The sequence below is a fragment of the Centropristis striata genome, chromosome 17 (assembly GCF_030273125.1).
Source record: "Centropristis striata isolate RG_2023a ecotype Rhode Island chromosome 17, C.striata_1.0, whole genome shotgun sequence".
Classification (NCBI taxonomy): Eukaryota; Metazoa; Chordata; class Actinopteri; order Perciformes; family Serranidae; genus Centropristis; species Centropristis striata.
The window spans coordinates 35,225,677-35,296,304 of record NC_081533.1 but is presented as its reverse complement, the minus strand read 5'-3'; the positions used below and the strand labels follow the sequence as shown (position 1 = coordinate 35,296,304).

Genomic DNA, 70,628 nt, shown 5'->3' with positions numbered 1-70,628 from the left:
GTATAAGGTGTCAGATTACTCGGCATAGAGTCCTTGTTTAACTGGTGATTGATAACCCCGCCCCTTTGATTAGCCACGCCCCCTTTTACTAACCAGTGAACTGTTTGTCCTAGAGACTTGTATGAGGTGTGAGTGTACTCAGCAGAAAGTCCCTGTTTAATCCCTGCACCTTTTGATAAGCCATGAGAGTCACGGTCCAGAGGCAAGCACACAATCAAAATTTCTTTAGAAATGTTCTAGTTTTTAATCATGTTTTAATGATAAATGATGTAATCTAAACATGTTTTGCTTTGTCACCATTAAAAACCAAAACACCACAGAGTTTTATCAGCTCCAGGTATAGATACAATAGTCTAAGATCAATTCTCAGACTCAGACGTGTGGACTTCACGCTGACTCAAACCTGCGTAACGAGCTGAGAGCAGACTGAGATCTGATCGTACCCTCCGCTCACATCCACATTGAATAATGCCGAGCCTTCCGTAGAAATGATCGTGCGCCCACTTTACGCTCACTTTCTGTCGTACGCTCGTTTGATAAATGAGGGCCATGGTGTCTCAACATGGTTCTGTTTGGTTTCTCAGTTGGTTAATGTAACCTTGAACCCCAAATTACTGATGCTGGTTTTATCAGTTGTGTGAATGAATTCCTGATGGTGGCGGATGGCATCATGTAGGGCAGCCTTAGCCACCAGTTATGAATATGTGTGTGAATCAGAGAATTAATGTGTTAGAGCACTTTTTTGAGGGATCGCTTAGACAAAAATTAGCGATATAGAAGTGTGGTACATTTACCATTAGCTCCATCATCAGTTCAGGGAGCATCTGTGTTTATTGGCCTTATATGAACAATTTTTACAGGTAAAACTGATGATCTGGGGAACTGAACCAGCAAACCGAGGGTTTAAGAGATTGAATGTTCTACAGAGAGTCTTTATAGGAAAGAAGTTTAATGATTTGTGTGGTGATTCTACTGTTTTTAAATGTGTATTTTTGTTCAGCTTCAGGCACTGTCTCTTCAATGGTCATCACTTTAAAAGGGATTGACAGAAACAACGGGGGCGTGATTTTAAAGTGTGAGTCTGCTGGCTGGTATCCAGAGCCTGAGGTGTTGTGGCTGGACGGTGAGGGAAAGCTCCTCTCTGCTGGACCTACAGAGACAGTCAGAGGTCCTGATGACCTCTATACTGTCAGCAGCAGAGTGACTGTGGAGAAGAGACACAGCAACAGCTTCACCTGTAGAGTCCACCAGAAGGACACCAACCACACCACAGAGACACACATCACTGTTCCAGGTAGAATACATATATTTGTTGTGATGTGTTTACTGTTTTGTCTGGTTGAGTATTTTAGAAATGTCATGTTTTTCTTTGTTTTATCATTTCAGATGATTTCTTTAAGGTCCAGTCCAGTTCTTCTGCCACAACTGGTTTAATTGTTGGTCTGGCTGTTTCCTGCATCCTGGTTATCGTGTTGCTTGTGATTCTTGTGTTGAAACTGAGACAAAACAAAACCAGTAAGTGACAAATTAACTGCAGTGCTTTATAAATGTCATTTATTTATGATCTTTTGAGGAAATTAGTGATATTATCAGTAAAATGGTGTAAATTAAATTAAATTTGATTGAAATGTCAAATATTTAACAGGTCATGTTTTCAGACAATAATACAATTGTTTGTCTGCTTTGATTTCCAATAAGTGTGTTATTTTATTTTTATACCCAATTTAAACTCATCTCTCATAAGCTGTGATTTCCTTCCATGAATGTAAATGTAGTTAATCATTTATTTCTACTGCCTCTGTCTCATGGATAAAACTGTTGGAGGAGAAGAGAAGAAACGCTCTAAAACAAAGAAAAGTGAAGATCAGTTTGACACTGGAGAGGAAATGAAGGCTTTAAATGAAAAAGAGGAAGATAAGATCAAACAAGTAAGTAAAGAGTTTCAAGTCAAGTTTAATCTGAGCAAGAAGGAGAGAAAATATTTCAAGAAACAGAAAAATAATTGAGAAGAGAACAAAAGCAGCTTTAACAGAAGGTATAGCTTGTTCTAATATTAGAGGTTCAAGAGAAATGAGACAGAAGAAAAGTTTCAAGGAAGACTAATAATGATAAACTGTGTGAGCATGCTTCATTTTTGTATTTCACACGTATCGTTGTGTGATATCTTCACTAAGCTGCTCTGATAAACTGCATCTTAAATCTCTCCAGGAGGAGCAGAGGAGGAAGGAGGCTGAGGAGGAAGTTCAGACCCTTAAAGAGAAGCTGGAGACACAGAAGAAAGAGGTTCATCTGCACTTTAATAATGATTTCAGTTTCAAGTCACATTAAAGAATAAAGTCATACTAAGACCAGATCCAGGATTTGAGTCCAGACTGAGACCAGATAGATTATTGTCTTTTTGCACATCTAAACTAAACATAGAGACACATTTAAGAAAATGACCACAATATAAAAAAAATATCATATTTATTAGTTGAATGCATCTTTAACTGCTTCCTTTATTTATTCAGTAAATGCTTATTTATTTCCCTTTATCTCTCTGTTCCTAGTTTGAAAATAAATCAGCTGAAGTCCAGCAGCTCAAAGATGAAAAGCAGACACATGAGAACGAGCTGCAGACTCTGAGGACTGAAAATCAAAAGTTGAAAGATGACCTGGAGATTCTGAAGACCAAATGCAAGGAGGTCAGCCTCTTTATATATAATAGTGATTTTTTTTAATTTGAGAAGTCACTTTCCTCACGTGTCTTAACAAAAGAATATGTCTTTCTTTGCAACATTCTCCCTCAAACCAGGCAGAGGAAAAAGCTTCTCAGTCCAGTTCTTGGGTGAGTCCTCATGGTATAAGTGTAATAACAGTGTTATAACACACTCTGAGGTGTCCTGTACAAAGCAATAAACTCACTTTACGTTAATCAGCATTTTTTTGTACGTTAGGATGCAGAGATTACATATAATTGGTTAAAGCTAATAACGAATTGTTTTTGAAAGTACCAAAACACATTTGATACAAACTGATATCACATTTTCAACATTCAGCCTCAGTGTGTCTCTGACCTAAAGTCCTCACAGTGAAAAGATGAACAAAGTACTCCCTCCACAATGGTGACCTAAAAAACTACATGTCTCTGATTACGTTTATTTTCATATCTCTCTTCTGTCTCTCAGCTTCCCTGGGGGAAAACTGACAAGCAGACATCAGCAAATAAGGAGCAGAAGAAGGAGAAGGAAAAAGATCAGATTCAGACAAAGGAGAACAACAAGGAGAAGTTTGAGGTTCTTAGTTTTACCATCTTGAAATATTTTTCTTTCTGTACATCTACTTGTTTGTTTCCAGTTTCCCCACTTCAAGTACACTTTCACACATTAAGATGGAATAAAATGAATACAGATAATGGAGGATAGAGATTAACAGTTGATCAGGCTGTGTGTTACTGAAAGGAACACTGACTGAGGTCACTTTAGACCAGTACAATAAAATAAACTCTAGAAATGTGAAATGAATGAAGTTACAGTACAGTCAGCATTCTAAAACTAAAGGAATAACTTCATAACTTATGCAGTGGTGGTATTATCTACATGAGTACTTGCATGTCAGAATGTTGATTTTAACATTTTGTCTCCATTACTCTACTTGATATTAATAATAATAATAATAATAATAAAAATAATAATAATAATAATAATAATAATAATAACTTAAAGTTAAATCATACTTTAAATATGGAGGTTATTCAAAATAAATTGCTCCCCCCAGAAGAAATGAAGGCTTTAAATGAAAAAGAGGAATATAAGATCAAAGTGAGTACAGACATGGATGTGAAGTTTGATCTGAGCAAGAAGGAGAGAAAATCTTTACATCAAGAAACAGAAAAAGAATAAAGAAGAGATCAAAAGCAGCTTTAACAGAAGTTATAACATGTTTAATATTAGAGGTTCAAGACTAATAATGATAAACTGTGTGTGCTCCTGCTTCATTTTTGTATTTCATACATGTCATTGTGTGATATCTTCACTAAGCTGCTCTGATAAACTGCATCTTAAATCTCTCCAGGAGGAGCAGCAGAGGAGGAAGGAGGCTGAGGAGGAAGTTCAGACCCTGAAAGAGGAGCTGGAGAAACAGGAGAAAGAGGTTCATCTTCACTTTAATAATGATTTCAGTTTCAAGTCACATTGTTTTATTATTTATTAGCCAAAGATCAAACTTGCTGTAGTTTAAAACATAAAGTCATACTAAGACCAGATCCAGGATCTGAGTCCAGACTGAGACCAGATAGATTATTGTCCTTTCCCACATCAAAACTAAACTAAACAGACACATTTAAGAAAATGACCACAAGAGTATTAAAAAAATCATATTCATAAGTTGAATGCATCTTTAACTACTTCCTTTATTTATTCAGTAAATGCTTATTTATTTCCCTTCATCTCTCTGTTCCCAGTTTGAAAATAAATTAGCTGAAGTCCAGCAGCAGCTCAAAGATGAAAAGCAGAGACATGAGAACGAGCTGCAGACTCTGAGGACTGAAAATCAAGAGTTGAAAGATGACCTGGAGACCAAATGCAAGGAGGTCAGCCTCTTTATATATAATAGTGATTTATTTAATTTGAGAAGTCACTTTACTCGCATGTCTTAACAAAAGAATATGTCTTTCTTTGCAGCGTTCTCCTTCATACCAGGCAGAGGAAAAAGCTTCTAAGTCCAGTTCTTGGGTGAGTCCTCATGGTCTAAGTGTAATAACAGTGTTATAACACACTCTGAGGTGTCCTGTACAAAGCAATACACTCACTTTACTTTAATCAGCATTATTTTGTACATTAGGATGCAGAGATTACCACAATGTATATCTTGTTAAAACTATTAACTAGTTGTTCATCAAATTTCAAAGTAATAAAGCACATTTGATACAAACTGATATCACATTTTCAACAATCAGCCTCAGTGTGTCTCTGACCTAAAGTCCTCACAGTGAAAAGATGACCCAAGCACCCCTCCACAACAGTGACTTCATAAAAAAAATGTTCCTGATTACATTTCTTTTAACATTTCTCTTCTGTCTCTCAGATTAACTGGATGAAAACGATCAAGCAGATATCAGAGAAGCAGAAGATGGAGAAGAAAAAAGACCAGATTCAGACAAAGGACAAGGACAAGGAGAACATGGAGGTTCTTAGTTTTACCAAAAAAAAAAAATTCCGTACATCTACTTGTTTGTTTTCAGTTTCCCCACTTCAGTTCATTTATTTAAAATATTAATCACAAAAAAACACTTACTGAATTAACTGATTTTGTTCTCCAGCCGAGCTCTTCCTCTCCTGTATGAGCCATAGACTCTATTTATCCATGTTACCACGACCACAACAAGATCAACCAGGAGAAACAAAAGAGAGAAGCACATATAAAAGTTAATTATGACAGAAGAAGTGATTTAACAGATATTGTCTAATGCTTATGAGAAATACTGGATTATTATAACAGATGTATGTTATGTTTGTAACAGTTGATATGAGATCATTTGGTTTTTAGAGATAATTCCTCCTCAAAAAGAGGGGAGCAAGCTCCCTGCTGACAATACAGCCTAATACACTGTCACACATTTAGATGGAATAAAACTGATACAGATGATGGAGGTTAGTGATTATTAACAGTTGATCAGGCTGTGTGTTACTGAAAGGAACACTGACTGAGGTCACTTTAGACCAGGACAATAAAATAAACTCTAGAAATGTGAAATGAGTGAAGTTACAGTATCAGCATCCTAAAACTAAAGGAATAACTTTATAACTCATGCAGTGGTGGTATTATCTACATGAGTACTTGCATGTCAGAATGATGATTTTACCATGTTGTCTACATTACTCGAGGTAATAATTTTAATAATAATAACTTAAAGTTAAATCATACTTTACATACGGAGGTTATTCAAAATAAATCCCCCCACTCCCTAAAAGTAGGTCAAACAGGAAATTGATAGATAATTAAACTTTGTCAATAGTTATTTTGCTATTTCTAAATTTCTATGAATGACGAGTAATGTTATAATGTGTAATTTAATAGTTTATTGATGCACAGGTTAACATTTTAACAACAATCTTGTATATACTATATTAATTATATAGATTGTTCTAATATTAGAATATATATAAAAATATAATATCATTATATATATATTACATATAGATAATTGTTAAACAGGACAAGACAAGACATCGTGTCGGGAAGTTGCAAAAACAACGCTGCGAAGTTCAGCTATTTTTGGCATGACAATTTTCAAAGTGGTCATGTGACCTCTGATGTCACGCAATCTGAATGAAAATGGGCTCTATCGGTTCCCACAAGTCTCCTCTTTACATTCATGGCTGCTCCTTTGCCCTTAACGCAGGTCAGTGGTTTTGCAGCGAAACTGCAGCTTTTTTTTTTTTACAACCTTGAACTGTATGTGTATGAAAATATAAATAATGACATGAGTGCTATTTTTAGAACGTTCCTCTGTACCATGAGCCAACAAACACTCATATGAGTATTTGGGTGGTGCTGACAAACGATCTATTCTGTCTTTTAGGCTGCTGATCAGGATCACACACTGACCAGATCAACCAGTCAGGACTCTGCCCCGGGACACATCAGTGTGGATGAGGTCGACCTGGAGGGCGAATTTGTCCGTCTCAGCAATAACTCTGAACAGGTAATGTTGTTTATGTGTTAATGAACACTGCTTTATGACAATGTATAGTAAGCTATGAAATGACTGAGTAAATCCAGGGATAATCCAGTGACCCATTCAAAGATATATAGACAGTGATGCTTCCATGAAACCACAAAGACTTCTAACAAACTGAGTCACATACTGTATAAACTATTCTGTTACACTAAAATAACATAACATTTAAACTATTGTGAATACTGCAAATGTAATATTAGTGTCTCTTTGTCTCTCCCTCTATCTCCTGCTTGACTTCCCTCCTGCAGGACCAGAAAATGGGAGAATGGGAATTACACTTACAGGTCAACAACAGGAAACCAATCAAATACCTATTCAAGAAGTCATTCAAACTGAAGGCTGGAAGCTCCATCACTGTGAGTTTAGTGGATTGTGTTTGTTGAATGTTTGTCTTTGTTTCCAACAACTACATATGTCTAACTGTATGATACATTTATTTTTTTCAGATCAGGGCCTCAAATTGTGGTTCTGAGCATAAGACCTCCACTGACCTGGTGTGGTTAGACCAGAAGTCCTGGGGCACTGGAGAACAGCTGCTGGTCAACCTCTACAGCGACACTGGAGAGGTCTGACATCACATCATGTTTGTCTGTTAGCTGGACAGGAAGTTGAATATCTGTAAGTGTGTGGGTGTATCTGTCTGTCTGTCTGGTGTCTCCGTCTCAGCTAAAGGTTAGAGAAGCTCTGGAGCATGATTTCTCTCAGAAAAAGTACAAGAAGAACAACAGTTTCTTGACCAAGCTGGACTTTGCCAAAGGACACACCGTGTTGGATGAGGCCGACCTGGAGGGCAATTATGTTCGTCTCAGGAACAACTCTATAGAGGTAATGCTGCTGAGTGGATGAACACTGTGTGAGTTATATATGAGCATAAACTGGAGCACAATAATGTACATCTATTGTTTTATGAGAACATCAATACCCATTATGAACATGAAATGTATTATTGTCTCTTTGTCTTATCCTCATTCTCCCTCCTACAGAACCAACAACTGAAAGGCTGGGCATTATATATACAAGCCAACAACAGAAAACCCATCATGTACACATTTTGGGAGTCATTCGATCTGAGGCCTGCAAACACAGTCACTGTGAGTTTTCCTGATGATGATTTTGTGCTCACGAACACAACATAAAGGCAACCCTAAATTAAAATTCTTGCATGTTGTCAAAGCTTCAACCATAGTTTTCATTGAGTGAAATGAGAGAAGAAAACCACAATTTTTTTAATATTTGCTATGTGTTGTGTCTCTCCAATCCGCCAATACTAGTCCAACCTAAAACCAAAAGGCATTTAATTTTAATTAAAGTAAATTTTTGCCTTTTGTTCATTTTGCCTTGTGGAGTAGTGGAGGGTTTCATCTGCAAATATCCACTTGTATGGTGAAGCTGTGAAGTTTGTTTTTTCAGATCTGGTCTTCAGATCATTCTGACAAACACCATCCTCACACTGGCCTGGTGTGGCGGGAACAGAAATCCTGGGGCACTGGAGAACAACTGCTGATCACCCTCTACAGCAGCACTGGAGAGGTCTGACATCACCATGTAACACATGTTAACCAATACACTGTTGGGATAAAAGTATGTGGTCACACATGTCCATAAATGCAGCAGTCTGGGGAGGAACTTTCCTGTTTCAGCATGACTTTGCCTCATTCATAAAGCCAACTCCATAAAGAAAAGGTTTCCCCAGTTTGGTGCTGAACAATTAGACTGGTGTGTACCAACCCTGACCTCAACCCATCCAACACTTTGAGATGTAGTAGAACACTGACTATTAGTGTTGGACCTCACTGATGATCTTGTCACTGAATGAAGCAAGTTCAACATCTAGTGGATGAAGAATGGAGGCTGGTGTAGTAGAACATTTAGGAGCATGGTTTTAGACTTAATACTTTAAAATACATGGGTTTCATAAGACTAGACCGAATAATTAATGTATAATTATTAGTTTGTTCCCAAATGAAAACATGTCAAAACAGTCTACACTCAAACAAAAATAATTCTTCTCAATCATCACTTATGACTAAAAACTTGCAGCAGAGCGGCACAGTAGCCTAGGTGAATTTGTTGTTGTGAGTACCAGTGCCGTAGCCGTCAACGGTTGCCTACCAGTGCCATTGCTGATACCGTTGCTGTCGTCAGTACCAGTACTAGTGCCGGTATCATTGTGGGTAGGAGTGCTGACCAGCCTCCAGATCTCGTTGGAGCTCTGGAGGCTGGTCGGCCGCGTGGCACACCCAGCACAGGGCGTTTGTGTGTGGGTGAGAGGAGCAGGGAGACTGGGCTTGAGCTCCAGGACCACGGTGTTCATACCCACACAGGAAAGTTGTTCTTAGTAATCTGACACTAACCCTTAGTATGCGTGCCTCATAAGCATTACTTAACCATAGATAACTATTAGTGAATGCTTTTTGGACCCTTATTGTAAAGTGTAAACATGTATCCCATAGGTAACACTTTATAAATGCTTAACTGCCTCATAATCATTACTTAACCACAGCATTAATTAGCTGTTGCTTAATGCTTATTACCTCCAAATAAACACCATTAGTAAATGATTACTAGAGACATTAACGGCTTAATAATACATGAACTAATGTGTTACTTAATGCTGATTAATGCATACTTGCTGATAATTAATTACATTATTCAACCTTTATTAATGCTTAATAATTTATTGACTAACTTTGAGTAGTAAGCATTAACTAACCGCTTATTACTACATTAACTAATGTGTTACCTAATGCTAACTAATACATAATAATGATTGTTCATGTATCATTAAACAGTTCATTAATGCTTAATAATGCACTAACTAACGTTAATTAAGGGACCCTTATTGTAAAGTGTTACCAAATATTTTATTAATGTCCTTGAATTATTTCTGTGTGTGAATTTTGTACAATGCTGACAAACAGAGGAAATTATTTCATATTCATCTACACAGTCGCCCATTAAATTGGAATAATTTTGTTTTCAGATACAATCCTCTGTTAATTCTGGTTTCATTTTCACTGTGAAATTTTGGAAAAATATAGTAGGTGCTTATATATCATTACTGTCGTGGCAATTTTGACAACTGCACTAAGTTAGTGGGTGAGCTGGCCAAAAACAAAGCACACAATACTCTGTTCAGCAAGATTTATTAGCACATCCGTGTTCCTTACACCGCACAATTCCGAATGGCTATTGTACAATACAACAAAGTCCCGTACACCGCTCGACTTATATCTGTTGTAGTTCCCAGCATTGATTCTTTAGTAAGCCTCAATGCGGCCCTATCTTCCTGCCCTATGCATCACATCAGGACAGAGCCCACTGGTCAACACGTTCCCCTCTCTCATGGTGTTATCATTGTTAAGTTCACAGAGTCAGTTCCCACAATGCCTTGTGTCTTGAATATCAAGTAGGTCGCCGCCTACCTCATGTCCCACCATGCAGGAAACACCAAATTTCCTTCACACTTCCCCCCTTTTGACTAACATATGTGTAGTCAACTACAAACTAGAAATTTGGTTGCAGGCCAAGGGGGAACTGTATCACTGATCGTTAACCTAGTTACACCATGATTGAGTGGGAAGAGGACAACAATCCAACAGTAATTTTAATAGGTGCATGTGAGATAAACAAAATTCAGAAACAGTGAGAAAAGCATGGTGATGTTTCAAAATAAACAATGTAAACAATGAAAGTTGAAAATGGTGTACAGGTAAACATTCTAAAAAGCAAATAAAACATTCTAAAAGTAAATAAAAAGAATCAATAAAACATTCTTAAAAAAGTAAATGAAACATTCTAAAAATGACAATGTAAGCCTAAAACTCAAAACGGCGATATATACAGCATGGCCACCCAGTACAATGTTTTGCTTTGCTTGTTTTACTGAGTGGTATAAAGGTGTCTAGGGGTGTTACCATATCATCGTTTTTGGTATCTTATTGTGACCCCTGGACTCCCCCTCTCTGAGACTTGGGAGTGGGTCAGTAGGTGGCCATTAGTCCATTCCTTGGCCTGTGGGTCAGCCTGCCAATGTCCTTGTTGTTGTGCATTTGGCCAGTCTCTTGCTAAGTAGACAGGCCGTTGTGCTTAATGAATCCTTGTGACCTTGTGACATCTCCTGCTACCTCTGAACAGTCCACATATCAGGTGTAGTTTTCCCTGAACAGTCCTGAAGTCTCTGGTGTTAGACCTGTAGTGTCCAACCAGCTGCAGCAAGGCCTTTGAGAACTCCTTGGATAGTTCTGGTAGGTCAGGCATTGTTTGTCTCTCCTCTGGGCTCCATGGTGTGAAAGCAGACGCTGGCTGGCCTCCATGGTCCTGTCCCTGAATCAAATAATCCTTTTGATGTGTCGATTGGCCACACTGCAGTGTCGATGGAGTCTCAATCCTCGGCGTTGATGGCTGGTGGCAGGGGGAGTGGCCACATATGGGGGAAGTCACAGGCAGATCCCTCTTTGCATCACTGCAAGTATCCACTGCTGGCGCAGAAGGTGGAGATGTGTTGAGTCCATCTCCTTGTTTGAGGTGGGTAGCTGGTTCTGGCACACCCATCACCTTTGGGTTCTCGTCAAGCTGGCTGTGACGTGGTGGTGGTTCTAAGCCAGGAGTCATCACTGCTTGGCTGCTGGGGAGACAGTCCAGGGCTGGCTCCAGGCTTGTCTCTGTCTCTGGAACTGCTGCAACAGCTCGGACAACATTAGAAGCTCTTTGTCTGGCCCTCGCCTCTGCCTCTATCACCCACAGCTCAAGTGCTTCCCAGTCAACTTCAACCTTCCTTAATTTCTTGGATTTCTCATACTGCTCTAATCGAAATTTTAAGATTGCAAGTTGGTTAGTGCTGAAGCTACCCCCAGTTGGAAATCCCCATTTATCCCACAGATCAAGCTGTTCACATGTCCATTCACCATATTTTTCAGACATAAAACTAATTCCATTAGCTGGGCCAGCAAGAGTTGTCTTTTTCCCCAGTGAACAACCCATTTTCTTTTTACTTAATTTAATTAATGTTAGGGTTTTCACTTAAAATGCAAGACAAAAGGGAAGCATTCAAGGCTTCACCCAAGGTGAGAAAAAGCAATGGACAGTCAACACCTCCCTCCCCCTCTTTGTTAACGTAGTTAACATAACCAACACCTAATTTAAACTAAAAGAGGCATTAATCTAAAAACTAATAATAATCACATGGTGACTAGGAATGCATTTTGTAAATGTAACTAGTAGCTAAAATAATTACATTTAATTTAGTAGAACTGAGTATTGGCTCACCCATGTCCGGTAAAATCACGTATTGAGTAGTTCCAGATCATTCAGCAGGCGCTCAAACCTCTCACCCCCTCAGGCGTCCAACAGCCTGTTCCCAGGGGAAGGTACTGAGTTCCAGGATCCGATCCTCACCTGCAGAATAATCCTGGTCCAACTCAAGTGGTGATCCCGGACGAGCCCCCAAACTGTCGTGGCAATTTTGACAACTGCACTAAGTTAATGGATGAGCTGGCTAAAAACAAAGCACTCAATACTCTGTTCAGCAAGATTTATTAGCACATCCGTATTCCATACACTGCACAATTCCGAACGGCTCTTTTACAGTACAACAAAGTCCCGTACACCGCTCGACTTATGTCTGTTGTAGTTCCCAGCATTGATTCTTTAGTAAGCCTCAATGCGGCCCTATCTTCCTGCCCTAAACATCACATCAGGACAGAGCCCACTGGTCAACACGTTCCCCTCTCTCATGGTGTTATCATTGTTAAGTTCACAGAGTCAGTTCCCACAATGCCTTGTGTCTTGAATATCGCCGCTAGGTCGCCGCCTACCTCATGTCCCACCATGCAGGAAACACCAAATTTCCTTCACATTACCCTGACAATAAATCAGTGTCATTCTTTTGTAAGGAGACAAGGCTACTCTGTCCGGTTTTTAAAGGAAAAAATGTTAACTTAACGTTTAATGTTTAAATTGTTGCTGATTTAAAGATAAAGACTTAATACTTTAAAATACATGGGTTTCATAAGACTCGACCGATGTTGAAGCCTCCAGCTGTCTCTGTACCCTGGCTGACATTCTAATTTGTCTTGTTTAATTCGGAAACAGGGAAACTCTGCTAAATTTTGTGTGCATGCTGTGTCTCTCTCAGCAAGAGCATGGCGTAATGCTGGAGCCTGAGGGGTCTCAGAGTAAAACCCAGGAGCAGGACAGTCAAGACAAGACAACCATCATTGTAGATGATGTAAACCTGAGGGCCAAATCTGTCCGTCTCATCAACAAGTCAGACAAGGTAATTATGATAATAATTCATTATTTCCGTGTGGATGAACACTGTGGTGGTTACGGTGGTGTAGAGATTAGCAGTCTTGCCTTTCAAGAGATTGCCAGAAGGCCACAGGTTGGACTCCGGCCTGTGTTCTCCTCAGGTCCTCTGGGTTCTTACCACAGTCCAAAAACATGCAGCTTAGGTTTAATTGGTGACTCTACATTTCCTGTAGAAGTGAATGAGAGAGTGAATGGTTGTCTCTTTGTGTCAGTAATGTTTCAAATGAGACATCCAAACCAGCTAATGACCTGCTGAAAGCATGTTTAGTAAAGGTTGAGAATGATAAAGTCCGTCCCAGTTTCAGGAAACCACTACTGAAAAAACAAATGATGCCAAACACCAATATAACGACCTAGACCACTGCAGTGATTTGTTTTGTTTTTGTCTCATCTCTTTTCTCCTCAATGATTCCTCTCACACAGCCCCAACAACTGAGAGGCTGGAAATTACATTTGATGTTCAACAACAACAAAACAATCATACAAACATTGGAGGAGTGTTGTCTCAATCCTGGAAAGACTTCCACTGTGAGTTTGTCTTCATTTTTTCATCTTGTCACATGGTTCTGATTTATTTCTTTACCATTTGTAAAGTAAAGTTAGCTGTTTTCAGATCTGATCTTCAGATAATAATGTCAGACACAATCTCTTCACTGACCAGGTGGATTTGAGAAAACTATCTTGGGATGTTGGAGACCTGAATGATGGAGACAAGCTGGAGGTCATCCTCTACAGCGACACTGGAAAGGTCTGACATCACCTCACATCACACACCTGACAAACACTAAAAGGCCAAAAGTATATGGACAGACACATCTGTGCTTCACTGTACTTCTGTCTGGATTATTATTTTTCTGGTTAGGGTTTGTCAAAGCCCTTAGCTGCAGTAAAGGTAAATCTGAATACTGCAGATTACAGTGATCATCTGTGACCTCTGAATCTCTTTAAGGAGGTCAGATATGTGTTCATAAATCAGGTTATGCTTATGTTTAATGTTTATTTCTCAATAAGAGACATTTTTCTGAAATATTTTATTAATGTATTGAATTATTTATGTGTGTGAATTTTGTACAATGCTGACAAACAGAGGAAAGGATTTCATATTCATCTACACGATTGCTTATAAAGTTGGAATAATTTTGTTTTCAGACACAATCCTCTGTTAATTGTGATTTTATTTTCACTGTGATATTTTGGAAGAGATTGATGAATATCAATTTTTCGAAGATATATACAATCATTTCATCGAAAGAGGTAAAAAATATTTTATTCCAACTTGATGAGCGACTGTATATAGAGGTGCTTATATGTCATTACCCTGACAATGAATCAGTGTCATTCTTTAGTAAGGAGTTAAGCCTAGTCTGTCAGGTTGTTAAAGGAAAAATGTTAACTTAATGTTTAACCCTGTAAGACCCAGTGTTGCAGAATTACAACAATTTTGGTTATCCCCAAAAAACCTCTAATTTTTTTTTTTTTTTTTGGTTCAACCACATTAACATGATCATTGGGTCCTATTGTTTGTTCTCACAATGCGATTGGATCCAACATTTGTATATAAGGCCTGCCCTAGGGTCAAGAAGTCACACAACTTCCAATTTTTTGATCGAGCAACATCCCTTCGATTTACTGGACTGGATTAATCTGATTCAAGTAAGTAAAATGCTTTGAATATTTTTTTTTGTGTTTATTACAGTGTCTAGAACATGAACATATGTAGTGTTTGTGGAAAATGTGCCCTACATTTTATTTAGAGCTTGTTTTATAAGTGTTGCAATATTACAACGTTGGGTCAGAGTGGTAGTCAAAACAGCCCTGTTTTTGAGAGGAACTTCAATTAAAATTTTTACAATATAACTTTAAACTACAAATGATTTACACATTCTAGCCTGAGCCTAATATTGAATTACATATTTATTGTATTAGAAACTAAAGTGCAAAGATATATTGCTGTATCTAAACATTTTCATTTACTTATAATGATTTTTAACCACTTTCAACACTCTCAGTATTTTCTCCTTATCACAGAATGCAGGACTTTTTACCAAAGAAATTCTGTTTGTGCATGTCTGCCCTTTGTCTTAGTCTCTATTGATAAGAAAATGCTCCTATCAATTCATAGTCAAAGCAGTTGTGGGGGATGCTCCTGGTGCACTTGTTGCATTGTTCTGGAACAGGTGCTAATGTTCAGGAATGTAAGGTGTGGTTGTAAGGTGGAGGCTACATGCATTCCTATTAGGATGATAATCACAGTCTACGATAGGTCAATCATACAGTATTGTATGGCCTGTGAAATGTGTGAATTGGCTACTTCAGTGAAATGTGTAAACACTTCAAAATGAAATCAGTCTCCCCACCACCCCATCTTTCCTGCTCGTCATCCGGAATCTAGTAAGCATGTGTGCTATTTGTATATACAGTGTACATTTGTTTCAATTTTATTTTTTCCATTTCAGAATGCCACCAGCAAAGAGAGATCCTCGATACAGTGTGCAGGACGTAATTTCCATCGTCCAAAACGGAGAGAGTGATGTGGACCTGGATTTTGACGACACTGATGCAAGTGACGAAGAATCAGATAGCCACCAAAGATAGTCACCAAAACCTACATTGACGTCGGAAGGCCTTACATTGCCATCGACAGGCAACAGGAGCCCAGACGCAGCAGGGAGCCCTTCGGATGCTGTAAAGAGACCATCCTTGGGTGATGGGAGTCCAAACGGTCCCTCCTCCAAAAAAACATGTGCACACCCCCCTCTGGATGTGCGCAGAGACCTCACTGGACACTTTCCATACAAGACGACAAGAGGACGCTGCAGACATTGCAGTAAAGGGTATACAAATACCCAATGCAGCAAGTGTGATGTCCGCCTCTGCTTTTCAGAGGACAAGAACTGCTTCTGGGACTATCACTGCAACTGACTGCAACTTAAAATGAAAATAATGTAAATAAATGTCAAAGTGCTTGTTTGAATAAATCACACTTCATAACAACATGCCCAAGATTATTATTCATGCTATACACTGGTTTGGGAAAAGCAAAACCCTGCAAATGAATCCTTAGTTCTGTACTGTTGTTCAGACAATGAGTGGAAATACAGGAGATTCTGCTACCCATTAAGCCCAACGTTGCAATATTACAACGTTTCCGTAAAAACTTACTAAAACATAAAATTTTTGAAAACACTCCATTTTTACCCCCAAAGGCCTCCTACAACAACATCTTAATGGTTGAAAAAAATTTTTTTTGCGTTTTTCTATATCTGGGTTTTACAGGGTTAATGCTCAAATTGTTGCTATTTAAAGATGAATCTTTTTTGTGTGTATTTTATACACTGGTGATGATAGTCTGGAGAGCTGTCCAGCCCCCTGTGACCTGAGTTCAGATAAGTGGTTAAGGATAATGAATGCATGCTCCACATGATAAGATCTTAGACAGATTGCAGTAAAAAGAGACTCTACAGACCTGATTAGACTGAGCGGTCTCAGTTCCTTCGTACAGAATGAATTTGTAGATACCTGTAATAATGACTGTGAGTCAGGTGACATCACTCAAATGAGCTGCTGACCTCATTAATGCTGTTGTGTCTGATCAGCAGTAAATCTCTGCAGCAGGTTCAACATCTGATAGAAAGACTGAAACATGAAATCTGATTACTTTTATTACAGCAGATTAACATCCATGTCATGTTCTGGTGTCTTCATGCATTTTGTTTGGTTGTCCACATACATTTGGCCATATATTGTCATAAATGATAACACAATACTGTCACACAGTTTTTACTTCTGTTTTAGGTTTACAATAACAATAATAACGATTGTCCTTTCTCTGTCATCAACAGGAAATTTTCACAAGAGAATATACAAGGAAGGGATATTCTGCAGAGTAATCCAGCAGAGCTGAAAACACCAAGTCATTTACACATTTTATCTCCAGGAAATCTCCCTGTAAAACTTGAGACATTTTTAAGAGTCCATGTGCTGATGTACATTTTCTGACAATAATTTTTTTTTTTTTTGAAAAATGCAACTTACAAATATGTTTTGAAAATGTATATAGAGATATTTGTAGGGTTACATTATTTTTTACTACTAAATCAGTTGTGTTAAACTTTTGTAACCTTAAACCACTTAATCTTTTTTTATTTACATAATAAAATACATTTCAAATACACAAATAAGAGACGAACAACAACAAAAATAGGATCAGTAATGTTGAAATGCCACTATGAAAGAACTCTTCTTTCCTTGTAAATAAATGCAGTTGTCATCAATGATCTTGTGTTTGATGAAAAGTTTTTGTATCAAAATAATAATTCTGTTAATAAAAGACATTCAGTCTAATGGAGAGCATCCAATGCTACGTTTCTTATATTTTCTTTGTGAACCTAATGCAGAAATGTATCAAAATACTTCATATGAATAATGTTGATAGTCCTGAGGAGGTAAAATGATGAAGCACGTCACAAGAAGAAAAACAACTCTGTTTTTCTTTTTCTGGTTCTGCTTCTCGTCATCATCTCACTGTGGGTGTTTCAACTCTCAGGTTGTGAACCACTGGTCTGCAGTCATTTTAGCCGCTTGTCTACATACATTCTTTATATATATTTTCTCATGTGGTTTGTGTCTGTGAAGCTCAAATTATCACCAGCATCTGTTGAGTCTAAAACAAAGAACACAGCAACATTTACTGAGAAAACTGTCAGCTCGCCTTTTAAAATAACTTCATGCATCAGTCAGTCCCTCTGTGGTTTTTAACCTTACTGTCTGAGAGTCTAACAGCCACTGAAATAATACACTTATAAGTCACTTCTCTACTTCTTTTACCTGAGTCTCAGTTATTTTTGTGTAACTGTGAGTTTCCCACAGTGAAGCAGTCCCACCAGCAGCAGCAGCAGAGCCACCATCACTATGGTGAACACCGTCCTCAAGAGGAGGAGAAGATAAATGGAGTGATCCCAGGAGGGACGAGTCTCTGCATAGACAAGAAAACACATCAGTCACAACACCAATCAGCATGTTATCAGCATGTTGCAGGTTGTCTCTGATGGCTGCTGGAGCAATAATTGAAACCTGATCCTATAAATGTGGTTATTTTCATTGTAAACAGTGCAGCGTCTCACCTCTGACAGCCAGCCAGCTCTCTGCTGACTCTCCACCATCAGAGATGCTGCACCTGTAGAGTCCTTCATCAGATTTAGAAACACCCCAGATGGTTGTGTTTCCTGTAGAGCTGCTGATGATGAGGCGGCCATCTTTGTAGAAATCAGCTGGGAGGTTGGAGGAAGTCGACTTCTTCCTGCAGCTCAGAGTCACATTGATTCCTTCTTTCACAGGAAGGACAGGACTCTCCAGGATCACAGAACCTGCTGAATAACAAATGTCTAGTAGTAAGATGGTCTTTCTCAGTTTGTTGGAGTTAGATGGGAACATTGATATTGGCCTAATCTCATCTTAATCTTATGCATCCCCTAAAATGGCTCCATTAATAATAAAGATGAAGTTAAGTGTTAGGCTGTTTAGAACATTATGCTGATATGCAGATTATTCAAATCACAACTTTTAAGCTATGAAACTGTACAAACCATTGTTGTTTCTGCAGAGCTTCCTGAATGTCTCTTCGGCAGACACACACGTTCTCACATGGTTTGTGTGTGAGAGGCCAAAATTATCAGCAGCGTCAGAGGACTCTGAAAAAGAAAACGGTCAGCTCGCCTTTTGAAAATAGCATGATAGCATCAGTCAGTGTCTCTGAGGTTTATTAACCTTTTGAAAGTGTGAGAAATTGCAACTGTGAACATGTACAGAGAGGTTTGATACCATGACAGCTGTGGAGATAAATAAGGTATCATACTTTAGCTACTATTCTAAACCAGGGATGGGCAACTCAGTACAACTACATGCATTTGAGCATGAAATCTTAAAAGTGCAGTGTAAAAATGCACAAAATTACTTCTTGCAATTAATGTTGGTCTGCTGTTCTTGCACTGAAAAAAAAAGAAATCACAGGAAGTGGTTATTTTTTCTTTGTTTTTAAACCTTTTGTATTCCTATTCATACTGTTAAACAGGCATTTCAGCATGAAATATGTTAAGTTACTGCACTGTAAACATATCTAAAATTGCAGTTTCATCATATCTGGTTAAGTGCACGCTCCTATATGTGGCCCTGTGGTAGTGTTGATGAAAAATTGTGGCCCCCTGCAGCATTTAAGTTGCGAATCCCTGATCTAAACAGTGCAGTGTCTCACCTCTGACAGCCAGCCAGCTCTCTGCTGACTCTCCACCATCAGAGATGCTGCACTTGTAGAGTCCTTCATCAGATTTAGAAACATTGTGGATGATCAACTCTCCTGTGGAGCTGCTGCTGATGAGGAGGCCATCTTTGTAGAAATGTGATGTAACGTTAGAGGACGTGGTCTTGGTCCTGCAGCTCAGAATCACAGATTCTCCCTCCCTCACAGGAACAGCAGGACTCTCCAGGATCACTGGACCAGCTGGAAAACAAAGGACGTACACTCATTTTCTCTCCTTTAAGCTCTTTCTCAACACTTGTTTTTTCTGTAATGAATTTTAACCAAATATGTTTTTTTTATAGAAACGTACCAGCAACAGTGATGTTGACACTGTTGCTTCTCTCTCCTCCTTCAGTCTCACACCAGTACTCTCCACTGTCTGCTGGATAGATTTGATCAATGGTGCACAAGGACCCACTCTTAATATCACATTCCACATTGTATTCTATAGTATTCCTGATCACCCTCAATTGAGTGGAACCAGCAGTCCCGTCACAATGAAAAGAGACGGACTCGTACTGAAAGTGCTGCAGTTGGTCTGGAGTGATGCGAAGAAAAGCTGCATCTGAAATCAAGACAGACATTGTAGACTCCCAAATAAACATTCAGAACTAAAATATATGATCTATCAGCCATGAAATACAATCAGCAGAATCATTGTAGCAGTCGCTGCATGGTGACAGATTTAATTTCAAAATAAAAAAATGCAATTTAGTTTTTGCTATTAATTGATCAAAATGAACTTCCCAAAACATTGAACAAAATTAACTTAGATACCATCTTAAACAAGTCATATACGATTTAGATCAACCTTGAACCTGGATCTTTTAGCTTGAGTATATTTCGGGCTCTTTGTCACTTACCACTTTTCGGGTATAACTGTTCAGCAGGGTGAATTCAAACATCACTGGATGAACAAAGGAGAAATATTCAGTATCAGACAGATGGTTTGATATCAAGGATCTAAAACAGGGTTGGCAACTTTTACTAACAAAAGAGCCATTATTGGCCAAAAAAAGATTAAAAAAAAATGTCGTAATGGAGCTACAAACCTTATTTTCAGCCTTACAATGAAGATAAAACTGCCTAAGTCTACCATCAATTAGCCTACCAGCATCACTAGGTGATAATAAAGGTCATAATGAGCATTTCTTAATATGATTTCATCAGAGTGCTGCAGCTCAAAGTTAGAATTGAAGTTGGCAATATTTAGAGTTTAAGGCGCCGGGCCACGGACTTTCGTAAGCAATTTAGTTGAGCAAAATGTTAAAACCTTTTTTACTGTCATATATATATAACTGACATATTTTTACAACTGAAGAATACAAATTGCTTTGTGCCTACGCTGGTGATAAATGAACATTAAAATGTAAAGAAATGACTGTTTGATTTAGTATAAATTTGTTGTCACACCCACAGGGAGCCACTGCAGATACCCCTGATCTAAAACTGTTGAAAAAGAAAAGAAAAAAAACAGAGAGTGAGTACTCACACAGTCTGAAGCAGAGAGCTGTGACCTCCATGATGTCTTGCTGGTGACTGTCTGTGAGTCAAACTGAAGTACGTTTAAGTATGTGGTCAAGAACTTCCTCTTCCTGTGCAGCTTATGAACAGTACCTTCATTTGTCTCTAGTTGTCTCATAATGCATGACTTGAATTAGCTCAGCATAAATGATGACGTACTTGCATGATTCTTGCACATGGCTAAAAGCATCAGCTTCATAAATATGGAAGGTTAATAAAAACATAATCTGTCTGTTTTGAGTTGTAAGCACCCACTCAAAAAGTACTAGAGAATTGTCAAGATGTATTCAAGTCCTGATAGCAGCAGGATAACGTAAGTAAATTACACCACTTACATGGTTCAAAAGCATTTCAAGATGGCTGTCTTGGGCAGGTAACTGGGACGGCTGATGTCCTCACTGGTTCAGACGTGCCACCAGGTCTGGCTGGCCCAGTCCCCCCTCTCGGAGGCTTGCAGAAGAACCCCACAACACCACGCTCAGCCTCAGGGTCGCCTTGGTGGCCACCAGAGGCCCCCTCGTCCAGCGCAACAGCCCATTCAGCGCACGGCCCAGGACTTGCGGGTCCCTGAATGCAGGCCCCCGAGACAACCTTAGGTTTCGGAAAGTAACCAGCGCCCCCCCAGGTGGCCAGGAACTGATGGGACGGGCCGGCCGTTGGCTATTTTTCCCAGCAGCAGCTCAGCTATTAGGCTGCTTACATCTCGGATTGCTAGGTGGTATCCACCCTGACCCAGGGGTACAAACTGCAGTTTTGACGCCAGCCCCCATCCATTGGCCAGGTCAAAATGACCATCATGAGTGACCCAGACAGACCCTCTGTCACAGCCCGGGGGATCCTACTCGACATACTTTCTCATGGAAAAGAAGGGTGGCAGGCTTCGCCCATCCTCGACCTGAGGGGACTCAACAGGTTCCTAAAGGACATTCCATTCCACATGCTCAGCACAACAGAGGTACTGAGGGCGATTGGCATAGGGGAGTGGTTTACATCCATCGACCTGGAGGATGCCTACTTCCACATTCCCGTCATACCCCACCACAGGCAGTTCCTGCGTTTTGCCTTTAAGGGCCACCATTTCCAAATCCGGGTGCTTCCCTTTGGACTCTCACTGTCCCCGCGGGTCTTCACCCGGTGTGTGGCTGCAGCCCTTTCGCCCCTGCAGTCGCAGGGCATGAAAGTTCTTCCATACCTGGACGACTGGCTGGTTTATGCGCTATCCCAGTCTCGGGCTGTTCTAGATACAGCTGCTCTTCTGGCTCACTTGGCCCAACTGGGTCTCACGGTGAACTTCGAGAAGAGCTGCTCCCAGAATATAACCTTCCTGGGTGTATTTCTGAACACTGTCATCATGAGGGCTTGTCCATCGACACGACGGGTGGCCGATATCTCTCGCCTCCTCGCTCTCTTCCGGTTGGGCCAGCGGCTGCCCTTCCTGCGCCTTCTGGGCAAACTAACAGCTGCTGCAGCCATCGTTCCCTTGGGCTTGTTGTCACTACGCCCCCTCCAGAGGTGGCTGAACAGCTTTCACTTGGACGCCAAGTGGCACAGGCACAGAAAGATCGAGGTGTCTCGGCGGTGCCTACTGGCCCTGTCCCCATGGAGGAGAAGGGCGTTCATGCTGCAGGGTGTGCCCATAGGCTCTGGTCCGTCTTGCAGGGAGACTGTCACAACGGACACTTCTCTCTCAGGGTGGGGTGCAGTGTGGCAGAACAGAACAGCGCAGGGGCGATGGTCTGCTCTGGCCCAAACAGACCACGTCAACGTGCTGGAGCTCCATGCTGTACATCTAGCGCTCAGGCACTTTCTCCCCCACTTGGTAGGGAGGCATGTGCTTGTTCGGTCAGACAACATCTCAACCGTATCCCACATAAACCACCAAGGGGGCAACAAGTCGGAACGGTTACTACACCTGACCAGGGACCTCCTTACTTGGGCAGCCCCCAGCCTAGCTAGCCTGAGGGCAATGTATCTCCCAGGGAGACAGAACGCGGTAACGAACTCTGTGTCTCGCTGCTTCTGGTGGCCCCTTTTTGGCCAGGAAGGACATGGTTTCCTCTGCTGCACAGCCTCTGTCGCAGCAAACCATGGTGCCTCCCCGACAGAAAGGACCTCCTCTCTCAGCTCAGGGGCAGGGTCTGGCACCCCGACTCTTGCCGTCTGCAGCTGTTGGTTTGGCCTCTTCTCTTAATTTCACCTAGAGACTCCATTTAAACTTTAAACAGTAGACACAAGTATTGTGTATTGGTGTATTAATCCACGTTTCTATAGGTCATATAGTTTTTTTATCAATCCCTGTTAAATGACCATGATCATTTTTGGAGAAATCCTGAGATTATAATAGGTGTGTATTTCATGGAATGTTCATGTCACAGTGTGTGACATCGCATAGAGGGAGAGAAAAAATTGTCAAAAAATTAATTTGAAAACTGCGCTCCAGGCAGAAAATTCCACTCTACAGAAATTATTTTATACATAGAAACGTAGGAAAATTTGTCTCCTCACTCACAATCCTCTGGTAAAGCTGTCAGAGTTATAGTTTGGGGATGCACAGATGCACCACCAACACCACCAACAACCCCATTGACTCCCATATTAACTCCCATTTTTCTTCACAAAAAAGATATGTAGCTGTTCAGGAAGAATTGAGGACGCTCAAAGTGAAGTCGGATCAATGATAGGTATTATGGTTTTGCAAAAAATGCTTTCTGTTCGAGGCCAGAAATTCCAGTCTGTCCACCTCTGACTGCTGTCACTGTGCCGGAACATTCTACAGCAGCAGTTAATTCCGTTGATTGCTCTGCTCGGATTGGTCGACCACAAAGCCTTTGATCCTTTAATGTATCTTTCACAGAGAGAGAGAGACCCAGACATACACACACACACACACACACATGGACGGACGGACGCACACAGGTCACTTTATGTGATTACAGTTACAGATACACGCGCACACTCCTCCAGATACACATGCTTAACACACACACACACACACACACACACACACGTAACTTTATGTGATTTTAGTTACACACACACACACACACACACACATACAAACACTCCTCCAGATACACATGTTTCACACACACACAGACACACATTTTGAGGTTGAAAGGGCATAGGTTACTTGTAAAGGAATGCTTGTTGTTGGTGTGCTCCTTGTATATAATATAGTATCATAACATTACTAGTATTAATTGTTTGAAATCTATGAAGAATCTCATCATAGTGTACACACACCGGCAGTAGCCCCCGTGGCCCTTTCAGAATTTACCCAGAGGAATTTTTCTAGTTTATCTGTAATTTTCTATTCATTGTGCAACCAATTTGTAATTGTAACTCAATCAGTTCATAACGTTACGCTAGGGGTGGTGTGTAAAAAATTAAGAACTTAAGTCACATGCATAACGTATATAACTATGCACTATACTATATAACATTAAGTTACTTCACAAATGTTCTTATTTTAACCCAAACCATGATCTTTTACTTAACGTAACCAATTCATTTTGGTACCTAATCCTGAACAAACTGCATACATTACATTTGAGTATTAGGCATAGACTGTATAAAGGTATTAGGACATCATGATCTCATGTTACGGCTGTTATTTTACAAAAAACTCCTTTAGTGGTCAAATAAGGAAGCAGGTGGTGTTGGGGGTTAGGAACTAATGACATCTGTGGTCGAATGGGTTCAAGGACTTGTTAAATGTCCTTGTAAAATGTAACATGTCGAATCAGAGAGTTTAAATTCATACTATGCTTAAAATGCAACGGGAAGAATGAATCAATCAATCAAGTGAATCAACATGGAAATACATTCTATATTGCCCTCTCCTGTAAGTCCTGCTCTAAAAGTTCTGCAGTAAAATACCATCACTCAAACATTGTTATGATCAGGATCATGGTGGCTTTTATTGCAGCTGTAATATTTTATATTAGTGATCAGTTACCAGGCAACAGGCTCAAAGTTCAGCAGTTCACACAGACACTAAAAAAACTGACCATAGAACCAGAACAAGCCTTTATACTGTGTTTAAAGTTTAACTTATTAATTTATATATTGTTAGCTATAACTTTAATTACATACCTAATTTTTTGTAAATCTGAAAAAAAAAACTTGGACAAACTTTTGAGTCAAGTTTCTACAGTGTAAGCCTATTAATGATTAACTTGGTGCAGTCTGAAGAAAAGACACCGTGCAGCAGGTACGTCGTCTGCTTCTTAATTTTCTTTTTCCTATTTTATAAGTTTCAAATAACTTCTGTTCTAAACACAGTGGGTCTGCATTCAGAGTTGCGGGCTATGGAGTAATAATCTAACAGATGATTAAGTCTATTGTTAAGCCTGTGTAAAATAATAAATAATAATAACCTATGACTTGTATTTCTAATGTTAAATAATTGTGGTATAAGTGTGTCAAATTCAAACAGCCTTTAATGTTTAGATTACTTGAAAAGACAGCTTGTTAGAATTGAAAATCATTTTAGATGAATCACTGGACCTTGTATCATAGAACGGTCACTGACGAGGGTTAACCAATAAGTCATGCAGTATAAAAACACAGGACAAAGTGAATCAAAGAGCAGTCTCTGCCATGTTTGCAGAAAAAGTTAAAGTATATAGTGGGCTATATATACTAATATTTCATGGCACGTTACATAGTATTGCATATGAACTCACGATATGACCGTCTGTTTTGTTAACAGGCAGATTTACAAGGAAATGTTGTCATTTTTGACATTACATTGGAAGTGAAGAAGTGTTCTGCCAATTAAGGTGTTTTTACTGTTTTACAAAAGCCTTTAAAAAATCAAATAGGACATTTTAGTTACTTAAACCACAAATCCTGTTTATGATTGATTTATTTTGCCCAACACTGATTCCAGAACATATTTTTCCATACAACACATACCTGCTCTGTGCTGATTTTCAGAACTTTAAGATGCTGACCCAGAAGAATGGACTGTCTCTTCAATCTCTACTTAAACCCCTTCTTGTTTTGGTTTTCCATCTTCTCCAAACACAATTTTGTACAGGTAACTTCCACCCAAATGGCCTCTTAAAGACAAGAGTGGACTTGAATCAAATACTTATAAAAAAACATCTAAATATGCACCGACAATTTTGCTTTAGTTGCTTTGAGTGAATATTATAGGAGTGGCAAACAAAATCCTTTGTAGTAAACATTTAGCAAATATGGTCAAAATGGACATGTTTAAACTTGTATTAATGGGATTTTTTAGGAGACATGTGATTAGATGATGACATATACCATATATATAAACAAAGTAATGAACACGTTGAAGTTTGGACTGATGACATGGCTAAAAAAAGATGAGAAACATTTCTTTCTTTCCAGGTCAGTCTCAGTTAACTGGTCCATCTCAGCCAATAACAGCAACTGTTGGAGATGACGTCATTCTACCATGTTACCTGCAGCCTGCAGCTGATGTTTCTGCCAAGACGTTGGAGTGGAAAAGATCTGACATGGAGTCTATGCTTGTCTATGTGCAGCGTGCTGGTCATGACCTCGTACATGCTAAACATCCATCTTATAGCAGAAGAACGTCACTGTTCAGTAATGAACAAAAGAAAGGAAACATGTCACTGAAACTCTCCAAGGTGAAACCTTCTGATGCGGGGAGATACAAATGCTACATTCCAGATATGAAAACAGACGCTGTTGTTGAGCTTGTTGTTGGTAAGTAGAAACAAACTACATCTTCATTGTGCTGTTTAGCGAAGACTTAGAGAGTAAAACCCAAAGTCATCAGAAATCATTGTGAAAGAGGGATAAACACCTTTTAGTGCAGTTCGATAATAGACAAATATTGCCTCAGTTGATAATATGATACCTGAAATAGTTAAATTATCTGATATGGATTAATTTGCAATAATTTTGCCACTGTGACTCCCATTAGCCCCATCATTGGTTTAGATACAAACTGTGTTTATTGGCCAGTTCGGAACCATTTTTGAAAGAAGAATGCTGATGAACCTTTAAAAAAACAAGCGTGATCAACAGGAACTCATTATAGTTAATAGAGAATATAGTTAATAATTTACTTTACTTTTTTCGACCCCAATTGGGGTCGCGAGATGATTTCTGGGGGTTGTCAAATCAATGTGTTTGGCAGTGTTTTAGTCTTTTTGATCACTTAATGGTTTTTTTTGGGTCATTTTGTGTTTGTTTTTTATTTTGTGTCTTTTTTTGGTCATTTTGTGGTCAATTTGTGTCTTTTTTGGTCATTTTGTGTCTTTTTTGGTCATTTTGTTTCTTCTTTGGGTGATCTGAACTGTGCGTGTGAGATTGTGTTCAGTGAGCGGGGGTCGCGGACAACATGCATGTTAAATTGGGGGTCGCGACTCAAAAAGGTTGAGAACTACTGGTTTAATATGATACCAGTATTTCCAGTATTTTCCTAAAAATTAGCCCACTACAGCCTCCGGAAGAAAATAAAAATGGCGAAAAATACGGCCGGTAGAATGGCAACAGGTTTGTGATTTTTTTGTGTTGCTGAGTACTTTCTGCTTTTTTATTGAACCAGGTGCAGTCTCCTCCCTTGTGATTAATTTAGTGGAGATTGAGAGAAAAAGAGGAGGAGTTATTTTAGACTGCAGGTCTGCTGGCTGGTATCCAGAGCCTGAGGTGTTGTGGCTGGACGGTGAGGGAAAGCTCCTCTCTGCTGGACCTACAGAGACAGTCAGAGGTCCTGATGACCTCTATACTGTCAGCAGCAGAGTGACTGTGGAGAAGAGACACAGCAACAGCTTCACCTGTAGAGTCCACCAGAAGGACACCAACCACACCAGAGAGGCACACATCACTGTTGCAGGTAGAAATATTTCAAATATTTGGAAGAATGTGAAACAGTTGAACTTCAACAGTTCAGACATAATAACCCGTGTGCTGTTTTATCGTTTCAGATGATTTCCTCGTGATCCCATCTAGTTGTACTACTCCTGTCATCGTTGCCGTGGTGATTTGCTTGGTCATTGTTTCTGCACTTGTCTTGGTTTTGTGGAAATTCGGGTTCATTTTAATCAGTAAGCCACAAATATTTTTTCTTGCAAAGTTAGTTTCACATTTAAATTTAATTGTGGAATGAAGTATTTAGGTGGAGAAAAACACATAATTTTCCATGTGTTTCTTTACTTTCATACAATGAGCTGTGTTCTCTACTATTTCAACTGTGATTTTATTATCATTTTCAACAGAGACCAAAATGTACAAAGAGAAGAATACTGAAGGAGAAAATATGGACACGTCTCAAAGTAACAAGACTGAGGTTCAGTCTCAGAGTGAGCCACTGATGAAGTCCGAAGGAGAGCAAAAAAAGACTTTGAATGTCGGATCAGGAGATAAGGGGATCACACATGTAAGTAATGAATAAATGCATAATTTATAGAGTAGATTCTTTGTACAGTTATGGATGAAAATAGTAATTCCGTGGTTTTTATTTTGATATGTTTTGAAAATATAAGCCAAGACCTCTTTCTCCAACAAGTCCACCAAGTTAAATGTCAAAATACATCTTTGGTCCATGCCCTCCAGAACAAACAACCTGTTATCATTCCCAGTCCATGAAGATACTTGGTCAGGACGCCATGGCGACATTTTTTCATGCACTAGTAGCTGATATACATTAACTATGGCACTCCACTACAGTTGCATTTTTTACACGTGGTTGATGTTGTGATTTTAAACTACTTGTTTATGTTTCAGAAAACCTGCGTTTGTCATGTATATAAAGTAGTGTACTTAAGACAAAACTTAACTTCAAGTCACGTTGACCTTCAGTTTGACACATGGCACAACAGATTTTTTCTAACGTTAGGCTTATTTGTCAAGATTTGTGGAGGTAACATGCTTTGTAGCTACACCAGAGGTACCACCAGAGCTGAGATGCATCTATTTATCCAAAGTATAAGTTCATGCTGAGCTTACATGCTATGCAGAATTACAAATAAATACGTCCTAACAGTGTGTATCTTGTTTCTACACTGTAAAAAAACAACTGTTTTTTTTTACGGTAAAAAAAAATATGGCAGCTGTGGTTGCTAGAACTTTACCGTAATAAATACAGTGCAACTTTTTTTAATATTACGGAAAAGTTATATTAGCACTGTTGATTTCACGTTTAAGATTGCCATTTTTAATTCCATTTTTACCGTATCAATAAAACGTTTTTCCATCAAAAGAAACGCTGTTTTGTCATGTAATTGACAAGAAAATACTTTATAAATGCTTTTTAAAGATTTTACCATTAAATATTACAGTATATTTTTGCTAGAGATATGGTGTTTAAAACATTTAACAGTTAGAAAAAGAATTTTTCAAAACATAAATGCAAAAATTACAGTGATGGCTTGTATATATATTACAGTATATTTTTGTTTCAAACACAGTGCCAGTGAATTTTACAGTAGAGTATGTATTTAAAAAAAAGAAAAACTAAAAAATACTGTTTTGGCTGATATATACATTTACAGTGTTTCATTCTTACTGAAACTGAATTAACTCATTTATCATTTTACGGTCTTTTACTGTCATGGTTTAGCAGTTTTTCACCTTAAAATCTACAGACATTTTTTACAGTGTATATATAAATGAACCTTGGTGATCTAGCTTGGTAACCATGTACTTAACTGTCACCTCCTCCATCAGACCTCCAGCCCTGACAGCCAGGACAGCAGCTACGTTGTGGAGGAGGTTGACCCCGATGGAAAATTTGTTCGTATCAAAAGCAAGGCCGGCAAGGTAATGTTGTTGTATATCAGTAAACACTGTATTACTGTATACGTTCATGACGTGTGTCAATAATGGACTCCTTTGCAGTTTGAATCAAGGTTATAATAGTTTGGGATTTTTCATTATTTTTAGTTTTAATTTTGTTGTGAATTTTTCTTTTCAAATTCAGTTAGTTTTAATTCGTTTTTTTAAGTTTTGGAAAATGCCTAGTTTTAGTTGAGTTTTTCTTAGTTTTAGTGTTAGTTTTAGTTTTCTTGTAATGGGGTGTTTGTTGGGTGCGAGATTCAAAAAAGTCATAATAAATAATTTGTCTGATCCATCTCAGCCCCAATAAGTTTATTAAGTCATAAAATCAGATAGATGCAATAGGTTTCACATCAACCAAAAAGGTTTACGAATGAAAAAAGTTGACAAAGAGGAAAAGTAAGGACATTTTCACTATAGTTTTACTTAGTTTTGTAACCAGACAATACAGTTTCAGTTAGTGTGTAGTGTGGCAATTTTGATAACTGCACTAAGTTAGTGGGTGAGCTGGCCAAACACGAAGCACTCAATACTCTGTTCAGCAAGTTTTATTAGCACATTCGTGTTCCATACACCGCACAATTCCGAATGGCTCTTTTACAGTACAACAAAGCCCCATACACCGCTCGACTTATGACTGTTGCACTTTTCAGCATTGGCTTTTCAGCAAGACTCAATGCGGCCCTATCTTCCTGCCCTATGCATCACATCAGGACAGAGCCCACTGGTCAACACGTTCCCCTCAGTCATGGTGTTATCAGAGTTGAGTTCAAAGAGTGAGTTCCCAGAAGGCTTTGTGTCTTGAATACCAAGTAGGTCGCCGCCTACTTCCCACCATGTGGGAACTGTCCCACCATGCAGGAAACACCAAATTTCCTTCACAGTTAGTTAATCGTTTTTTTTAAAACTCTCGTTTTTCTTTTTCTTTCAGTTAACGACAATGTTTTTTCAATTCTAGTTGTTGTTATTTCCTTAGTTTTCGTGAACTATAATAGCCTTGGTCTGAATGTGTACCATTTATATACTTTACCAACACTGACTCAAGGATTTGGCTTGAGACTGCAATGTCTCATGATCCAAAAATGTATTCTATTAAAAAGATGTCTCATGATTATGTTCTTTGGTAATGAATATGTTAGTTTTATTCAATAATTTTACTGATTTCTTTCTTACAGAATCAAGTTATGCGTAACTTTAAGGTTAACATAGAGGTCAACGAGACGACCATCACCTACAAGTTTCCAGGTTTTACGCTTGAGGATGGACACATGGTCACAGTACGTTTCATAAACTTTGCTCTGTTGGGTTTTTCAATTTTAAATGTAACTCTTAATAAAAATAAAACAATTCTGTGTTTGCTCATGCTAATCCTCCTTATTCTTAGCCCTAATGAGACGTAAAAACACCACCTGTTACACCTCACACAGTAGCATGAGATCATATTGTACCTCTGGCTTCTGCTATTTAGGGAGGACGACCTGAACCAGTGGCCTCAGATAACGTGAACTTGCATATTTAAATACTTAAATGACTTTGTTGGATATGAGTAAAACACATGTTTGTACCTTTAAAGGGCCCTCTTACATAAAATAATCTCTATCTTCACAACTTAACATGGTGTCAGATAGCATTTAACGATGGGGAATTCTAGCCAATCTATACTCTCTTTAAAGCAAGTTTCTGTCTCTTGACAAAAACTTCTAAAAAAGTTGTGAATCTCCGGCTAACTCGATTATTTAGTTTATTTGTTAATTTGTTTGTTAGTTCCTAACCCATTTAGTAGTGATGTGCCAATGAAGCCTCATGAAGCATTTTCTTTATTTTTTGAGCCCACTAGATGGAACTCAATGCTTAACAAAGGACTAAAAGCACAATTAATTACTATTGCTTGAGCCTTTTTCTTTAAACCAAGAGCACCATCCAGTGGGCTCAGAAAATAGAGAAAATGCTTCATGAGGCTTCATTGGCACATCACTACCATTTAGAACACCAAAAACACAAAGTAATTGATTGTGGCAACTGTATATGAGCAACTCTCATGCCTCTGTGAGGCAAAATGATTAGTTTTGCTGGTCTTGTACTCTTTGTGATGAATAAATATTTTTTAGAATCAATGGAAGGCCTCTTTAAAAGACTTGGTAAAGTATCTGAAGATTTGCAAACATTTTATGAATATATTTTGGGCATAAAAGCTGAATAATAATAATAACTAGGACTGCGCGCAGTACTGAACGGGCCCTCGCAGTACACGCGTGTCGGGGCATGCTGCCGTTGGGGTGTGTGCGTTACAGGGGCCAGTCTATACCACCCCTATGAATTTCATTCATGCCTTAAGTCTTATGGTCTGGGCACAGTGACACTTATTAAATTAAACTGCCGCCAGAGCGCCACCTAGGGGCCGATCAATGAAATCTTTAAGGGTTATCCTCAGGAGGGCATTGACAATAACTATACCAAGTTTGGTGTTAATCCAACAAACGGATTTGGAGATATAAAATACTTCAATTTAAAGAGCGCCACCTACTGGTCATCGCCCAAAATTTTGCAGCGAGCCTCAAGGGCTCATGAGGAAGTAGTAACCTGAGTTTCATGTCATTCAGACACAACAACGTGGAGATATGCAACACTTTGTGTTATGTGTTGAAAATAGCGCCACCTGCAGGAAGTTGTTATTTAATAACTTGAGTATTCTTTGGGTAACCAAAATTCTTTTAATAACTTTTTGTCATGAGGGTCCATAGATGCTGTGTGCAAAGTTTGGTGCAAAACGATGAAATTGCCTAGGAGGAGTTCGAAAAAGTAGGTTTGCGACATTTCGCGAATTTGCGAAAAAAAACGGTAGGCGAAAATGGGAGTGGCCTATATCACGAGATTCAGCACAACTCAGTGAACGAGTGGGTATAAGTTTTTTGAATGTGCGATAAAGTATGTGGAAGTTATTAGCCAAAACGCACGTTCCTTTATTATAGCGCCACCTAGTGGTGAAAATTCAGGATGACAATAGATTATAAAATTTTTCACCATGTCTGACTTATATTTAAAGTTTCATGAGTTTTGGGGTATGTTCAGGCAGTGAAATATGCGATCATTTGGGAAGAAGAAAAATAAAAACTAGGACTGCGCGCAGTACTGAACGGGCCCTCGCAGTACACGCGTGTCGGGGCATGCTGCCGTCAGGGTTTGTGCGTTACAGGGGCCAGTCTACACCACCCCTATGAATTTCATTGCCTTAAGTCTTATGGTCTGGGCACAGTGACACTTATTAAATTAAACTGCCGCCAGAGCGCCACCTAGGGGCCGATCAATGAAATCTTTAAGGGTTATCCTCAGGAGGGTATTGACAATAAGTATACCAAGTTTGGTGTTAATCCAACCAACCGATTTGGAGATATAAAATACTTCAATTTAAAGAGCGCCACCTAGTGGTAATCGTCCAAAATTTTGCAGCAAGCCTCAGGGCCTCATGGGGAAGTAGTAAGCTGAGTTTCATGTCATTCAGACACACCAATGAGGAGATATGCAACATTTCGTGTTTTGTGTTGAAAATAGCGCCACCTGCAGGAAGTTGTTATTTAATAACTTGAGTATTCTTTGGGTAATCAAAATTCTTTTAATAACTTTTTGTCATGAGGGTCCATAGATGCTCTGTGCAAAGTTTGGTGCAAAACGATGAAATTGCCTAGGAGGAGTTCGAAAAAGTAGGTTTGCGACATTTCGCGAATTTGCGAAAAAAAACTCCAGGCGAAAATGGGCGTGGCTTATATCACGAGATTCAGCACAACTCAGTGAACGCGTAGATATAAGTTTTTTGAATGTGCGATAAAGTATGTGGGAGTTATTAGCCAAAACGCACTTTCCTTTATTATAGCGCCACCTAGTGGTGGAAATTCAGGATGACAATAGATTATAAAATTTTTCACCATGTGTGATTTATATTTAAAGTTTCATGAGTTTTGGGGTATGTTCAGGCAGTGAAATATGCGATCATTTGGGAAGAAGAATAAAAATTAAAATAAACTGCCACCAGAGCGCCACCTAGGGGCCAATCAATAAAACCTTCAAGGGTTATCCTCAGGAGGGCATTGACAATAAGTATACCAAGTTTGGCGGTAATCCGACCAACCGATGTAGAGATATAAAATACTTCAATTTAAAGAGCGCCACCTAGTGGTCATCGGCCAAAATTTTGCAGCGAGCCTCAGGGGCTCATGGGGAAGTAGTTACCTGAGTTTCATGTCATTCAGACACAACAACGTGGAGATATGCAACACTTTGTGTTATGTGTTGAAAATAGCGCCACCTGCAGGAAGTTGTTATTTAATAACTTGAGTATTATTTGGGTAATCAAAATTCTTTTAATAACTTTTTGTCATGAGGGTCCATAGATGCTGTGTGCAAAGTTTGGTGCAAAACGATGAAATTGCCTAGGAGGAGTTCGAAAAAGTAGGTTTGCGACATTTTGCGAATTTGCGGAAAAAAACGGTAGGCGAAAATGGGCGTGGCCTATACCACGAGATTCAGCACAACTCAGTGAACGCGTGGGTATAAGTTTTTTGAATGTGCGATAAAGTATGTGGAAGTTATTAGCCAAAACGCACTTTCCTTTATTATAGCGCCACCTAGTGGTGAAAATTCAGGATGACAATAGATTATAAAATTTTCCACCAGGTGTGACTTATATTTAAAGTTTCATGAGTTTTGGAGTATGTTCAGGCAGTGAAAAATGCGATCATTTGGGAAGAAGAATAAAAAAAAAAATAATAATAATAATAATAATAAATAATCATTCGAAATACAATAGGGACCTCGCAGGTCGTTGCCTGCTCGGGCCCTAATAAGTACACGCGTGTCGGGGCATGCTGCCGTCAGGGTTTGTGCGTTACAGGGGCCAGTCTATACCACCCCTATGAATTTCATTGCCTTAAGTGTTATGGTCTGGGCACAGTGGCATTTTTTAAATTAAACTGCCGCCAGAGCGCCACCTAGGGGCCGATCAATAAAACCTTCAAGGGTTATCCTCAAGAGGGCATTGACAATAAGTATACCAAGTTTGGTGTTAATCCGACTGACCGATTTGGAGATATAAATTACTTCAATTTAAAGAGCGCCACCTAGGGGTAATCGGCCAAAATTTTGCAGAGAGCCTCAGGGGCTCAGGGGGAAGTAGGAACCTGAGTTTCATGTCATTCAGACACACCAATGTGGAGATATGCAACACTTTGTGTTTTGTGTTGATAATAGCGCCACCTGCAGGAAGTTGTTATTTAATAACTTGAGTATTCTTTGGGTAATCAAAATTCTTTTAATAACTTTTTGGTATGAGGGTCCATAGATGCTGTGTGCAAAGTTTGGTGCAAAACGATGAAATTGCCTAGGAGGAGTTCGAAAAAGTAGGTTTGCGACATTTCGCGAATTTGCGAAAAAAAACTCCAGGCGAAAATGGGAGTGGCTTATATCAGGAGATTCAGCACAACTCAGTGAACGCGTGGATATAAGTTTTTTGAATGTGCAATAAAGTATGTGGGACTTATTAGCCAAAACGCACTTTCCTTTATTCTAGCGCCACCTAGTGGCGAAAAATCAGGATGACAATAGATTATAAAATTTTTCACCATGTGTGACTTATATTTAAAGTTTCATGAGTTTTGGGGTATGTTCAGGCAGTGAAATATGCGATCATTTGGGGGGAAGAAAAATAATAAAAAGAACTAGGACTGCGCGCAGTACTGAACGGGCCCTCGCAGAGTGGAGCCGTCGGGGGAGGAGCCGTCTGGGGAGGAGCCGTCGGGGGAGGAGCCGTCGGGGGAGGACACGTCAGGCGCGGCACTGTGGGCCCAGTCCCTATGCGTACCAAATCGCGTGTCTCCAACTAGTCAGCTCAAAGTAGGTGTAAAACATGTTACTTGCTGTAGCCAGCAGGGGGCGCTATGACTGTGTGTCAATATTGACATGTGGGTGTGTTCCGGGCTGGCCCCTAATCACGTGTGTGAAATTTGGGACAGATTGGACAATGTATGGTCAAGTTAGCCAGTCTGGTGTTAGATGGCGAGACGCCATATTTTGCCGCCATGCCACGTCCACATAGTGTGACCGTCGGTAAAGATTTATACAACTTTTGATCCCAAAGGCCTTGTGATGGTACTGACCAAGTTTGAAGTAAATCGGCTGGAATCTGTTGGAGGAGTTCGTTAAAGTATGCAACGTGGTCATTTTATGAAAGGGGGCGTGGATTAAGCATAAGGGGTGGGGCTTTATGAAATATTGTTATTTAGAAGTGTTAAGGGCTGGACTATGATGAAGCATGAGAAGTTTGGAGCAGATTGGACAAAGAATGGAGAACTTATAACAATCTCGTGTTTTATGGCGAGACGCCATATTTTGCCGCCATGCCACGCCCACATAGTGTGACCGGCGGTAAAGATTTATACAACTTTTGATCCCAAAGGCCTTGTGATGGTACTGACCAAGTTTGAAGAGAATTGGATGAAATCTGTAGGAGGAGTTCGTTAAAGTATGAGACGTGGAAATGGCCCAAAACAGCAGGAAACGCCATTTGCGATCCAAGATGGCCGACTTCCTGTACGTTTTAGGGTATGGGTTCTTGAGACTTTTTGGTGCGTCTGGTCATGATATATGTATGTACCAAATTGCGTGTCTCTACGACATTCCTGTGCGAGGGGCTGAATTTTCTTGACTTTCAAGGGGGCGCTGTTGAGTCATTTTGCCACGCCCATTCCCGCGACCACTAGAATATGTAAATTTCAGTGGAGATCTATGTATATTCCAAAATTGGTGAGTTTTTGAATATGATAAAGGCCTCAAAAAGGCGATTTTAATTCCGGAATAATAATAACTAGGACTGCGCGCAGTACTGAACGGGCCCTCGCAGAGTGGAGCCGTCGGGGGAGGCGCCATCGGGGGAGGGCACATCGGACGCGGCGCTGTTGGCTCAGTCCCTATGCGTACCAAATTGCGTGTCTCCTACCACTGTGCTTGTGGTAGGTGTAAAACATGTTACTTCCTGTAGCCAGCAGGGGGCGCTATGACTGTGTGTCACTATTGACCCGTGGGTGTGTCCCGGGCTGGACCCTAATCACGTGTGTTAAATTTGGGACAGATTGGACAATGTATGGTCAAGTTATTCAGTCTGGTGTTAGATGGCGAGATGCCATATTTTGCCGCCATGCCACGCCCACATAGTGTGACGGTCGGTAAAGATTTATGCAACTTGTGATCCCAAAGGCCTTGTGATGGTACTGACCAAGTTTGAAGTCCCTGGTGTGAAATCTGTTGGAGGAGTTATGTAAAGTATGCAAGGTGGTCATTTTATTAAAGGGGGCGTGGATAAAGCATAAGGGGCGGGGCTTTATGAAATATTGTTATGTAGAAGTGTTAAGGGCTGGACTCTGATGAAGCATGAGAAGTTTGGACCAGATCAGACAAAGTATGTGGAAGTTATAACGATCTCGTGTTTTATGGCGAGATGCCATATTTTGCCGCCATGCCACGCCCACATAGTGTGAGCGGCGGTAAAGCTTTATACAACTTTTGATCCCAAAGGCCTTGTGAGGCTACTGACCAAGTTTGAAGAGAATTGGATGAAATCTGTAGGAGGAGTTCGTTAAAGTATGCGGCATGGAAATGGGCAAAAACAGCAGGAAATGCCATTTTCGATCCAAGATGGCCGACTTCCTGTACATTTTAGGGTATGGGTTCTTGAGAGTTTTTGGTGCGCCTTGGCAAGATACATGTATGTACCAAATTTTGTGTCTTTACGACATTCCTGTGCGAGGGGCTGAATTTTCTTGACTTTCAAGGGGGCGCTGTTGAGTCATTTTGCCACGCCCATTCCCGGGACCACTAGAATACGTAAATTTCACCAGAGATTTATGTATATTCCAAAAATGGTGAGTTTTTGAATATGATAAAGCCCCCAAAAAGGCGATTTACTTTTAGGAAAAAAAAAAATAATAATAATAGACGGACCAATTTCAATAGGGTCCTCGCACCGTTAGTGCTCGGTCCCTAATAATAGACGGACCAATTACAATAGGGTCCTCGCACCATTAGTGCTCGGTCCCTAATAATCATTAGAAATACAATAGGGACCTCGCAGGTCGTTGCCTGCTCAGGCCCTAATAAACTAGGACTGCGCGCAGTACTGAACGGGCCCTCGCAGTCCACGCGTGTCGGGGCATGCTTCCGTCTGGGTTTGTGCGTTACAGGGACCAGTATATACCACCCCTATGAATTTCATTGCCTTAAGTCTTATGGTCTTGGCACAGTGGCACTCATTAAATTAAACTGCCGCCAGAGCGCCACCTAGGGGCCGATCAATAAAATCTTCAAGGGTTATCCTCAGGAGGGCATTGACAATAAGTCTACCAAGTTTGGTGTTAATCTGACCAACCAATTTGGAGATATAAAATACTTCAATTTAAAGAGCGCCACCTAGGGGTAATCGGCCAAAATTTTGCACAGAGTCTCAGGGGCTCATGGGGAAGTAGTAACCTGAGTTTCATGTCATTCAGACAGACCAATGTGGAGATATGCAACACTTTGTGTTTTGTGTTGATAATAGCGCCACCTGCAGGAAGTTGTTATTTAATAACTTGAGTATTCTTTGGGTAATCAAAATTCTTTTAATAACTTTTTGCTATGAGGGTCCATAGATGCTGTGTGCAAAGTTTGGTGCAGAACGATGAAATTGCCTAGGAGGAGTTCGAAAAAGTAGGTTCGCGACATTTCGCGAATTTGCGAAAAAAAAACGGTAGGCGAAAATGGGAGTGGCCTATATCACGAGATTCAGCACAACTCAGTGAACGCGTGGATATAAGTTTTTTGAATGTGCGATAAAGTATGTGGGAGTTATTAGCCTAAACGCGCTTTCCTTTATAATAGCGCCACCTTGTGGTGGAAATTCAGGATGACAATAGATTATAAAATTTTTCACCAGGTGTGACTTATATTTAAAGTTTCATGAGTTTTGGGGTATGTTCAGGCAGTGAAATATGCGATCATTTGGGGGGAAGAAAAATAAAAAGAATAATCATTCGAAATACAATAGGGACCCGAGCAGGCAACAATAGGGACCTCGCAGGTCGTTGCCTGCTCGGGCCCTAATAATAATAATTAAACATAACAGTTCACAGGGGAGATTCAACATGAAGCTTTATTTTTCTGTATTTTATAGATCTGGGCTTCAGACGGTGGAGGAGAACACAGTCCTCCAACTGATGTAGTTTGGGAAGAAAAACCATCCTGGGGCGCTGCACACAAAGTCACACTAACAAGCCCCATGGGAGAGGTGTGACATCACACATCACACACTAATAAAGACATGATGCCATTCAGTCTGGACATTTTCCAATTATGTTAATTATAACAACATATTGTCTTTTTTTGTCTTCTTTGTCCACCAACAGGTATTGGCCACAAAGACAATCAGCAGCCCATAATGCCAAAGTTTCATGCTGATGTGGAAGTGTGCTGTTGTTCTTTTGTTCCGTTCAGTTTTTTTGTAACAGTAAACCATTGTTATTCTCTAAAAAACATTCAACTGACACATTTTGTCTTGGATTTGTTGTTGAACTTGTATCTTTTTTATGTAGACGATAGATGAATTGCTGTCCAGACAACTTTGGGTTTCAAATGTGACACGATGTGGAAATGAAGTACTTAATTTACTATAATATAATATTTACATTAATTGATTTTGGGGAGCTGCTGCTTTTTCGTTGCTATGTAATTTTATTTTAATCAATAATCAACTCAATGTTTAATGAGAAGACGATGTAAACACACTTCTGCTAAATCAGGACTTTACATTAACAACCTTTTGATTTAAAAATATTTTTTTTTACTCTTTTTTGAGAACTTTGACCATACCATATTTGTAATAAACATTACATGAAGCATGAATGGTTTACTCGTCATCACTGGACATAATCTAGCTACTGCAGAGATGAGATAAAAGTGGGGAGAGGGATGGAGGAAGACAGGAAAGAAACTTCTCCCGTCAGACTTGTGGACGTATTTCTATATGTATTTTTAAATGAATCAATGGGTGATATACAGTTCTTTACTATCCAGTAATGATTATATTGGTTATCCCTTTGATGCACAACATGGTTTAAAGAGACCCGGCTGAGTTTTTATATTCTATATCTTTGCAATAAATTAATTTCATCATTCAGTATTCCAGGTTTTCCTCAATTAACTTGCATTTGATCATCATAGGTCCTAATTTCTTTGTTTCCATTTCTTACTTTTGGAATAAAAACCCTTTTTTTATCACTACGCTTCTAATGCACAAGGTGATTTTTGACCCATGTTGTGCATTAGAAGGTGTTTATGTTGTCACCAATTTAAAACCTGACAAAGAAGACACAAATATTAACGATCCTATTTAGTTAAATTGGTGTTTTTCCAATGGAAATTATTATTTGGTGGCTCTAATAAGCCTCAAATGTTAAAATATGTGATTTTCCAATGTAATCTGGTGGTTCTAACAACTCTTTTAAAGTTAATTCTGTGTCTTTTTTTGGTCATTTTGTTTCATTTTTTTAAAGTAATTTACTTTTTTTCTGTCATTTTGTGTCTTTTTTGGTCATTTTGTGTCTTTTTTGATCATTTTGTTTCTTTTTTAAGTAATTTAGTTTTTTTTCTGTCATTTTGTGTCTTTTTTAAATAATTTTGTATCTTTCAAACACACAGTCAACATGTTGTGCATTAGAAGGTGTTTATATGTTGTGCATCAAAGGGTTATATCTAGTGATGGGTACCTTTCACATTTGAACCGATACGGTACCGGTACTCAACGGTACCAATTTTCGGTACTTTTGCGTTTGTTTATGTGGTAATAAATGTTAATTTGTTCAATAACAAAATCTATTTTTTTCAATTGAACATATTTATTTCTCAAAATATAAACTTTAAAAAATATATCAAAACAATATAAAATCCAGGATGAGCAGTGCTTTATTGTTGAGTGAACGTGCATTTTGTAACATGAAGGTTGCAGCGTTATCAAAGAATGCAGAGGAGCTCTCAGGTGGCAAGTGAACGGAGGAGAAAAAAAAAAAAGTTTGCAAGTGCACGTGTGATTTGTTGTGATGACGTGGTAGCTGTGCGGCAGAGCACCGGTCAGACAGTATTGTGGGCGTGGCATGGTTGGAATAAACAAAGTTGAGTCAGGCTGCTCTGTGCACATATCGAGGATGACGCAGGAGTCTGAGGGATTTAATTTCAGCGAGGCAGTTTGGAGTAAAGTGGCAGGTAATATTCCTGAGTTGAAGAGCGGAGTATTAGCGGAGGACCAGAGATGCAGCAGCTAGCTGCTAGCTGCTAATGACTGGTCTACAGAAGAATGGAGAGAGCAAACGGAGTAAGGAAGGTCCAATCTGGAGGCAGACGAAGGCCAAGCCCGGGTAGAGACATTGGAGAGATAGCAGCTGGCGGCTAGCAGGCCTAGAGCCGGCTGTTCGTCTCTGCGCCGGGTTGGAAGAGGGCAGCAGTTAGTGGCCGCGGTGAGCAGACAGGACCAGACGAGGAGGTAAATAAAAAAAATTAAAAATAGTGCGATCGTCAGCACGCTTGTTAAACAACGTCAAATGAAAACGGGTTGAAATAATGATCAGTTTAAAGTTAACGCCGTTAAGGTGCCATAACATGGTACCGTTTGATTTTACATGAATCGGTAATCGGTAGTACCGACGGAATTCGGTCGGTACCTATAAAAGTACCGAATTCGGTACCCATCCCTAACCCTGACCCAGGGGTACAAACTGCAGTTTTGACGCCGGCCCCCATCCATTGGCCGGGTCAAAATGACCATCATGAGCGACCCAGACAGACCCTCTGTCACAGCCCGGGGGATACTACTTGACATACTCTCTCATGGAAAAGAAGGGTGGCGGGCTTCGGCCCATCCTCGACCTGAGGGGACTCAACAGGTTCCTAAAGGTCATTCCATTCCACATGCTCAGCACAGCAGAGGTACTGCGGGCGATTGGCATAGGGGAGTGGTTTACATCCATCGACCTGGAGGATGCCTACTTCCACATTCCCGTCATACCCCACCACACAGGCAGTTCCTGCGTTTTGCCTTTCAGGGCCACCATTTCCAATTCCGGGTGCTTCCCTTTGGCCTCTCACTGTCCCCGCGGGTCTTCACCCGGTGTGTGGCTGCAGCCCTTTCGCCCCTGCAGTCGCAGGGCATGAAAGTTCTTCCATACCTGGACAACTGGCTGGTTTATGCGCCATCCCAGTCTCGGGCTGCTCTAGATACGGCTGCTCTTCTGGCTCACTTGGCCCAACTGGGTCTCACGGTGAATTCGGAGAAGAGCTGCTCCCAGAATATCACCTTCCTGGGTGTATTTCTGAACACTGTCATCATGAGGGCTCGCCTCCTCCCTCTCTTCCGGTTGGGCCAGCGGCTGCCCTTCCTGTACCTTCTGGGCAAACTAACAACTGCTGCAGCCATCGTTCCCTTGGGCTTGCTGTCACTACGCCCCCTCCAGAGGTGGCTGAACAGCTTTCACTTGGACGCCAAGTGGCACAGGCACAGAAAGATCGAGGTGTCTGGGTGGTGCCTACTGGCCCTGTCCCCATGGAGGAGAAGGGCGTTCATGCTGCAGGGTGTGCCCATAGGCTCTGGTCCGTCCCGCAGGGAGACTGTCACAACGGACGCTTCCCTCTCAGGGTGGGGTGCAGTGTGGCAGAACAGAACAGTGCAGGGGTGATGGTCTGCTCTGGCCCAAACAGACCACGTCAACGTGCTGGAGCTCTGTGCTGTACATCTAGCGCTCAGGCACTTTCTCCCCCACTTGGTAGGGAGGCATGTGCTTGTTCGGTCAGACAACATCTCAACCGTATCCCACATAAACCACCAAGGGGGCAACAAGTCGGAACGGTTACTACACCTGACCAGGGACCTCCTTACTTGGGCAGCCCCCAGCCTAGCTAGCCTGAGGGCAATGTATCTCCCAGGGAGACAGAACGCGGTGGCAAACTCTGTGTCTCGAGGCAAGCCCCCCCCCCCCCCCCCCAGGGGAGTGGCGGCTTCATCCGGAGGTGGTTCTCAGGATTTAGGACCTCTTCGGCAGGGCGGAGGTGGATCTCATCGCCTCAGAAGAGACGACCCATTGCCCCCTCTGGTTCTCCTGGACAGAACAGACCAGCCCACTAGGACAGGATGCCCTCGCACATGAGTGCCCTCGCACACGAGTGCCTTCCCACCAGTCCCTCTGATTGCGGCGGTACTTCAGAGGGTTCTCCAACAGGGCCACACACTGCGTGTGGACCTCCTCTCTCAGCTGAGGGGCAGGGTCTGGCACCCCGACTCTTGCCGTCTGCAGCTGTGGGTTTGGCCTCTTCTCTTAATTTCACCTAGAGACTCCATTTAAACTTTAAACAGTAGACACAAGTCTTGTGTATTGGTGAATTAATCCACGTTTCTATAGGTCATATAGTTTTTTATCAATCCCTGTTCAATGACCATGATCATTTTTGGAGAAATCCTGAGATTATAATGGGTGTGTACTTCATGGAATGTTCGTGTCATAGTGTGTGACATCGTATAGAGGGAGAGAAAAACTTGTCAAAAAAAAAATTTGAAAACTGCACTCCAGGCAGAAAATTCCACTCTTAGGACATCATGATCTCATGTTACGGCTGTTATTTTACAAAAAAACTCCTTTAGTGGCCAAATAAGGAAGCAGGTGGTGTTGGGGGGTAGGAACTAATGACATATGTAGTCGAATGGGTTCAAGGACTTGTTAAATGTCCTTGTAAAATGTAACATGTCAAATCAGAGAGTAAATTAAAATTCCTACTGTGCTTAAAATGCAACGGGAAGAATCAATCAATCAATCAAGTGAATCAACATGGAAATACATTCTATATTGCCCTCTCCGGTAAGTCCTGCTCTAAAAGTTCTGCAGTAAAATACCATCACTCAAACATTGTTATGATCAGGATCATGGTGGCTTTTATTGCAGCTGTATTATTTTATATTAGTGATCAGTTACCAGGCAACAGGCTCAAAGTTCAGCAGTTCACACAGACACACAAAAAAAACTGACCATAGAACCAGAACAAGTCTTTATACTGTGCTTAAAGTTTAACTTGTTAATTTATATATTGTTAGCTATAACTTTAATTACATACCTATTTTTTTGTAAATCTGAAAAAAAAACAAAAAAACTTTTGAGTCAAGTTTCTACAGTGTAAGCCTATTAATGATTAACAGACTTGGTGCAGTCTGAAGAAACGACACCGTGCAGCAGGTACGTCGTCTGCTTCTTAATTTTCTTTTTCCTATTTTATAAGTTTCAAATAACTTCTGTTCTAAACACAGTGGGTCTGCATTCACAGTTGCGGGCTATGGAGTAATAATCTAACAGATGATTAAGTCTATTGTTAAGCCTGTGTAAAATAATAAATAATAATAACCTATGACTTGTATTTCTAATGTTAAATAATTGTGGTATAAGTGTGTCAAATTCAAACAGCCTTTAATGTTTAGATTACTTGAAAAGGAAGCTTGTTAGAATTGAAAATCATTTTAGATGAATCACTGGACCTTGTATCATAGAACGGTCACTGACGAGGGTTAACCAATAAGTCATGCAGTATAAAAACACAGGACAAAGTGAATCAAAGAGCAGTCTCTGCCATGTTTGCAGAAAAAGTTAAAGTATATAGTGGGCTATATATACTAATATTTCATGGCACGTTACATAGTATTGCATATGAACTCACTATATGACCGCCTGTGTCAAAAGGCAGATTTACAAGGAATGTTGCCATTTTCGACATTACATTGGAAGTGAAGAAGTGTTCTGCCAATTAAGGTGTTTTTACTGTTTTACAAAAGCCTTTAAAAAATCAAATAGGACATTTTAGTTACTTAAACCACAAATCTTGTTTATGATTGATTTAATTTGCCCAACACTGATTCCAGAACATATTTTTCCATACAACACATACCTGCTCTGTGTTGATTTTCAGAACTTTAAGATGCTGACCCAGAAGAATGGACTGTCTCTTCAATCTCTACTTAAACCTCTTCTTGTTTTGGTTTTCCATCTTCTCCAAACACAATTTTGTACAGGTAACTTCCACCCAAATGGCCTCTTAAGGACAAGAGTGGACTTGAATCAAATACTTATAAAAAAACATCTAAATATGCACCGACAATTTTGCTTCAGTTGCTTTGAGTGAATATTATAGGAGTGGCAAACAAAATCCTTTGTAGTAAACATTTAGCAAATATGGTCAAAATGGACATGTTTAAACTTGTATTAATGGGATTTTTTAGGAGACGTGTGATTAGATGATGACATATACCATATACATAAACCAAAGTAATGAACACATTGAACTTTTGACTGATGACATGGCTTAAAAAAGATGAGAAACATTTCTTTCTTTCCAGGTCAGTCTCAGTTAATGGGTCCATCTCAGCCAATAACAGCAACTGTTGGAGATGATGTCATTCTACCATGTTACCTGGAGCCTGCAGCTGATGTTTCTGCCAAGACGTTGGAGTGGAAAAGATCTGACATGGAGTCTATGCTTGTCTATGTGCAGCGTGCTGGTCATGACCTCGTACATGCTAAACATCCATCTTATAGCAGAAGAACGTCACTGTTCAGTAATGAACAAAAGAAAGGAAACATGTCACTGAAACTCTCCAAAGTGAAACCTTCTGATGCGGGGAGATACAAATGCTACATTCCAGATATGAAAACAGACGCTGTTGTTGAGCTTGTTGTTGGTAAGTAGAAACAAACTACATCTTCATTGTGCTGTTTAGTGAAGACTTAGAGAGTAAAACCCAAAGTCATCAGAAATCATTGTGAAAGAGGGATAAACACCTTTTAGTGCAGTTCGATAATAGACAAATATTGCCTCAGTTGATAATATGATACCTGAAATAGTTAAATTATCTGATATGGATTAATTTGCAATAACTTTGCCACTGTGACTCCCATTAGCCCCATCATTGGTTTAGATACAAACTATGTTTATTGGCCAGTTCGGAACCATTTTTGAAAGAAGAATGCTGATGAACCTTTAAAAAAACAAGCGTGATCAACAGGAACTCATTATAGTTAATAGAGAATATAGTTAATAATTTACTTTACTTTTTTCGACCCCAATTGGGGTCGCGAGATGATTTCTGGGGGTCACCAAATCATTTTGGAAGTCAGCTCTGTCTCCACTGTGTTAAAGTGAATGTGTTAATGTGTTTTAGTCTTTTTGATCACTTAATGGTTTTTTTTGGGTCATTTTGTGTTTGTTTTTAATTTTGTGTCTTTTTTTGATCATTTTGTGGTCAATTTGTGTCTTTTTTGGTCATTTTGTTTCCTTTTTTTGTATTTTTGTGTCGTTTTTAGTCATTTTGTGTCTTTTTTGGTCATTTGTTTCTTTTTTGGTCATTTTGTTTCCTTTCTGGGTGATCTGAACTGTGCTTGTGAGATTGTGTTCAGTGAGCGGGGGTCGCGAACAACATGCATGTTAAATTGGGGGTCGCGACTCAAAAAGGTTGAGAACTACTGGTTTAATATGATACCACTATTTCCAGTATATTCCTAAAAAATAGCCCACTACAGCCTCCAGAAGAAAATAAAAATGGCGAAAAATATGGCCGGTAGAATGGCAACAGGTTTGTGATTTTTTTGTGTTGGTGAGTACTTTCTGCTTTTTTATTGAACCAGGTGCAGTCTCCTCCCTTGTGATTAATTTAGTGGGGATTGAGAGAAAAAGAGGAGGAGTGATTTTAGACTGCAGGTCTTCTGGCTGGTATCCAGAGCCTGAGGTGTTGTGGCTGGACGGTGAGGGAAAGCTCCTCTCTGCTGGACCTACAGAGACAGTCAGAGGTCCTGATGACCTCTATACTGTCAGCAGCAGAGTGACTGTGGAGAAGAGACACAGCAACAGCTTCACCTGTAGAGTCCACCAGAAGGACACCAACCACACCAGAGAGGCACACATCACTGTTGCAGGTAGAAATTTTTCAGATATTTAGAAGAATGTGAAACAGTTGAAACAGTTCAGACATAATAACCCGTGTGCTGTTTTATCGTTTCAGATGATTTCCTCGTGATCCCATCTGGTTGTACTACTCCTGTCATCGTTGCCGTGGTGATTTGCTTGGTCATTGTTTGTGCACTTGTCTTGGTTTTGTGGAAATTCGGGTTCATTTTAATCAGTAAGCCACAAATATTTTTTCTTGCAAAGTTAGTTTCACATTTAAATTTAATTGTGGAATGAAGTATTTAGATGGAGAAAAACACATACTTTTCCATGTGTTTCTTTACTTTCATATAATGAGCTGTGTTCTATGCTATTTCAACTGTGATTTTATTATCAATTTCAACAGAGACCAAAATTACCAAAGAGAAGAATGCTGAAGGAGAAAATATGGACACGTCTCAAAGTAACAAGACTGAGGTTCAGTCTCAGAGTGAGCCACTGATGATGTCCGAAGGAGAGCAAAAAAAGACTTTGAATGTCGGATCAGGAGATAAGGGGATCACACATGTAAGTAATGAATAAAGGCATAATTTATAGAGTAGATTCTTTGTACAGTTATGGATGAAAATAGTAATTCCGTGGTTTTTATTTTGGTATGTTTTGAAAATATTAGCCAGGGCCTCTTTCTCCAACAAGTCCACCAAATTAAATGTCAAAATACATCTTTGGTCCATGCCCTCCAGAACAAACAACCTGTTATCATTCCCAGTCCATGAAGATACTTGGCCAGGACGCCATGGCGACATTTTTTCATGCACTAGTAGCTGATATACATTAACTATGGCACTCCACTACAGTTGCATTTTTTACACGTGGTTGATGTTGTGATTTTAAACTACTTGTTTATGTTTCAGAAAACCTGCGTTTGTCATGTATATAAAGTAGTGTACATAAGATAACACTTATCTTCAAGTCACGTTGACCTTTAGTTTGACACATGGCACAACAGATTTTTTCTAACGTTAGGCTTATTTGTCAAGATTTGTGGAGGTACCATGCTTTGTAGCTACACCAGAGGTACCACCAGAGCTGAGATGCATCTATTTATCCAAAGTATAAGTTTATGCTGAGCTTACATGCTATGCAGAATTACAAATAAATACATCCTAACAGTGTGTATCTTGTTTCTACACTGTAAAAAAACTGTTGTTTTTACGTTAAATTAAAAACGGCAGCTGTGGTTGCTAGAACTTTACCGTAATAAATACAGTGCAACTTTTTTTAATATTACAGTAAAGTTATATTAGCACTGTTGATTTCACGTTTAAGATTGCCATTTTTAATTCCATTTTTACCGTATCAATAAAACGTTTTTCCATCAAAAGAAACGCTGTTTTGCCATGTAATTGGCAAGAAAATACTTTATAAATGCTTTTTAAAGATTTTACCATTAAATATTACAGTACATTTTTGCTAGAGATATGGTGTTTAAAACATTTAACAGTTAGAAAAAGAATTTTTCAAAACATAAATGCAAAAATTACAGTGATGGCTTGTATATATATTACGGTATATTTTTGTTACAAACACAGTGCCAGTGAATTTTACAGTAGAGTATGTATTTAAAAAAAAGAAAAACTAAAAAATACTGTTTTGGCTGATATATACATTTACAGTGTTTCATTCTTACTGAAACTGAAAACTCATTTATCATTTTACGGTCTTTTACTGTCATGGTTTAGCAGTTTTTCACCTTAAAATCTACAGACATTTTTTACAGTGTATATATAAATGAACCTTGGTGATCTAGCTTGGTAACCATGTACTTTACTGTCACCTCCTCCATCAGACCTCCAGCCCTGACAGCCAGGACAGCAGCTACGTTGTGGAGGAGGTTGACCCCGATGGAAAATTTGTTCGTATCAAAAGCAAGGCCGGCAAGGTAATGTTGTTGTATGTCAGTAAACACTGTATTACTGTATACGTTCATGATGTGTGTCAATAATGGACTCCTTTGCAGTTCGAATCAAGGTTATAATAGTTTGGGATTTTTCATTAGTTTTAGTTTTAATTTCGTTGTGAATTTTTCTTTTCAAATTCAGTTAGTTTTAATTAGTTTTTACAGTGAGTTTACTAGTTTTAATTAGTTTTTATTTTTTGGAAAATGCTTAGTTTTAGTTTTCTTGTAATGGGGTGTTTGTTGGGTGCGAGATTCAAAAAAGTCATAACAAATAATTTGTCTGATCCATCTCAGCCCCAATAAGTTTATTAAGTCATAAAATCAGATAGATGAAATAGGTTTCATATCAACCAAAAAGGTTTACGCATGAAAAAAGTTGACAAAGAGGAAAAGTAAGGACATTTTCACTATAGTTTTAGTTAGTTTTGTAACCAGACAATACAGTTTCAGTTAGTGTCGTGGCAATTTTGATAACTGCACTAAGTTAATGGGTGAGCTGGCCAAACACGAAGCACTCAATACTCTGTTCAGCAGGTTTTATTAGCACATTCGTGTTCCATACACCGCACAATCCCGAATGGCTCTTTTACAATACAACAAAGCCCCATACACCGCTCGACTTATGACTGTTGCACTTTTCAGCATTGGCTTTTCAGCAAGACTCAATGCGGCCCTATCTTCCTGCCCTATACAACACATCAGGACAGAGCCCACTGGTCAACACGTTCCCCTCAGTCATGGCGTTATCAGAGTTGAGTTCAAAGAGTGAGTTCCCAGAAGGCCTTGTGTCTTGAATACCAAGTAGGTCGCCGCCTACGTCTCACCATGTGGGAACTGTCCCACCATGCAGGAAACACCAAATTTCCTTCACAGTTAGTTAATCGTTTTTTTAAAAACTCTCGTTTTTCTTTTTCTTTCAGTTAACGAAAATGTTTTTTCAATTCTAGTTTTTGTTATTTCCTTAGTTTTCGTGAACTATAATAACCTTGGTCTGAATGTGTACCATTTATATACTTTACCAACACTGACTCAAGGATTTGGCTTGAGACTGCAATGCCTCATGATCCAAAAATGTATTATATTGAAAAGATGTCTCATGATTATGTTCTTTGGTAATGAATATGTTGGTTTTATTCAATAATTTTACTGATTTCTTTCTTACAGAATCAAGTTATGCGTAACTTTAAGGTTAACATAGAGGTCAACGAGACGACCATCACCTACAAGTTTCCAGGTTTTACGCTTGAGGATGGACACATGGTCACAGTACGTTTCATAAACTTTGCTCTGTTGGGTTTTTCAATTTTAAATGTAACTCTTAATAAAAATAAAACAATTATGTGTTTGCTCATGCTAATCCTCCTTATTCCTAGCCCTAATGAGATGTAAAAACACCACCGTGAACTAGCATATTTAGGTTCTTAAATGACTTTGTTGGATAAGAGTAAAACACACCTTTAAATAAATAAATACCTTTAAAGGGCCCTCTTAAAAAATGATGTTAAGTGTAAGCTTATAATATTTTCACAACTTAACATGATGTCAGACAGCATTTAATGATGCCATTTTAAAGCAAGTTTCTGTCTCTTGACAAAAACTTGAAACTCGATTATTTAGTTCATTTGTTCGGGGTCCTAACCACTTTAGAAAAAACACAAAGTCATTGATTGTGGCAACTGTATATGAGCAACTCTCATGCCTCTGTGAGGCAAAATTAATCTTTGTGATGAATAAATAAAAACATAAAAATATAATAATAATAATAATAATAATAATAATAATAATAACAACTATTAAGTCTCTGAAACTAAGTGCACAAGGAAATTATTATTATTATTATTATTATTATTAATAATAATAATAATAATAATAACAATAAAAATAATAATAATAATAATAAAGATTTGCAAACATTTTATGAATATATTTTTGGGCATAAAAACTGAATAATAATAATAATAATAATAATAATAATAATAACAATTAAGTCTCTGAAAATAAGTGCACAAGGACATTATTATTATTATTATTATTATTATTAATAATAATAATAATAATAATAACAATAATAACAGCAATTGAGTCTCTGAAATAAGTGCACAAGGAAATTATTATTATTAATAATAATAATAATAATATAAAGATTTGCAAACATTATATGAAAATATTTTGGGCATAAAAACTGAATAACAACATTAAAACATAACAGTTCACAGGGAAGATTCAACATGAAGCTTTATTTTCTGTATTTTATAGATCTGGGCTTCAGACGGTGGAGGAGAACGCAGTCCTACTGATGTAGTTTGGGAAGGACAACCATCCTGGGGCGCTGCAGACAAAGTCACACTAACAAGCCCCATGGGAGAGGTGTGACATCACACATCACACACTAATAAAGACATGATGCCATTCAGTCTGGACATTTTCCAATTATGTTAATTATAACAACATATTGTCTTTTTTTGTCTTCTTTGTCCACCAACAGGTATTGGCCACAAAGACAATCAGCAGCCCATAATGCCAAAGTTTCATGCTGATGTGGAAGTGTGCTGTTGTTCTTTTGTTCCGTTCAGTTTTTTTGTAACAGTAAACCATTGTTATTCTCTAAAAAACATTCAACTGAGACATTTTGTCTTGGATTTTTTGTTGAACTTGTATCTTTTTTATGTAGACGATAGATGAATTGCTGTCCAGACAACTTTGGGTTTCAAATGTGACACCATGTGGAAATGAAGTACTTAATTTACTATAATATAATATTTGCATTAATTGATTTTGGGGAGCTGCTGCTTTTTTGTTGCTATGTGATTTTATTTTAATCAATAATCAACTCAGAAACTTAAAAATATATATATAAAATTTCTTCAGATTATGTTTATTTAGTCTATTTTAAGACAAAAAAAAAACACTCCAAACATTCTCTACCTAACTGGCATCATAATGTGTACCATAGAGGGTTAAGTTAAGTATTGTGTTTATTTTTAACAAGTTATAGACAGTAAGTTTTGTTGCTTTGCTTTTACAAAGAGTCTTTTGTTTTGAAGTTTTTTAGTAATCTTACACTAACACAGCCATAACACTTTACAGCGGCTGATACTTTGTACTCACTAGATTACTATTATCTACAACTTTAACAATCTGCTGCTGTACTGAGCACCATTAACTGAGTGTGATAAAGGTTGCATATTAATATTTTACTGGCCTGTTGCAGGTCAGTTCATGGCACCACACAATCACTGTAATCACTGATAAACTCAGTCAAAATGAAAGTGAAAGTGTCTGCTGTGTCTGTCTGATAAGGTTTGTTTGACTTGTCCAGGTCAGTTAGATAACAGGAGGATATAATATCTGGGTTGTAGAAAGAAGTGAATCATTAACTTGTGCCTGTGTGTTGCTGTGCACTTTATTTAACCTCCTGAGAGCCAAGCTTTTGTTTGGTATGTATTGTTGAACCTGGTCTCACAGGAATCCGTGAAATAGCCACGGATTTCGCTTAACTCAAAATCCGTGGAATAGCCACGGAATCACTCAAATTTCCGTGAAACTGACACGGATTTGGCTACAATGCAAGTTAATGCCAGTCATATCCCGTGGCTATTCCATGGATATTTGTTCCTATTGGTTTGTTCCAAGTCACGTGACTTTCAAGGTCCCGGCGGTCAGAACAAAAAACATGGCGGACAGTTCTCTCATTTTTAGTGAAAAAAAACAATATTTTGACTTAGTTTCTGCATAAAAATGGATTTTGATCACATTTCTAGTGAGAAATATATGTTTTATTTTCTAAATATTCACTCAGTGAATGTACATAATCACTTTGTATGTTGGAATAGCCACGGGATATGACTGTCATTAACTTGCATTGTAGCCAAATCCGTGTCAGTTTCACGGAAATTTGAGTGATTCCGTGGCTATTCCACGGATTTTGAGTTAAGCGAAATCCATGGCTATTTCACGGATTTCTGTGAGACCATGTTTAGTTTCTCATAGATATTTTGGATTTGTAGGACCTGATAAATACAAAAACTAAGCATTGTCTTTGAACAGGAATTAGTTTTTTTTTTTAAATAATGGGTTCATTTTACTGTATAACGCAATTAACTCACCAGTGAATAAAACTTTTTATTTCCTTACATTTACACCCTCTCATTTGAAGAATGAAGAGTCTATTTGTTTTCAAATGAATACTTCCTGATTAGCAGTGTCGTAGCTTGTTGCTAATGCTAAAAATAGTCAAACTTGCACAGAACATCAAACTACAAACATTATTAAGCACAAATAGTTTTAGCCATAAAATCTGATCAGCTTTGGTACCTGGTCCACTTTTGTCTGGGTAAAAGCTGTTAATTGACTTTACCAAGATGCTGCCATCTGATTTTTACACTGATTGATGTATTGTTCTTATTCTAGAGTGCATAGTTATAGTTAAGCAGAATGAAGTATAAGGTCCAGAAAACCTAAAATGAAATGTCCACATATGAGGACGCAGGAGGTTAAACCAGGTGCTGCTGAGTTTCTTTATCAATGTAGTCGTAGTTCAAAATCAAATATATTTTAATTATTATTGATTTGACTTTGCATTACTCGTGCATTCATATGAAAGCATTTTTTTGTCTAATTAATAGTTCAACCCTCAACATTATTAAAAATTAATAAACATTATTAATCTTATTTGGGGGGGCCGTGGATTTTTAGGGGGAGAAAGTACACTACCGGTCAATAGTTTTAGAACACCCCAATTTTTCCAATTTTTTATTGAAATTCAAGCAGTTCAAGTCAAATGAACAGCTTGAAAGGGTCCAAAGGTAAGTGGTGAACTGCCAGAGGTAAATAAAAAAAGGTAAGCTTAACCAAAGCTGGAAAATAATGTACATTTCAGAATTATACAAGTAGGCCTTTTTCAGGGAACAAGAAATGGGTTAACAACTTAACTCTATGGAGTCTTGGGCTATTTTGTCCATTTTTGAATTCTTTTCATGTCTTTGTAAGTCATTTTGTGTCTTTTTTTAGTCATTTTGTGTCTTTTTTTGGTCATTTTGTGTCTTTTTTTGTCATTTTGTGTCTTTTTTAAGTCATTTTGTGTCTTTTTTGTCATTTTGTGTCTTTTTTAAGTCATTTTGTGTCTTTTTTTGTCATTTTGTGTCTTTTTTTGGTCATTTTGTGTCTTTTTTTGTCATTTTGTCTTTTTTTAGTCATTTTGTGTCTTTTGGTGTCTTTTTTTGAGAATTAAATAATTTTAAATGTTGCAAATGAGTACACTGATACATTAAACTGCATCATTTTCAATTAAATTCTGGAAAAGTTGGTGTGTTCTAAAACTTTTGACCAGTAGTGTAGGTCAACAGTAGATGTCACATAAAAGTGGTGTTCACCATCTGGAAGCTGTACGATAAATTTAAGATGCCGCTCACAGTTTTCCAAGTCATATATGTGTAATAAACCCAAATGAATTAATTTATTAAAATTGTGAAAGTATTTTTTTGTTGTAAGAGTTATTTTTCTAGTAAAGAATCTGAAGATTTGGACTGAAAAAGGGACCTGTTGATGAGACGGCTGGCAGCTGTGGGAGTTATTATTCATGCAGGAGATGACCAACTTCAAAAAAACTTAATGCATTATTTAAAAGCCATGTCAATACTGTTCGATGTTTTATTTTGTTGCCACTGTTTTTAAATTATTTTATGCTTTCTTGTAAAGTGACCTTGGGTGTTCTGAAAGGCGCTTATAAATAAAATGGATTATTATTATTATTATTATTATTAAAAGATTTCAGAAAAACGCCTGTAACAGTCAAAATATCTACAATCATGTTATTATATTTTTAAGTGTAAACCCTGGCATGATTTCATTCACTATTTTTAATGTCTGAATCTGCTTGTTTGTGAATGTGAGAAAACTCTAATAGCTAAAAGTCTAACTGATGAACTTGCATTTTGACAATGGGAATATTTGCACTTTTGGCATATAAAATGGAGCATATAACTTTTTAGCCAATTAATATGGTTTCATTCAAAAACTATTGAGGCAAACAACATCACACATGCTCAACCTCTGACTGCTGAATCTGTCTATGCTGTGCACGTATTTAATCATGTTCAAATTTATATCATTATCAAAAACTGTGACAGTCAGTGACCACAGTGATTCTATATACAATCTGCAGCAGCTTTTCTTCTACTAAACTTTGTCTTCAGACGTGTGAATGGAGCAGATAAAACAATGTGGTTTAACTGTCTCATTCTAATAAAAATAGACACGGATGCTGTGAGTTTAATCATCTTAAAACTGAATCAGTCAGCTCAACCTCCACCATCTCTGGAAACTATTAAAAAAATACACATAAAACATTTAAAAAACAGTTGGATTACATTAGCTGTACTGCTTTTAACCCTATGGGTAATTCAATATACAACATTGTTTTAGTATAACATGAAATAAAGCATATGTATAGGTTTCTTACATTAGTTTTCTAACAGGAAATAGAAACAAGTTGAAACAATGAAAGGTTTGATGGAGCTGCAGGATCATGTGAAAGTGAAATTATTTAAATATACAGAACAAGACCGACATAAAATAACTGACTGCAAAAATACATAAAAGTTAATCACAAAGTTGCACATTCATTCATCAGTATTCATGTTTCTTCTTCTCCTGCAGACATCACAGAGTCTTCAGGAGAAGTCTCTCTGCTCTTTTTGACCTGTGAGACAGAAAACACAGAATCTTTACCTGCAGGGAATTATTCTCAACTCAAGGGTCCCTTACTCACTTTCTCAAGAACTTTCAATGAGCAGCCTAGCCTGGCTAACACCAGACTAATCTCAAATGAGATTTAGTCTGGAAACCAGCCGTAAACCAGGTGTGGTTTACGATCCTCCAGAGCCGTTTATTGGACGCTTAGAATGTCTATCAAAGCGTCTGTAGGTAGCTCTTAGCCAATCAGATCAGTTATACCAGATGACGTAGTAGAGCAACAGAGATGGATGTTTGTTGTGTGTGTGTCTGTGAGAGTGTTGCTGCTGCTTTGCTTCTCCATTTCTCGCTTTCTGCAAGATTATTTATTTTCACGCTTTATTCCCCCTCATGTCATTCAGCCACACATCCACTGATTTTATGGGCAATAAACAAGCTGCTGCGGGCCTCTGGGGGCTCCGCTGTCCCCCGGCTGGTAGCCAGATCACCGGCGTTATGATAGCGGGGCTAATAGCTACCGCTAACGCCGTAACGGTAGCGTAACGCTAGCGATATTAGCCTAGCTACCGTAACGCCGGTGATCTGGCTATGAGCCGGGGGACAGCAGAGCCGCCGAGAGACCTTTCGCCTTTCGCTCTAAACTATTTAAAACACCATCTACAGCTAAAGAGAGTTTCGCGTCTGCTGCAGCCATGTTGGATTCGTAAGAAAACTACAAAACTACAAGCTTCCGTCTGCCGAGTAGTACGCGTCATCGTCTGTGATTGGATCCCTAAAACAGGGCTAAGAAACCTCTCTGGTTTCCAGACCCTTTCGCAGTTCGAAATGAAATCGAACGTGCAAGGCAGTCTGGGTATACCCAGGCTATATGCAGATGGTGCCCGCCTTAAAAATGTATGTCGTATAGCAATAACTCACCACTTTTACACTTAATCTATGTAGAAAATATGCCTGGATGGAAAATCCAAAAATGGATGAAAATGTATAAAATCTTAAATCTTGAAAATAAGCATGTTGAACACTTAAAATAAGAAATTAACTCTTAAAACCAGATAAATTAAAGCTGCCAGCAGTGATGAACTGGCCCGAGCAGAGTGACCTGATGATTATTCGGTTCTTATCAAGATAAAAAAAACTTTAGATTTAGAAGTGTTAGATAATTTTAAAAACTCTTGTTGTGTGTATAGACAAATAAACAAACAAACAACAACAACCACCACCACCACCACAACGACCATTATTCTTTGCGTTATTACATTTGTGGGAACTTTTTACAATATTGAAAGTTGAAAATGTCACTTCCCCACAAATGTTATAAGTCCCTGCAAACATAATAGTTATTACATTTGTGGGAAATCATGTGACACGTTTGTCGTAGGCAGCAGTATTACGTTTGTGGAAAATGTATTACGTTTGTGGGATTATTGCATTAAAAGCTGCAGATTATTATTATGTTTGTGTTTTACTACATTCACAGACATTACCACTTCAGTTTACAAGTCATGCAGCTGCAGTGTTTGAAGTTTATGATCACTTACAAAGATAATTAGTCAGATTTAGAGATTAAGAGTCTTACCTTGTGCATAGGCACATAGAGAGCTTCCTGCTCTGTTGGACTCGAGTCTTCGGGTGCTGTTTCATTCTGGGTCACTGTGGGACTGGATGGACCCGACATTTCTTTAAAAAACAAGTAAAAATAATGTTTGACTTTGAAATTCATCATCTCATGATGAGTAAGCCCTTGTTATTGCAAAGACCATTCTGATTTTTTTATCAGAACAAACAGCTACAAGTCAAACTTTACATTATTAGCTCCACCACTGACATACTCACATCTCAAAAGCTTCTGTGCAGCACTTTAATATTAAAAGGTGTAAATCCTCTATATAGGGTTAGCGATTGTCAATGCATGATCAACTATAAATATGTCAGCAGTGTCTGTTTAATTGCACAGATAAAATCAAAACTAAAGTTTCCTCTGACAGCAGGAGGACAGATGTAATGGGATAAACATCAGCTGATATGGAAATATATAATACAGGCTGAATCATCAATATGTACCAGATGCTTTGACAAAATAGAAATGTTGATCTTATGTTAAGTTAACGCTCCTGAAATCTTCATTCATGGTCGTAGTATGTCTACAGATTTGAAATATTCCAAGTATTATTTTATTAATGCAAATATTTTAAATGTAACCCTTCATAGAGCGCTCATTTTAATACTTGCAAATTCAAAATTTCAACCCTAGAGAATATTTGAGGATATTACTTCCTGGCAGAATGTGTAAAAAAAACAAATATACGGACCCGGGGGAGGGGGGTCATATTTTCAGGAAAAAGTTCACGAGATTAAAGTGGTAAATCTACGAGAAAAAAAAGTGCAGATTTACAGGTTTTAAAAAAAGTTGTTTTTTCACTTTTTTCTCGTAAATCTGCAAATTTTTTCACGCAGATTTGCCACTTTAAATCTCTTAAATCTGCAACTTTTTTTCTTGTTGATTTGCTACTTTAATCTAGTAAATTTGCAACTTTTTTTCTCGAAATATTCTCAAATGTCATGGGGTCACCGTCTGTGATGTGGCCTGGTCTTTGCTGATTAGCTGGAAGAAATCCATGTGGTTCTACGACCAAACAGAGAGACATGGGGACCCAGTTTATATCCACTGAAGTTACCGAATATAGTTCTTGCAAATGTGCATCATCATTAGTGATGTATCTGACAGTAGGAGTCTCTTTGTTTGGGTCAAAATGACCTTAACTGTCTGCTGAAGTCTAAAGTTCATGTGGATCTTATAAAGATAAAGATTCCTGGACCAAGTGTGTGAACATTGTTTTTGATCAAATACAAACTGTGCTGGAGAGTTTGTGGAGTCTCACTGATAGTCACAGCAGAATAAACAGGTTGGAATGAGGATTCTTCATCATCTGAAAGGGAGAAACATGAGTGAGTCAGAGACAGACAGACAGACAGACAGACAGACAGATGAACTTAGCTATAAATACTCTGATGAACAAACTTTCTCACCTTCTTCACTCGGCGGTTTTGTGCTCTGGTTTGACTCTGGACTTTTATTATCAGCTGAGTCTGCAGCGTCTAAAATAAAAACACAGAGTGTGACTCGCTGAGGTGACGCAAAAAATAGTTCACAGCACGTCTCAACCATCAACCGTCACGTTAACCTGAGGTTAATAACCTTATTCTCGATGTTAAAACCACTTCATCTCTCAAAATAACGAGTATACATGCTTATAAAGATCACCAACTAATAAGTTATTCTTTACAGCTTCACTGTGTTTCTCACATCATGTTACAGTAAATAGAACATCTGAATGTTAAGTGAACTAAACCTTTGTCCTCTCTTGGTTTTGTGACGACGACTGCATACGTCACACTGTCTGGATGGTCTGCAGCGTCCTCACACACTGAAACATAAAACACATTTAGTCTAAATTATTTGGTAAAACGTTGGAGTTTACTTCGAAAGTTTCAAATCCTCACCTGAGTGTGATGCTGATGTCTTTGAGGAAACTGAGGCATAATAGAGACAAGAAAGAAGTTTAGAATATTCTTCAACTGTATGTGTCACTCTTATAACTTGTGCAGATTAATACATTCGGTGTAACAGACAACAAGAAATAGGTCAGTAGATTTATTTTTTAGTATGAGTGTTGGTGCTCCCTGTTACTGGATTAAAAGAGATGCTACAACCATGATATCACTTGTTAATCGTTTGATAGAAAAGTAGATAGGGAGTTATGAGGCACTTAAAGATAATGGCCTCACTTACTTCCTCGTCTTAGTGTTTCTGAGTCATTTGCATCAATTATGTTAGAAATATTTGTACCTCTGCGGTTCCTGATATGAAGGAAACCCATCAGCAGCAGCACCAGAGCCAACATCAACACGGTGACAGCGATCCACAGCAGGAAGAGGACTTTCGGGGGGTTGGGGGCTTTGGAGTGGGGCTCTTCATGATGCGCCGGCGAGGTGGTAGAAATGGTTTTTGCTGCAACTTGCGAAATAATTGTGGTGTTTTGTATTGTTTTTTTCTCACCTCTGACAGCCAGCCAGCTCTCTGGGGATTCACCAACTCCACTGATGCTGCACTTGTAGACTCCTTCATCAGACTTGGAGACGTTGCTAATGGTCGTCTCTGCAGAACTGCTCTTCATGATGAGGCGGCCATCTTTGAAGAAATCAGCTTGGAGGTTGGTAGAAGTCGTCTTGCTCCTGCAGCTCAGAGTCACATGTTGTCCCTCCATCACAGGGAGGACAGGACTCTCCAGGATCACTGAACCAGCTGAACAACACAATACACAATCAATGAATTCAAGGCTAAAATAATGTCACACTTTTTTGGTAGTGTAGTTTAAAGCATTAACGGGTAGAGGAAAAAGGTACCCCAGACAGAATCATAAACATCTTGTTGGACCAACTCAACAACTTGTCTGATACGGACACTTACTGCTAGTTACATTTTCAAAATAAACTTCTATGTTCACAGAAAATGGTATTCAATCATTGGAAATAAAGATAAATTCATGAAAGGGCAAAAGGAAACGGTTGAATCTAAAAACAATAAATCCACGCTTCAGTACCGGACACAGTTTTGAAGGTTGACTATCAACACTGTTTGTTTCAACCACCAACCCCGAGTGGTGCTTCGTGAGCTTTGTATTACGTCTGTTACTGTAAGTGTCTACTCGGGAATACTTTAAAAACCCAATGTGTCTCACAAACATGTGAAAAGGTGCCTTGTGTGTCGGTACAACACACCAAGGGCTGTGTTGAATTTACAGCTTGATCCTCTTAAACTTTTTGTCTTTGAAATAATCGTTTTATTAGTTGAGTGTCACACTGAACATACTGGATGAAAAAATCTCAAGTTCAATATCGGCAAATTAGCTTTAGAAGTATAGAAAACATACCAGTAACGGAGATGTTAACTCTGTTGTTCTCACACCAGTATTCTCCATTGTCTGATGGGTAAGCTCGCTGAATGGTGCAGGAGGTTGTTGTCTCAATGTCACATTCAGGATCACTTTCCTTAGAATTCTTCATGATTCTCAGTTTAGACAGACCATCAGACCCCTCACAGTGGAAAGAAACGGTGTCGAATTGAAAGTGTTGCAGTCTGTTAGGAGTGATGCTAAAGGCTGCATCTGAAAGCAAGAAAGAAATTGTCATGTCTCAAAAGAAAACATGCAGAAATGGAAAATATATCGATCGCAGATTTACACAAAAAACAGCAAAATTAAAGAGTTGGTGTCTACTTCTAGAGATTAAAGTAAAACTTTTTGCAATATATTTTGGTATTTGCCATATAAACATCCTTAAGATAAGTAGAATGACACAAAAAAACAGACAAAATGTTAAGGAGTATATTTTATCACTTACCACTTTTCAGAGTGTAACTGTTCAGCAGAGTGAATTTGAGCAGCACTGGATAAACAAAGGAGAAAAAATCAGACAGAAGGTTAAACATACAGGATGTAAAACTTGGACAGAAAGAAGAAAAACGCAGAAGTTAATACTCACATAGTGTGAAGAGAGCTGTGACCTCCATGCTGTCTCGCTGCCGACTGTCTGAGCATCACACTGAAGGGTGATTTAAGCAGCGGCTGACAACTTCCTCTTCCTGTGCAGGTTATTTCTGATGTTGGTGCAGACGCTGGGGCCAGAGTCACAGGGGCGTCATTAATGTATATCAGTCGTTGAGTCATGATGCTCAAAGGGGTCCAGTCAAGGCGACTCTCTTCAACAGCCAGGTTGAATGCTGAAGTTTATTTTGCACTTCATTTTCAATAGGGGAGAGGTCTGGACTGCAGGTGGGGCAGTTTAGTACGATCTTTTCCTTTGAAGCTGTGCTGTTTTAACATGTAAACACCGGGGCTCTGCATTGTCTAGCTGGAACATAAGTCCCTAGAAAGGCTTTGTTTGTGCCATATGTTGCTCCAAAATCTGTTAGTATCTTTCATCGCAGTTGTGAAGGACCATTCATGCTTTGGAACTGTGCTGGTAACAATCTGGATGGTCCTTTTTCCTCTTTAGCCCCAAGGACACAACATCCTGGATTCCCAAAGACAATTTGAAATGTGGGCTCGTCAGATAACAGAATACTTTTCCACTATGTGTCAGTCCATCTCAGTTGAGATCAGGCCCATAGAAGTAGGTAAATGGCTACCAGAGGCTACCCTAAACGGTCACACCTGCCACCATTGGGAATTCATTCACACACCAATGAACGCAGCATCGGGAGCAATTTGGGGTTCAGTATCTTGCTCAAGGATACTTCGACATGTAGGCAGGGATCGAACCACCAACCCTTCGGTTGGGGGCCAACCAACTCTACCAACTGAGCCACAGCCTCCCAGGTGGTGTTCCTGCATGCTGTTAGCTTTCTGTTAGCATTGTAGAGGCTTAACTTTAGCATTAAAGTTAAGCATTAGTAGACAAGCGACAAACTGAGTTTACTGTGACGGTTGTTGGAAGTGCCCTCTAACAGCCATGTTGGTTTTTAATGCAACGCTGCCTGAGGGGTCAAAGGTCACGGGCATCCAATGATGATTTTCAACCTGGCTCCTTATGTGCAGAGATTTTCCAATGTTATCTGAATATTTTAATGACGTGATGGACTGTGAATGTCAAAATATCTAAACTTTGAAAAACGTTAAAATGTTTTCGTTGTAAACGTTAAAGTGTTGAACCTCACTCTATCCTTGCTTGTGAACAACTGAACCTTTCAAGGATGCATCTTTCACACCCAGTTATGATATTATCAGGTTCCAAAAAGCTTTTTTTTTTTTCGTTACACAACTTGTCTGTTGTTGCCCCTTTCTCAACATTTTCCAAGTTTTGCATTTTGCATTTTTTTCAAATTCAGAACGAGTCTATTTTTACATATCCATGAAGTTGATGGTAAAAACATAATGTATATTTTTTTTGTAGAGACCATGCTTGCAAATATACAGGCAAAGTAATGAATGAATCACATGTTTTGTTCTATGTGCTCTTCACTGGGCCTAGGAGCAGACATAACTAATCAGTGCAGCATCATTTGTAGCATGCATACTGACCACAATGCTGGTGTAGCTGCAGAAACAATGTCTAAGGTGAACTCTGTAATAATGTAAACCAAGGTCTCAACTCAAAGGTTCTTCAGATGCTTCTGTAAGGCAAAATCTGTCTCAGTCACTCACTGTAGAGAAAAGCCTGATGCTGGAGACTGGTTTTTATTGCAGCTATAATATTTGACATATCAATAAATTACTTGGCTACAGGCTCAAAGTTCAACTGTTTACAAAGATACGAAAGACACAGGAGACAGAACCAAACTAATACTGTGATTGACCCAAAGTTTGACTTATTACTAGTTTCAGCGTTTACCTAGTTCATTTGATAGCCTGAAATTCAATTTTATTTGTAATCAAATTTAAATTAAAAATTGTCTCTTTTCAACAAACTTTTCATTCTGCTAAACCTATAGAATGTCTTAATTATGTGGTGACTTTGTTGCTGTTGTTATACACTGAACTCAATACATGAAAAAAAGCAATATAATACTACATAATGGGAACGGAAACAAAATGTAATGCATCCAGCAAACTGCTGTTGATAGTCCAGGGTGAGTTCAGGTCACAGCCTGTCAATGATTAATGGACTTTAGTCGTGCAGTTTGAGGAAGAAACACGCAGCCATGCAGCAGGTACGTCTTACATTTTTTTTTTCATATTTTACATGTTTAAACTGGCTTACATTCTTAAACACAGTATCATTTTACTGACATTAAAAGTGGGTCTGCATAGCTTATTAGCATATCATGTATATATGGCAGGATCCGTATGGATACATCAGTGGATAAACTTGATGTGAAAGCTAAATGGGAATTGGAAGCTAACACCATAATTGCTGATGAGGAGTGGGAGAGTACTTGCGTGCCCTGGCAGAAATGTTTAAGCAGTCCAATTTGGAGGGAATTTGGCTGGAAGTTGAGAGTAAGATATTTCAAGACTCCTTTGGTAATAGCTAGTTATGATAGTTATGATAATAACTGTTCCCCCCTGTGTTGGAGGGGTTGCGGTATAACTGGGACTTTTCCCACATCTTCTAGGATTGCCCTAAATTGCAAAACTTTTGGGAGAATGTGAAGCAACAAATATGTGAGATTTTGAATTTAAATAGACCAAATTAACCACAGCAACTAATTTTGTGTACTGTATAATTTACGGATTTAGGGAAAAAATAATGTGTTTATGCTCAGGGTTCTTTTATTGATTGCACATAAAACGATCACAGTAAATTGGCTTAAGCCTCATCCACCCACACTGGACCAGTGGTCTCAAAGGCTTAATGACGTAAATTGTATGGAACACATAACTGCAAACCTTCAACTTCAAATGGACTTGTATCATGAAAAATGGTCATGTGTCATAATGTATTTGGAAAGGTGAGAATACTGTCTCTGTTCAACTGGGCTAGATGGTGTGTTTTTTTCTATTATTTTTTGTTATTATTATTATTTGTTATAATTGTTTTTTATTATTACTATTACTAATTAGATCTACAAAGAATATTCCTTCACCTCTTTTTTTGTATTTTGTCAGTTTGATACCAAAATGAGTATTGATACTTGCCATAATGTGTGAGACTCTGACAAGGAACTTGTTGTAATAAATGTTAAAAAAAAAAAAAAAAAAACCTGGGTCTGCATTCAGAGCTATAATTTAGTCTAGTTTCAACCTGAAATTAAAACCTAGCAAAAAGCTTTATATATGAAATGAATTTAAAATATAGAGCAAGTGTGATTGTATAATGTAATGTAATGCAAGAGATAAGAGATAATTGTTTAAAATTCAATCAGTCATTGATTCATATATTTTTTTAATATAGTTTTTGTCTATAGACTTTGTGTCCAATGATAAAAGAGAATTCTGCCAGATTCAAAACAGTTTTAAATTCAGCAAGGACCAGTGTTGGCCATGTCAGAAAGAAAAATACTATGATAACTAACATTTTTATTGCACCAAACACAGATATTATGCATGGGAGCTCTTTACTCTCTCTACATCTTACTGTGTTGTCACATGTGACCCTACGGACAAGTTCAACTTGCATTAGATGGACACATTGTCAGTTTTGACATGTTTACGGACAGTATTTTCAAATGTGTGGGGGCTCGATATTGCTAGAATTATTTTTTTATGTGTTGCAACACAGTTGAAAATATGAAAAGAAATCCACACATAAATGGCCGAAATTGCTCAGGAATGACTTGATGTTTTGCCAAACACTGGTTTCAAAAGATATTTTAGAATATAATGCATTTCTGGTCTCATTTAACTTTCAGAACTCTAAGATGCTTCTCCAGAAAAAAGGACCATTACTCCAGTCTCCACTCAGACTCCTGAGTGTTTTGGTTTTCCATCTTTTCCTAACAGATTTCTGTAGAGGTAAGTGACACACACGTTATCCCAATGTCACAATGAGGCCTTTAATCAGACATCAGTAATAAAGTCATATCAGTATTTGCTGTTAATGAATAGACTGCTTTTATAGTTTTGTGGCATTGGTACTCCAGTGATTCACACACTCTAAAGGTAAAGATAATGTCACTCGTTGAGTCGAGGCACAAATGGCAGAGCCAATCTTCTGAAATCCAGAACCATTTAAACATTTTCCAACAAGTATTGATTCAACTCATGCTTAAGTGTTAGGGCTAACTTAGCAGTCGGGAGATTCAGAATATGGCTTGTCATTTTTTTCAATTCCAAAGATTGTTAGCTCCAAACATCAGGCCTCTCAGAGTGAAGATAATAGTGTTATATGTGGGGTCAAGAGTTATTTAAGGTTGAAAAACCGTGATGAATAGACGGTGTTTGAGGAGTCTTTTGAAAGTGTTCAGGGATGAGGCAGTTTTGATGTCTGGTGGAAGAGAGTTCCTGAGTCTGGGGGGCAAGGCAGTGGAGGAATTTGTATGTAAGCAGAAGTATTTTGTATTCAATGCAGGATTTGATGCACTTCAAAAAAGGTGTGTCTAAAAACAAGATAAAACACAAAATCTGAGGGAAATCATCTTGCTGCATGGACAGATAATTTCACTTGACAAGATTTGTTAAATTAAGATTATTAAATCTAGAAATAAGCATGTTGAACTCTTAAAATAAGAAATTAACTCTTAAAACAAGATAAAGTATCTAACACTTCTAAATCTAAAGTTGTTTTTTTTATCGTGGTAAGAACCAAATAATTTGCAGTTCACTCTGCTCGGGCCAGTTCATCGCTGCTTGCAGTTTTAATTATACATATAATATAAATAATGATTAATTATAAGAAATTATATGACTTGATTTTCTCTAAGTCAGCTCGTTGGGGCACCATCCTGTAAAACAGAGGAAAAATATAGCCAATTAACCTAAATCAGTCTCATAAAGTTACTAAACTATCAATTTGGAACACTGATTATTAGCATATGTAATCAAAAGGTATTTATTCTAAAAACAAGTAAAGCAAATTAAAGCACACATCTATAAACTAGCTAGGCTTGGCCTATAGCAGTCTGTGAATTGTTACAAACTTATGGTTTTGGTTACAGCTAACTTAAAGTATAGTATGAGTAAATCAGTGTGTGAGCAAATCAAAGGGTCAGTATAGTTAGTTGCATATAAGACTCACTTTCTTTATGAAGCAAGATTAACATACAACTTTGATTGATGTAACACAAATATTACATAAATATACTTAAAACACACATAAACCAAATCATTAATCACAGGTCAAATCCTTTGTACTTAAAGTCCTTGCTGATTGCTTATCTAAGCCCAGTTACATTACTCACGAATCCAGTTGAAAGGGCGGTATCCTTTTTCAGTGGCAGGCGTGGAAAGAAGGAAGTTTGATCTCGAGTTGAATTTCAATAATTTGTCGTCTTGTAAATTAAGTTGCTGGTTCGTCCTTGTTGTTGAAGTGAAGCTTTCTCTGGCAGTTGCAATGAACTTTGCTTTTATTAATGCAACATTGCTGCGCAGGGAAGGTCAGACTTGCAGTTGTTCAGGATTCCTGGTAGAATCCCTCAGACGGAAGAAGGCCTCATCTCAGCAGGCTCTGCAGGAGATGAGGGGGAAGGGCTGTTGGATCCAGGGTCCCCTCCTTCAGCAAGTAGGGTAGAAGACAGGGAGAGAGATCAGGGGGACACTGACCTGTTTTATCAGGGGACCCCATGTGGAGTCACAGGTCTCTGGACCAATGAGTTGGTCTGTGGGTTGTAAACGCCGAGCATTCTTGGAGGGAAGTTCAACAGAGCACACAAAATGGCGCTGACCTGCCATTTTGTGAGTTAACTCAGAAAGCTGTTGCATTTAGTCCACAAATGAACCCAAGATTCACCTGTGGTACAATCCCAACAGCTGAGTGTCATCAGCCTAGGAGTGGAAGTTGAGGCCATGCTGGCGAATGATGATCTGACAGAGGTGTGTTTGAAAACTTATGCCTGCTGGGGTCCCAACATAGTCTTGGAATTCCATAAATTGGATTTGAAGAACACACTTGTATTAATGTGTGATTACATTGGCCCCCATATTTGCCATTTAGTTGCTGTGGGAGCATTTTTTTTAACTTGACCTCACTGTACTAATGACCTGTTGTGACTTGTGGGATAAGCCTGCTCACAGCTGTAGGCTACTTAGGTACAGCCTTGATTTTAGTGATTGACTGCAGGTATGTTTACAGTGGTCGAAATCCTAGTTTAGCATATCAGCTTGCTGAATGTTTTCTAATGAGAAAAGCCTGGTATGTACAGCCAAGGCTGATGAGAATGTCATTAGTTTTCCAGATATTCGGTCATAAAGAAAGGTATGGGACAAATTAAAGTTTTTACTTGGTTGTATCGAAAATGTGAAGAAAAGAATGGATGAAAAGAACTTGTACAGTATCTTTATTATGGAGATAAAAATATTTGACTTCTACTGCAGGCATGAAGTAAATATTGATAATTGATAACTGTTAAACATCCATTTTTTCCAGGTCAGTCTCAGTTATTTGGTTCATCTCAGCCAATAGTGGCAAACGTTGGTGATGACATCATTTTGCCATGTTACCTGGAGCCTGGGGTGGATGTTTCTACCATGACGCTGGAGTGGACGAGATCTGACCTGAATCCTATATTAATCCATGTTCGGCGTTCTGGTCAGGACCTTGCTAGTGCTCAAAACCCATCGTACAGTGGAAGAACTTCACTGTCTATTGATGAAATGAAGAAGGGAAACATTTCAATGAAAATCTCCAAAGTGAAACCTTCTGATACGGGGAGATACAAATGCTACATTCCAAAACTGGATAAAGAGTCTTTCGCTGAGCTTGTTGTTGGTAAGTAGACACATGAAGTCTCTACATGATGCTGTTTAGTGTAGTCTGACTGGGAAAATTCAAATGAATGCTCCCTATATTGGGACATGAGTAGATGTCATATAACACAGAGAAGACAAAGGAAGTACATTTTATTTTTAATTTTTTAATTAATTTGGGTGTTGCAGGTCAATATTTTGCTCACATGCAATCTGTGATATGGTATTGGTTATAAACGTTAGTTGTTGTCCACTTAGAGTGACCAACAGAAGTCGTTTATTAGCATTAACCCTGATGGAAAGATAGACACAGCAACATTTTTATTGTTTTAAAATGGAATGAAAGTGCAAGAAAGTACAAGTGATGCATGTTATAAAATGTTCTGTTTTGTACAGGTGCTGTTTCCTCGCCTGTCATTAATTTAGCAGGGATTGATGGAGACAAAGAGGGAGTGGTTCTCCAGTGTGAGTCTTCTGGCTGGTATCCAGAGCCTGAGGTGTTGTGGCTGGACGGTGAGGGAAAGCTCCTCTCTGCTGGACCTACAGAGACAGTCAGAGGTCCTGATGACCTCTATACTGTCAGCAGCAGAGTGACTGTGGAGAAGAGACACAGCAACAGCTTCACCTGTAGAGTCCACCAGAAGGACACCAACCACACCACAGAGACACACATCACTGTTGCAGGTAGAAATTATTGTATTATTATTGTTTCATGATTCGATTGCTGTTTTAGTTTCAAAAAACAGTGTTCATTTTGTATAAATGTCATCTTTTTCTGTGTTTTATGATTCCAGATGATTTCTTTGAGGTCCGGTCCAGCTCTACTTCCACCATTACTGGTCTGGCTGTTAGTCTGGCTGCTTGCATCCTGATTATTATTTTATGTTTTGTTTTTGTGAGGAAACAAAAGAACAGTAAGTCATAAACTAATAGCAGGTCTTTGTAAATGTTATTCTCACGGGTTTTATTAGTAGAGACATGAGAATAGTGATATGGATTGTGTCAGTATTTTATTTTGGTGTTGATTAAAAAACGTTTGGATACTTTTTAATTTGATTTCATATCAGTCAAATTGTCACATCTTGTTTTTTATAACTCATTTTAGATGTAAATACCTGCAGGTTAATGTCTTTAATACTTTAATGTTACTGCTTTTGTTTTTACACAGAGAGCAGGAGTCACGAGGGTGAAGCTGTGAGAGAGAAGCTCCTGGTAGGTCAAACAGTCCTTCCTTTAATTATTTCTGACCTCAAAATATAACTTTAATAATTAACATAACAGTAATAAGAGAACAGTCTGTCATCTTGTGTCTTTATCTTATCTTCTCTTAGGTGGGTCAACTTAAAGCTGATAAAAAGGAGCTGGAAGACCAGAAAAAGGAGCTGGAAGACCAGAAAACGGAGCTGGAAGACAAGATAATAAAGGTCAATCTTTTATTAATATTTTTTTTTTTCCACCTATATGTTTTCTTTCATTCTAAATCTCACCATTTTTGATTGATTTTATTTAAGTTGTATGTAAATATGTAACAACATAAAGTCTTTTAAGACTGTAAAATTAAAGTGAAGCTGTTTGTTTGTGTTGTTTGGTTTCCCACAGAGCTGCTGCAGTCATAGAAAATATATATATAAAATTATATAAAACATAACATTTTCCTTCCTTTAAATATTTCTGACCTCAAAATATAAAGACAGAAACACAGAATTTAACCAGTCAGAACAAAACATTCAGGTTCAACAGTTCAGATAATCTCAGTTTCTGTCTGTCTGTGTTTCAGCTGGAAAAAAAAGAAAACGAGCTGAAGAATCAACTGGAGAGCAAGGATACAGAGATCATCCAGCTGGAGAAAGATGTACACACACACACACACACACACACACACACACACACAGCTCTTGGTTTATGTGAGAGAAAGATCGTCTTCTGGTTAATAACAGAAATATTAATATCATCATATCATATAGATCTCTCACAAGATCCAATGAGTGATGGTTCTCCTTCTCAGCCCTCCTGGATTTTAGTTCTGCTCCACATTTCTCCTCTTTACTTCTCTTGGATGTTTAAAGTGACAAAGACTCAACAACAAACATGATCTGATTTCAAAACTGTTAACTGGTTTCTTCATGACACCTCCATCAATGTACTTATTCTTTATGTTTCCTCACATACTTTAATAAGAGAACAGTCTGTCATCTTGGGTCTTTATCTTCTCTCCTCTCAACATGATGCAGAAAGAGAGGAGTGAGAAGGAGCTGAAGGAGGAGAAAGAGAGGAGTAAGAAGGAGCTGAACGAGGAGAAAGAGAGGAGTGAGAAGGAGCTGAACGAGGAGAAAGAGAGGAGTAAGACGGCGCTGAACGAGGAGAAAAAGAGGAGTGAGACGGCGCTGAACGAGGAGAAAAAGAGGAGTGAGACGGAGCTGAAGAAGCTGAAAAAGGAGCTGGAGGGAAAGGTAAAAGAGGTTCTGCTTTTATTAACATGAATGTTTGTTTCCATCTATGTCTTTGTTTTTATAATCGTCTGCTTTACTTTTTATTTGGCTCATTCAAGTCAATACCAACCACAAGAAGAGTCAAATCATTTTACGGACGTTAATTAACTTGAAGATTTTGGCTTTACCTCCTCGTTGTTCAGACCTTTACTGTTAGTAAAGTTATGTCTCATCTCTGTTCTACTCATGTTATTAACTATGTTTGTCAGGTTACATTATGAAGAGAATTCTGCAACATAACCTGCTGAAGTTTCATGTTTATGTTGAATGCGTCATGAAGCTAATTATAAATATTAAAAATCACAAGTGAAAGAGTCAACAAAGCTACAAATAATAAGTTGTGTTTGAGTCACAGAGTGAAACTACTGAAAGATTAACATCATCTGTCTGTGTGTCAGCTGGAAGAAAACCGACAGTCAGCTGGGAGCGAGAGGCTGAGAACCAATGAAGAGCTGAAACAGACTCAAGATCAGCTGAAGAAGACGACTGCAGAGCGGGACCAGACTAGATCACAGGTAAACACATA

General features: G+C 38.7%; 4 protein-coding genes and 1 long non-coding RNA gene across 5 annotated transcripts in view; 3 read left to right on the top strand and 2 right to left on the bottom strand.

The window, feature by feature from the left end:
* Positions 1-13,454: 13,454 nt before the first annotated feature.
* LOC131989154 (uncharacterized) lies at positions 13,455-17,016 on the top strand. Its single transcript, XR_009395939.1, has 3 exons — positions 13,455-13,561; positions 13,695-13,781; positions 16,876-17,016. It is a non-coding gene; the product is annotated as an uncharacterized LOC131989154 (long non-coding RNA).
* An 855-nt stretch (positions 17,017-17,871) lies between these two features.
* On the bottom strand, positions 17,872-19,933 carry LOC131989322 (low affinity immunoglobulin gamma Fc region receptor II-like). Its single transcript, XM_059354513.1, has 3 exons — positions 19,639-19,933; positions 18,157-18,402; positions 17,872-18,008 (listed from the first exon to the last, which is right to left on the bottom strand). Exons 1-3 carry the CDS (start codon positions 19,931-19,933, stop codon positions 17,872-17,874), a joined length of 678 nt encoding a protein of 225 aa, XP_059210496.1.
* A 7,936-nt stretch (positions 19,934-27,869) lies between these two features.
* LOC131989146 (lamin-B2-like) lies at positions 27,870-39,551 on the top strand. The gene is made up of 6 exons (XM_059354345.1): positions 27,870-27,907; positions 28,079-28,239; positions 29,529-29,621; positions 30,812-30,913; positions 38,830-38,943; positions 39,062-39,551. Exons 2-6 carry the CDS (start codon positions 28,087-28,089, stop codon positions 39,092-39,094), a joined length of 495 nt encoding a protein of 164 aa, XP_059210328.1. The 5' UTR covers positions 27,870-27,907; positions 28,079-28,086; the 3' UTR covers positions 39,095-39,551.
* Positions 39,552-58,157: 18,606 nt separating this feature from the next.
* Positions 58,158-60,841, bottom strand: LOC131989321 (low affinity immunoglobulin gamma Fc region receptor II-a-like). Its single transcript, XM_059354512.1, has 8 exons — positions 60,814-60,841; positions 60,673-60,717; positions 60,204-60,437; positions 59,330-59,575; positions 59,120-59,242; positions 58,618-58,697; positions 58,300-58,368; positions 58,158-58,199 (listed from the first exon to the last, which is right to left on the bottom strand). The coding sequence occupies exons 1-8, from the start codon at positions 60,839-60,841 to the stop codon at positions 58,158-58,160; spliced, it is 867 nt and encodes a 288-aa protein (XP_059210495.1).
* A 3,783-nt stretch (positions 60,842-64,624) lies between these two features.
* Positions 64,625-70,628, top strand: part of LOC131989320 (trichohyalin-like) — a 14,412-nt gene continuing 8,408 nt past the window's right edge. The window contains exons 1-8 of the mRNA XM_059354511.1: positions 64,625-64,724; positions 67,294-67,635; positions 68,010-68,297; positions 68,408-68,460; positions 68,945-69,037; positions 69,391-69,465; positions 69,845-70,063; positions 70,501-70,617. Coding sequence (XP_059210494.1) covers positions 64,631-64,724; positions 67,294-67,635; positions 68,010-68,297; positions 68,408-68,460; positions 68,945-69,037; positions 69,391-69,465; positions 69,845-70,063; positions 70,501-70,617 — 1,281 coding nt within the window. The 5' untranslated portion in view covers positions 64,625-64,630. The remainder of the gene's footprint in view (positions 64,725-67,293; positions 67,636-68,009; positions 68,298-68,407; positions 68,461-68,944; positions 69,038-69,390; positions 69,466-69,844; positions 70,064-70,500; positions 70,618-70,628) is intronic.

Coding starts and splice junctions, on each gene's coding strand:
- LOC131989322 (XM_059354513.1), bottom strand. CDS start 19,933: ATGTTTATTTGGGAGTCTACAATGTCTGTCTTGATTTCAGATGCAGCT. Junction 18,403..19,638: donor TGTCAACATCACTGTTGCTG/GTACGTTTCTAT, acceptor TTTGTTATTCAG/CAGGTTCTGTGATCCTGGAG. Junction 18,009..18,156: donor GAGCTGGCTGGCTGTCAGAG/GTGAGACGCTGC, acceptor TTGTCTATGCAG/AGACTCGTCCCTCCTGGGAT.
- LOC131989146 (XM_059354345.1), top strand. CDS start 28,087: ATGTACAAAGAGAAGAATACTGAAGGAGAAAATATGGACACGTCTCAA. Junction 28,240..29,528: donor GAGATAAGGGGATCACACAT/GTAAGTAATGAA, acceptor CTCCTCCATCAG/ACCTCCAGCCCTGACAGCCA. Junction 29,622..30,811: donor TCAAAAGCAAGGCCGGCAAG/GTAATGTTGTTG, acceptor TCTTTCTTACAG/AATCAAGTTATGCGTAACTT.
- LOC131989321 (XM_059354512.1), bottom strand. CDS start 60,841: ATGGAGGTCACAGCTCTCTTCACACTAT. Junction 60,438..60,672: donor CAGTTACACTCTGAAAAGTG/GTAAGTGATAAA, acceptor TCTTGCTTTCAG/ATGCAGCCTTTAGCATCACT. Junction 58,200..58,299: donor AAAACCGCCGAGTGAAGAAG/GTGAGAAAGTTT, acceptor TCTCCCTTTCAG/ATGATGAAGAATCCTCATTC.